The 71389-nt window shown below is 35.1% G+C and overlaps 7 protein-coding genes and 1 long non-coding RNA gene across 11 annotated transcripts; 4 read left to right on the plus strand and 4 right to left on the minus strand.

Moving 5' to 3' along the window:
* Positions 1–3876: 3876 nt before the first annotated feature.
* Positions 3877–11640, minus strand: LOC132607419 (uncharacterized). Its single transcript, XR_009570263.1, has 4 exons — positions 11503–11640; positions 8205–8282; positions 5382–5444; positions 3877–4446 (listed from the first exon to the last, which is right to left on the minus strand). It is a non-coding gene; the product is annotated as an uncharacterized LOC132607419 (long non-coding RNA).
* Positions 10893–12583, plus strand: LOC132607418 (glucan endo-1,3-beta-glucosidase, acidic-like). Its single transcript, XM_060321377.1, has 2 exons — positions 10893–11046; positions 11458–12583. The coding sequence occupies exons 1-2, from the start codon at positions 10968–10970 to the stop codon at positions 12411–12413; spliced, it is 1035 nt and encodes a 344-aa protein (XP_060177360.1). The 5' UTR covers positions 10893–10967; the 3' UTR covers positions 12414–12583.
* Positions 12584–24005: 11422 nt separating this feature from the next.
* LOC132607420 (glucan endo-1,3-beta-glucosidase, acidic-like) lies at positions 24006–25741 on the plus strand. Its single transcript, XM_060321378.1, has 2 exons — positions 24006–24209; positions 24639–25741. Exons 1-2 carry the CDS (start codon positions 24131–24133, stop codon positions 25592–25594), a joined length of 1035 nt encoding a protein of 344 aa, XP_060177361.1. The 5' UTR covers positions 24006–24130; the 3' UTR covers positions 25595–25741.
* Positions 25742–29662: 3921 nt separating this feature from the next.
* On the plus strand, positions 29663–34139 carry LOC132607421 (uncharacterized). Of its 2 annotated transcripts, none has more exons than XM_060321379.1 (3): positions 29663–31268; positions 31830–32284; positions 32424–34139. In XM_060321379.1, the coding sequence occupies exons 1-3, from the start codon at positions 29811–29813 to the stop codon at positions 33907–33909; spliced, it is 3399 nt and encodes a 1132-aa protein (XP_060177362.1). In that variant the 5' UTR covers positions 29663–29810; the 3' UTR covers positions 33910–34139. The 2 variants fall into 2 exon arrangements, with proteins under 2 accessions (XP_060177362.1, XP_060177363.1); XM_060321380.1 differs by having other exon boundaries at positions 29665–31268; positions 31845–32284.
* A 253-nt stretch (positions 34140–34392) lies between these two features.
* LOC132607422 (peptide chain release factor PrfB3, chloroplastic) lies at positions 34393–39696 on the minus strand. 2 transcript variants are annotated; one of them, XM_060321381.1, is made up of 6 exons: positions 39354–39696; positions 37841–38058; positions 37533–37733; positions 36210–36422; positions 35701–35845; positions 34393–35075 (listed from the first exon to the last, which is right to left on the minus strand). In XM_060321381.1, exons 1-6 carry the CDS (start codon positions 39523–39525, stop codon positions 34789–34791), a joined length of 1236 nt encoding a protein of 411 aa, XP_060177364.1. In that variant the 5' UTR covers positions 39526–39696; the 3' UTR covers positions 34393–34788. The 2 variants fall into 2 exon arrangements, with proteins under 2 accessions (XP_060177364.1, XP_060177365.1); XM_060321382.1 differs by lacking the exon at positions 39354–39696 and adding an exon at positions 38785–38971.
* An 817-nt stretch (positions 39697–40513) lies between these two features.
* On the minus strand, positions 40514–43603 carry LOC132607424 (dihydroneopterin aldolase 1-like). Of its 2 annotated transcripts, none has more exons than XM_060321384.1 (3): positions 43453–43603; positions 42336–42528; positions 40514–40827 (listed from the first exon to the last, which is right to left on the minus strand). In XM_060321384.1, exons 2-3 carry the CDS (start codon positions 42521–42523, stop codon positions 40623–40625), a joined length of 393 nt encoding a protein of 130 aa, XP_060177367.1. In that variant the 5' UTR covers positions 42524–42528; positions 43453–43603; the 3' UTR covers positions 40514–40622. The 2 variants fall into 2 exon arrangements, with proteins under 2 accessions (XP_060177367.1, XP_060177366.1); XM_060321383.1 differs by having other exon boundaries at positions 42336–42541.
* A 2790-nt stretch (positions 43604–46393) lies between these two features.
* Positions 46394–48930, minus strand: LOC132607425 (protein EARLY RESPONSIVE TO DEHYDRATION 15-like). The gene is made up of 3 exons (XM_060321385.1): positions 48777–48930; positions 47055–47413; positions 46394–46796 (listed from the first exon to the last, which is right to left on the minus strand). Exons 2-3 carry the CDS (start codon positions 47389–47391, stop codon positions 46663–46665), a joined length of 471 nt encoding a protein of 156 aa, XP_060177368.1. The 5' UTR covers positions 47392–47413; positions 48777–48930; the 3' UTR covers positions 46394–46662.
* A 12521-nt stretch (positions 48931–61451) lies between these two features.
* Positions 61452–63357, plus strand: LOC132607426 (protein GAST1-like). Its single transcript, XM_060321386.1, has 4 exons — positions 61452–61609; positions 62154–62210; positions 62317–62350; positions 62976–63357. The coding sequence occupies exons 1-4, from the start codon at positions 61544–61546 to the stop codon at positions 63155–63157; spliced, it is 339 nt and encodes a 112-aa protein (XP_060177369.1). The 5' UTR covers positions 61452–61543; the 3' UTR covers positions 63158–63357.
* Positions 63358–71389: the final 8032 nt, after the last annotated feature.

Here is a 71389-nt window from a genome sequence, read left to right on the forward strand (position 1 = left end):
ATCTGTTTGGGGTTCTGTTTAAAGTTGTAAGTTGTTGAGTCTTTGAGTATAACCATGCATCTTTGAGGTCGTTTTGGTTTGAACTAATTTGATTTAGTTGTTGTTTTGGTGAATAAGATGGAAGGAAAAAAAACCATTACAACTCTATTTTTGAAGCTGGAGGATTTCGGATCTCAATTCAAAATCTGAGAACTAAAGTTCTTAGGTTACCCATTGTTAAAATCGTTTGCGAAATCATTTGTTGTACTTAGATTTAGATTTACTTACTATTCGGGGATGTCTTAAAGGAAAATTATAATCACCATTTGAGGGTTTGAAAAAGCTTGAAGAACACCCAAATGGGTCAGTTGTGAATCCATAAGAATCGAGGGTGTTTTCCTTAGTTAAATGGGGCTTTTAGGCGGCGCTGGTATGGCTCTTAGATGGATTCGGGTTTGGGTTGGAATTTTAATTAATTAGGATCATTATAAAATTAGCCAATAGAATCGCGTCGCGTAATAAATAAATTCATTAATATTAATTTCAGAGAACGACATTAAAAAAAAAAAAGGTATTTTAGAGCCAAAAGGTTGACGGCGAGGGCATTTTTGACCCAAATGTGAATGAAGGGTATTAATGTACCAAAAACGATAGTTCAAAGGCATTTTAAACCTTTTTCGTTATTAATATACATACAATAATAGAAAGCCTAAGGAGCTCTAGGACTTTTCATCTTTTTTTAGGAACTTCGGAACAATCAGACACCATATATATAGGTAATAATAGTACTAATGCACGTGAAAGTTATGGGAGAACACAAGTAGATGACTTATTATAAAGACTTTAGTCATGGATAAGTTGCTTTCCATTCTGCATATTGTAGAAGTTTGCATGTGCTACCTATTCTAGTTTGATGGATAGAGCTAGCCCGGTTATATATTGTTCACTAGGGATTAAGGGTGCTAATGATTTTGTAAAACCCAACTTAACCGACCGAACTGAACCGTATCGAACTGATTATTAGGATTTTTTTAATAAAACCGACGGTTTTTATATAAATTTCTAATCGTACCGAAAAATTGGGTAGGTTTTTTATTTTATAAAAATAAACCGAAAAAAACCAAACCGTACCGAATACATTTATATGTGTAAAATATATTTTATATATTAAGTTTAAATTAATAAAATATTAAATTTTTCGTCTTGTGTCTGAGGTGATGGAAATGACTACAAGTCGGCAACAAGTAATTAACACTAAAGTCCCAACTGCGAAACCTGTTACGTTACCCCTATTGAAACTAATTAGTTCTAGCACCTCGAGCGGTTAACACTAAGTTACAAGGTATTCCAACGATCTTGAGTAACAAGCTATAAGGTATTAGATATCTTTCCTCTCATATGATTTAAATTCTTTTATTGGATATCGAATCTTATTAGACTTAGTTCTTGTGTCTCATCTTGATTGATTAGTACTTCCAGCTCGCGTGATCTAATTTTTTTGTCTTTAGTTAATATTTCTTACACTACTATAAAACAGTGGGATGAATCTCTAATCTTATTGTGATTCATGTTTTCTTGATTCTTTACTTTTAAAACAATAAAATGTCTAGAGAGTTTTTGCCAAAGTCTTATACAAGTATGCATGGCATCGTGTACAACTTCTACGTGACTTTTATATGAAGTTTTCTTTATAAAATACCGAATAATTAATCAAACCGTACCGATATCGAAGAAAAACCAAGATAATGGGATGGTTTCAAAAAATCTAATTTTGATTATACAAAATAAAATAACCGAAAAATTGATATGGTATAAATTTTATAAAAATAACCGTCCGAACCGTACTATTGACACCGCTACTAGGGATGGCAGGTGAATGAAGGGTATTAATGTACCAAAAAGGATAGTTCAAGGGCATTTTAAGCCTTTTTCGTTGTTAATATACATACAATAATAGAAAGCCTAAGGAGCTCTAGGACTTTTCATCTTTTTTTAGGAACTTCGGAACAATCAGACACCATATATATGGGTAATAATACTAATGCACGTGAAAGTTATGGGAGAACACAAGTAGATGACTTATTATAAAGACTTTAGTCATGGATAAGTTGCTTTCCATTCTGCATATTGCAGAAGTTTGCATGTGCTACCTATTCTAGTTTGATGGATAGAGCTAGCCCAGTTATATATTGTTCACTAGGGATTAGGGGTGTCAATGATTTTGTAAAAACCGACTTAACCGACCGAACTGAACCGTATCGAACCGATTATTAGGATTTTTTAATAAAACCGACGGTTTTTATATAAATTTTTAATCGTACCGAAAAATTGGGTAGGTTTTTTATTTTATAAAAATAAACCGAAAAAAACCGAACCGTACCGAATACATTTATATGTGTAAAATATATTTTATATATTAAGTTTAAATTAATAAAATATTAAATTTTTCGTCTTGTGTCTGAGGTGATGGAAATGACTACAAGTCGGCAACAAGTAATTAACACTAAAGTCCCAACTGCGAAACCTGTTACGTTACCCCTATTGAAACTAATTAGTTCTAGCACCTCGAGCGGTTAACACTAAGTTACAAGGTATTCCAACGATCTTGAGTAACAAGCTATAAGGTATTAGATATCTTTCCTCTCATATGATTTAAATTCTTTTATTGGATATCGAATCTTATTAGACTTAGTTCTTGTGTCTCATCTTGATTGATTAGTACTTCCAGCTCGCGTGATCTAATTTTTTTGTCTTTAGTTAATATTTCTTACACTACTATAAAATAGTGGATGGATCTCTATTCTTATTGTGATTCATGTTTTCTTGATTCTTTACTTTTAAAACAATAAAATGTCTAGAGAGTTTTTGCCAAAGTCTTATACAAGTATGCATGGTATCATGTACAACTTCTATGTGACTTTTATATGAAGTTTTCTTTATAAAATACCAAATAATTAACCAAACCGTACCGATACCAAAGAAAAACCAAGATGATGGGATGATTTCAAAAAATCAAATTATTATTATACAAAATAAAATAACCGCAAAATTGATATGATATAAATTTTATAAAATAATCGCCTGAACCGTACTATTGACACCGCTACTAGGGATGGCAATGGGACAGAGCGATGGTGGGACAGGATAGGCAACCCTTAATACATATAATATTAAGGCAACCCTTATGTTATATTATATGGTGGGACAGGATAAGCAATAATGGGTCAAGCTCTCTATAACAATGTTGATTGTTCGGATATTTTTTTACTGCATAGAGAACATATAATATAACATAACATTAAAATTAATTTCAAAGAAAACTTTAATGTTATGGTGTAATATTGTTATAGAGGATAACTGTTATTGAAAGGTCTGACTTGGCAAAACAGGATTAACCTTAAAGGGGGCAGGGTGAGGCAAGGGAAAGGCGGGACAAAACTAATTTTTTGAGATGAGTAAATTTTCATTCTTATAATGAAACCTACGCCACTGATCTTTTCAATAGGGTGGGCAAAGCTTAACGAGGGGGGACAAGGAAAACTTTTGGAAAAATGCTTAACAAGGTAGGGTAAAGCGAGTCAAAATCTTAGCAGGTCAAGGCTTACCCTGCTCCCGCCCCATTTACATCCCTATTATTTGCTTCGTTTGTAATGTAAGATTGAAAATTACAGCTAGTGTTTTTGCTTACTTCATGATACATTTCTTGAAAATGATCTTACAAGTTTGAATATTACTCATTGAAAACCTTTTTATCTTATTTTTCTTCGGCTGTTTATAGAAATTTAGAAGAGAAAGCAATAAGCCATGCACCCCCATTCAAAGAAGGAAACAAATATGTCTAACAATTTTCCTTCTTAGTTTTGCTTTTCATATTTTTGGATGATGATGGAAGTACAATAGTTAATGACTTTTTTTTATAGTAAAAATCTCTAAAGTGATAGCAACAAATTTGCGTAACTACAACTCCGATCGACAATAGGGACAAAACCTATTTCTTAAAAGTCATTCTAGAATACAAGTTTGATGGTAAACATGGGAACAATAATTGAGACAATAGAACCTGCAGAAAATTCTTCCCTGCACGTTGAAAACATGTCCAAGAAATTAGAATGCTTAGACAATGCACCGGCTTCAAGTCTCGTCTTCTTGATCACTACTTAATTCCTTCTACAAAGCTTGAAGCTCAACAATCCACGAATCCAGCTATCTTTGAGTCTTTCTCCATGCCTCAAAATTATAGGGTGGTTCCGTATTGGTATACTTTCTGTGAATTCCATATCGGATAGATAAGTAACCTTGGTAATACTCAAAAGTCTTCAACCAATCTGTATCGGAAGATAAATGATGGACAATCCTTCATGCTAGTGACGAACTCTGGTATCTTAAAAATCAATATATCCCGGTTCTCCAATATGGCAGCGGTCTCATCATACGTGGAACTTATACCTCTCCACTTTAGCTTGTAATCTAAAGAGAAAAGAACATTCATCAAAAATATTATTTTTCATATAATAATCTTTGGTTACGCACGTTGCGCGTGTATCTCGTCTTCATGAATACAAAAAATTATATTATATTGACAATTATGTTTTAATTATAAAATAATTCTCCCTAAATTAAACAACAAAAGAAGGAAAAATAAAAGGATGGTGGATATATGAGCAAATTTTCAAAAGAGAATTGGTGAATTGAATAGTTCTAGCATCCTAAAAAACTTGCGTGGACTTATAAAAGTTCATTTTCAATTTGCACGAATTCAAAATTTAAACTCTTATGGAACTAAATAATCAGTTTGTACAAACAATACATGTATAATAATTTAGGGCAACAAAAGAAAACAACTCATTAAGAAAAGCATTTTTTCGAAATATAGTTTCCCATATCAAACGTACCACAATCTGAACTACACCTATGTGAAGGGGTGAAATTTGTTGAGGTACAAAGAGAACTCCAAGCCAAAGTTAGACATGAAAAGAATGTAAAACAACAATATATAAACAAACGGTTGGCAGTATATCAATTTTAAAATTTGTAGTAAAAAAATCATAATACATGTGACCAATTTAAACAAAATTAACCTAGTGCTTCACTCCATGAATACCAGCCATTTCGCTCCATCAATTGCAAAACATATGTGGAATCAATCAGGCAAGAGTTTGTCCCATTAACTTGAATTTTGTCTTATAGTTGAAAGAGTAGGGCCATTTGTATGGTCATTGCAAAAATGAAAGTGAAAAACACATAAGGAAAACGAAGAGAAACTGCATAAGAAGAGCTAGATTCATTTGCCCTTCATAGGTCACTTTAAATAGGTAAATTTAGGTAAAGAAAGCTGAAAAGTATTAAACTGTTAGAAACTTTTGAGAGGGGAAAAAAAAAAGATTCATCATCTTCCTACTCACCTCAATCAATCAGATTGTCCTGACCTTTAGTCTTCATGATCAGTTTCTTGCCTAATTGAAGACCTTAAATAAGGGACAATAAAAAGAAGCAATTAATTAGATATTTTTGGAGCTATTAAATATAAAACATTTACAGGAAAATAATGAAAATTTAGTTTCAATCTAAGAAGATTCTGATTGGAGGGAAAAGGAGAAGCCAACAGATTGGTATCTATTAAAGAAACAATTTGACACACAGAAAGAAAAAAAAAATTGGGGAAGGGGGAAAGTTGATAAATTGTATTCAGAGACTTTGTAGGCAATTAAAATAAAATAAATGAACAAATAAATACATGAGTTTCAACATTGTAACTCCCAATTGAATAGCTACGTTGGAATTTTAATCATTAAATTAAAAGCAAGCAAGCAAGTACATCATCTGTACATAATATTTGTATGTGCCTTAATTTTATCCAGTACTTTTATTCATTATATATAAAATATTTTCACTTTTTTTTTTTTACGGGGAAAAATGTCAATCAACTTTTGATGAGCTTTTTCATAATTCAACTTTTGGTTTAGATTCTTCGCACTTTTAGTATAACTAGTCTCTATAAACGTGCAGTTGCACGTTATTCCCAAGCAATCTCAATCATTGTAAGAAAATATTAAATAATATTATTTGTAATTATACATATTCATCTTATGAGTTACAAAAATATTACTACTATAATATAGAATTGTATCTACTTAATACTGCTTTGAAATTGATGTTCACGGTATTGATATTTCTCTTCATACATAAAACATATTACAACTACGATAATTCAATGTTAGAGATTAAGTAACCATTCATTTCTTTACTGTCATTTACAGATACAAAGTGTTGAAAATCGTTATTACTCCTACTTTAGTTGATTTAAAAGTCTTAAATATTACAATTCTATATTTAAAATAAGGGCATAAAAGTCGTTTAATATTCATACTTTTTATAATCACAAAAATACTGTTATCTAAGGAAGTTAAAAGTGCAACTCGCGAAGGTTAAAGACCTCCGCTATTTTCTGCTAACAGTAAATAGTGGAGGTTTATAACTTTTGGGAATTGAACTTTCAACCTCTGCAAATTACCACTTTTTTTAGTGATATAGCACATTATCCCCGTCAATTCTCAATCGTAGTAAGAAATATTAGACAATATAATTTGTAATTATAATAATTTATTATTGTCGTTTCCTTAAAATTAAGCAAAAGTAATTACAGTTTCCGAGAAAAGAAAGCTTCCAAAAATTTTCAAAGTCGAAATGAAATTGTGTAGAATCTTCAAATAAAAAATTCAATTGATCATCGGAGGGCCTCACAATCAAGGTTGGCTAGGAATATTTACATCTTTCGGAAAAATTGAAGTGTTGAAAAACTTTTGTTAATTAAACATGAAAAAGAAAATAAAAATAAGAGTCCTAACAGCAAAAATACTTGTATAATATGCAAATAGAAGATGGTCAGCCGACTGCCTTAGATTTCAAACCCAACCTATTTATTGATAAGAAAAAGAAAAAAAACTTACACTATAGCATAATATAAATTTAAAAGACAAGTTCAACATCTGTTATCCTGATGTGTAACGTGATCCTAACATACAATATTTTTCTTAATTTGTATTATTTCAGTTGTGTCCTTTTCTTGTATGTTCTTGTCTAAATTAATATAGTAAAGAGTACAAAAGTGTTCAATATTTAAAGAATCTTTTGATAAATTAATATTTATAATCATGCTTTTATAATTCAATCTCCGTAAATTACCGCTTTTTAATAGTGTTGTAAGATTAATATTTTTTTAAAATAATTCAACCCCCTCTTTTAGACATTCGAACTATTATAATTTCATTCAAACATAAAAATATAAATTGATGCTCCACATGCCTAGCTCCTTCTAATTCTAAAAGACATTGGAATCTGACTAAACAGACTAAATTACATGTGTCATCTTTGAATTGTCCAACGTCCAAGATTTAGCAAAAATCATCATTAAGTGACTTGGTTTAAGTAGGAAAAAGCTTCGTTATTTAAAATTCAAGTAACCCAACCGGTATTATATTAGTACTAGTAAATATGTCCGCGCTTCACGCAGTAAAAAAAGACACGATGATAATTGAATTTTCAATAGTCTTTTCCTAATATTGAATATTAAAAATAATAAAAAGATAGATTCATGTAAATAGATATTAAGAATATTTCAATGTGAATTAAATAATAGGACCGTGACACCAAATGGTAAGACATTAGGATAAGATGAAATTTTATTTCCCTTTAAAAGTGAAACTAATAGGATGTAATATATAAATTTATGTTTGAGTTATAAATTTTGGCATTATCAATCATTATTGTAGATGATAATATAAGCTTTACATTTAATAATATAGATTATAATGCGAAATTATATATATAGAACACCTCATTTACAGGAAAAGATTTGTACCGCTTATAAATTTCAAGGTTCATTAATTAAAGAATTCCTGTTTAATAGATATATTTGAGGTGTAACCTTGAAAATTACCTCATTCGGCACAACCCAACTTTTAATGAATTACTGAATTGTTTCTTTTCCAGTACTATCTGTGGAGGTTAATTCATAGGAGCATGTAATCATATAACTTAGAACGCAATCACTATTACATAGAGAGCAGGCATATCATAAAATGTTTTCTCCTGTCGTGATGCAAAAAAAAAAAAAAGTGTAATTTAATTGTGTGTTGTCAAATGGCAATATCACTTCTGCAAATAGGTGGTACAATTAAGCATAAAAGCTGCAAAGCAGATTGAAGATAATACCACACCCCACATACCTTGTGTGTTTATTTGAAGTCTCTGTAGACTAACCTCCCTTTCCACAACTTCCTCTCGTTTTTCAATAACATATATTGCTAAAAATAAACGAATAGTAAATTAGAGCATACGAACACAAATTAGAGTATACGCACAAGATTCACTGCAATCCTATATAGTGCATAAGAAATATTAAGAGGCATATATAAGAATTAATAATCAGCTTAATTGTGAGGAATGAATGCACATTAAATACAATTGTAAGTAGAGGTTACAAAAATGAAAAAATTGCTACACGATTCATTAGAAAAAAATGTTATGGAATATGAAATATCTGATTGCAAATGTTATTAAATATGGTGAGTGAGTCATTATTATGGGTAGAGGGATGAAACATTTAACAATTTATTTAGTAAAATAGAGAAATGAGAGGAAAATGTCAAAAAATTGAGAAAAAAGATAAATGAGAATGCTAGTCATAGAGAGGTGTCACATCACCTTATCTATGCCTAGCTTTATATTATATATAGATGAGGACACTTCATGGTGAAGAAATATGCAAAACAACAATGTAGAGAACTCGTTCTATTGCTGATGATCATTACGGTACAAGAGAAGGCATATTTATGCTTTCTGTACATAGGAGCCCTACTACTGATACTTATTCTTATCTTTACATAGATTAGTCTAATACAACTTCTTTTACACAATCCTACAAAGACACTAAGATATTAGCAGGTGGTGGCTAATCTTTGGAGTCTACAAGATGCTGCACATCACGTGACATCTCTCTAACACATGGCAGACGAATTACATGCAAATTTGTATTAGGATGAGATTTAGATATTACATTCTTATTCAACCAGTAATTATTTTTCAATAATACATTTTAACTTTTTGAGAGTATAAAAGTCGTTCAATACTTGAAGGATATTTTGATCAACCAACATTTATATTCATGCGTTTTTGATAATATAGATAGATATGATGATATGATATGGTGTCTGGAGCATTATTTGAGAAGATATCATTGTAAGGGATCCAAAATGACGAAGTACGCAGCTTTTCCATAATTAAGTGGAAAACCAATAGTATCGAAGGAACTATTAAGCATACTATCCTGCAAACCTGCTGTAACATAGAGATCTGGACCTTCCTTAAACGTGATGAATGTGGGTCCTTGTGTTAATATTCCAGAAGCAAAGCATTTTCGCTAGACTCTGGTAGCAACTGGTTTTACAAAATATACCAAACTATAATCCTATGAGGATTGGATCTTGAATCCAAAAGGAATTGGATTAGCAAATCATAATCCTATGAGAATTGGGTCTTCAATCCAAAAGGAATTGGATTAGCAAACCATAACCCTATTAGGATTGGGTCTTGAATAATTAATTGATTGCTAAATGAATGCGAATGCGTTGTGTAAGAAATCCTAGGGGAAACTGGAAAAAGCTTTGGCCCAATAGCATAACGTTAAAAGCCCAAGAAAGCATTATATTTAGAGTACTCCCCTGTTTTAATCAACTGTTTCATTTAACTTTTTAAGTATCTCAATTCTCAATAAAGATTTGATTAATTTTTACTCGCATTTATGTTTGAAAAAATTATACAGTGGGAAAAAAAAAACCAGCAGACCGCTCAATTTGTTATGCCAGTGTCCGGAATTTTATAGACAGCAAGACATGGAATATTTATGATGGATATCGAGATTTATACTTCTTTTTATTTTTTTAATTTCACTTTCACTAACTACATAACCTTATTTACATTTTGGTACCATTAGATTTTATTCAAGCCCCACAAAAAGAAAAACAAGATAGATAATCCTCATTTTGTTTTTGTCTTCGATTTTCTCCATCCGAGTTTCAAGTCCTTCATGGATTCGAACCTAACACATCTAGAATTTCTATTGGAAATCCTAATTCAGATGGAAATTTTTCAATACATAATCAAGTTGCTTAGTATTTAGTATTACTTAAGTCAATAATATCATGCTAAATATGGCTAGAGACTAAGTACTTCTACAAATAATATGTTGCCTCTTCTTGAGGGCTCTTCAAGAATCTCCAAATGATGCCATCTGAACATAGATGAGACATCTTCAACCAAGTGGCATCATCAGACACCGTTTGAAGGCAATATGTATATACACACACACATGTATGTATTCCTAAAAAGTAGTAAATGTACATACAAAAGACCAATACCACTGAAAAACAATGCAAAATAAACATTAATTTGAAATGGGAACACATTTTAACTCAAGACTAGAATCCGTGTACAAGCTGAATTGTGATGATAGATCGACACTGCTTGTGCAAAAATCTTCGTATGTACGCCATTGCATTTTCAGGGTGCCATGCTACTCACTACTCAGCTAGTCTATTCTCATAGAACTTTGAATTGTTAAAATATTACACTCAGCCTAGAGGCCTAAAGCAAGTTTGTACTAGTTTTCTCTTGAAGATCATTGCAAGACTTCAACCTTGCAGCCCCGTAATAGATATTCTTCTTTAATCCTAAGAGAAAAGTCTGCCAATTTTTTTTCCAATGGTTAATGCATTAATTAATGGTAAGGCTGCTAACAAGTTCCACATTTCCTCTAGTGCTACTCATAAGTCATTCTCACCAAGGAAATTTAGGGGTTGCAGACTTTTCAAACCTATGGCAATACTAAGAATTTCTCTCATTGTCGTAAGTTTCTGCATTTTCCATGTTCCACTATAAATAGGTAAGGTTTCCTGCTATTTCAGCCATAGCCCAATTTGTCTTTCTTTGCCATGGCTTCTACAAAACCGCATTTTCCAGTTACTGCAGTTCTGCTGGTGGTACTTATATTGGCTACCGCAAATTTCACAGGTCTGTCTGCTCTCTTTTTAATATACATAGCAAACACTAACGTAGCCTGTCTATAAATTTGCATGTTGCAGACGCATGTAGCTCTTTATTCTCAACTTTTTCCTCGACATGATTATGTATCCATTTTCTTTTTCAATTATGAGTTTTAAGTTTTCACCGTCAGTGTAAAGAATTCTTACACTATCAGGTCACGTTTACTTTTTTGTAGCAGGTAACCTATTTTATTTTCAAGATTACAAATCTCATATTTTAAGGAGACTTACTTGTACATATCCTTTGAATGACCTGATAGTGTAAAATTTCTTTATAATGACGGTGTACATAATATGTATATGTTTCTGGTTGTCTTGATACTCCAGTCGATCTAGTAGTAGATAGATTCATGAGCTAATAGACAGAAATGCTATGTAGGTGCACAAACAGGAGTTTGTTATGGAAGAAATGGGAATGGATTACCATCTCCAGCAGATGTTGTGGCTCTATGCAACCGAAATAACATACGAAGAATGAGAATCTACGATCCTCAACAAGACACTCTCCAAGCCCTCAGAGGCTCCAATATTGAACTCATGTTAGGCGTGCCAAACCCCGACCTTCGGAATATCGCTTCTAGCCAAGCGAATGCGAATACCTGGGTCCAAAACAATGTCAAGAACTATGGTAATGTCAGGTTCAGGTATATAGCAGTTGGAAACGAAATCAGTCCATTAAATGGTAACACCCAGCAGTATGTACCTTTCTTGCTCAATGCCATGAGAAACATTCAAAACGCAATTTCTGGTGCTGGTCTTGGAAACCAGATTAAAGTTTCCACTGCTATTGAAACCGGACTTACTACAGACACTTTTCCTCCATCAAAAGGCAAATTTAGAGATGATGTCCGACAATTTATTGATCCCATCATCAGCTTCCTAGTAGCCAACCGCTCACCATTGCTCGTCAACATTTATCCTTATTTTGCAATAGCAAACAATCGAGAAATTAAGCTTGAGTACGCGCTATTTACATCACCTGGAGTTGTGGTCAATGATAATGGAAAAGGATACCGAAACCTGTTTGATGCCCTCTTAGATGCCACATACTCGGCCCTTGAAAAGGCCGGTGGTTCGTCTTTGGAAATTGTTGTATCAGAAAGTGGTTGGCCTTCAGCTGGAGCAGGTCAATTGACCTCCATTGACAATGCAAGGACTTACAACAACAACTTGATTAAGCATGTGAAAGAAGGGAGTCCTAAAAGGCCTTCCAGGCCAATAGAGACTTATATTTTTGCTTTGTTTGATGAAGATCAGAAAAGCCCTGAACTTGAGAAGCATTTTGGACTATTTTCACCAAACAGGCAGCCAAAATACCCAATCAGTTTTAACTAGCTAGAGAATTACAGGAATAAAAGCTGTCTTCGTTACTTATATATATATATGTTTAGTTAAATAATGGTTGCCTAGCTTCAATGGAAAGCAGCCCATTTGCGTGATGTACCGACGACCTTACATGCTTATATAAAGCAATTATCTATGTAGCTAATAGCTATTACTCTGAACTTTTTTTCCTCTGCTGATGGTTTATCTCCCAGTAATGAGTATAACCTTAGACGTCTCAACTCTCGAGGCTTATCTTTTCAACTCTCAAGACTCATCTCCACACTTCAATCTGCGAAAATGACTTAGAGACAGTAGATCATTTATTCTTACATTGCTCTCATATCACCTATTAAGAAAGCAAACATCCTTAATAAGTGTTCAAATCTAGATACATCTAACATTTAGATTCACACATCTTAAATATTAATAAAGAAAAATGGGCGTAAGATAAATTAATCAGTGATTTTAACTGGATGTCTTTGTACACGCTTATTATAGAAACATCAGAAAGGATCCATCATCAATGCCAACTCACCATTACCTCCAATAGACTCAAATCCTTGGAAGCACAAACAAAAATTAGCACAAGAAGAAGAGAATGACTTTACTTAAATCTCTACTGCATCACACCATCACCACAATTATGTACCATGGTGTTCATGTCAGCTTGCGCACAAACCTCGCCATGTACCAAATAACTCTATGCACCAAGGATTACTAAATAGATTGGAAGAAATCACACAGCATTTTACCTCCACTGGGATCTATCATCACCACAATTATGAGTGACACAAATGCCTGAATAAAAAAGGAACCTTTACCTATGGGGATTACATGAAGCATTATCCGTTCCTAAATGGAATTACAGCTTTGTCATAAACATATATCCTAATGTTCAGAACACAATTAGCAGTGAATACTAATTACAACGCTCAGATTCCAAGAATAGTTGGTAAATTGAGCTAACTCTTTACCTTAATCGAAAAAGGGAGAAAAACCCAACTTACACCAATTCTCTTAAAAAGACTCTTCTTTTTTCTAAGTTCTCCATTTTTCTTATTTTCTTTTTCTATTCTTCTTGTTTACTTTCGTTTCCTTGTTTCTTTTTATTTATCTGCTGCTGACCTTTTTTTTTTCCCTTATGACTCAATTGACTTTTTAAATTTTATTAATCCTTGCTTCTGTTTATAGTTCATAGTGTTAAGTTTTTTTTTTTTTTAGTAGAGTTCTAGTTGTAGTTCTAGTTGATTAGTCTTGAGTTAGCTAATAGCTTCAGAATATAATAACTCGTCAAGTACAATTATAAATGGATAATATATTTTTGTTGATATTAGTAATACTATTGAAGTTTTATGTTTTGTTTAAAATTGTCATAATTATTAAATTATTTCGTTTAATCGATGTCTATATAAATCGAAAAGATGAATAACATGAACCTCGGCGGTAGAAAAAATAAATCAAGTTGAAACCCAAAATAGTGTGACAATCGGTTTGTCTATACAAATGGAAGTTGCTTCGTTCCCCAACTCGTTTAAGTCAACTGATGCCATGGGTCATTCCCTTGTTTACGGAATTAACTATGGAACGCATCGAGAAAGTCGACGCTTCTGCCTTTCCACTTTCCACGAGTTAAAAAATGTAACGATAGCTAAGAAAATTAGAGAGCTAGAGCTAAATACTTGTAGCTAAGACGAATAATCTGAACCAAAGCTCAAATTAACTCAAGTCGAAGGCCAAAATAGTGTGGTAATCGGTTTGTCTATGTAAACTGGAAGGCTGAATGACCTGAATCGAAGCCCAAAATGGATCAAATCGAAGCTCAAAATAGTGTGGCACTCGAAGTCTCAAATTCTTGGATTTGCCTCTGACTATAGTTTTGCAGAAATAGTCTCAGCTCCAATGAAAAGATCGGACTTGAGAGATAAGCTCAAAAAGATCATGACAAATGCATTAACCTTTCTGGCATCCATACTTAGCTGCATTGTTCAGTTTACAACAGAAACAAATACTTAAGGACATGGGTAGAGCTAGGGTACCAAAAGGGGTTCATCCAAATTCCAAATTCATCCAAAAATTATACATTATATTCCAGGTTAAAATAATGTTTTTACATATATTAGTATGTATTGAATCCCTTGACTTTTACTTTTTTATATTTTGAATCCTCTTAGTGAAAAATTTAGCCCTGCCACTGCTTAAGGGTCATAGCTCATGATCTCATAATTGAAAGGACAGGCAAATTTAAGAAATTACTGAGTCAGGATGTTGATACAACTATTGATAGGGATGACAATAGGGCGAGTTAGGGCGTAATATTTTTTTTTCATTGGAGCTGATACTATTTCTGCTAACTAATTTATTTCTAAAGACAAAACTATAGAAAGATAGACTTGGAGCTACATAAAGGCCCGTCATGCATCAATGATGGTAACACGCTTGTCCCACGAATAATGGTCTTGCTCCCAAGTAACCTGCTCAGGTATATTCTGTACATGGCCGAACTGTCATAACATACGGTCGGGCGCGTGATCCTCAACAATATCCATATATATCAACGGACACCACGACATCCATGTGTGCATACCAGCCCTACAAAATGTCGGCAGCTGATCTAAAATCTGATCATACGGCGTCCATATAAAAGCCTGTAAAAAGAATTAAATTAGTTAATAATAAAAGACTAAAAAAGTATTAAAAAAAAACATACTAATGTTAAATAAAAAGAACTTACTGTCACGACCCAATCCCATGGGCCTTGACTAGTGCCCGAGCTGGACACTCGTATACATATCTGTTAGACATCATCAAACTGAAACTAAACATAATATGAAAGCTTTGTGAAAACATAACGTTATCTCAGAACGTCACATGCATATATTAAGATAACCTGTCTCTTGAGGAGTCACAACCAATCAAACATGACATAATACACAAGCCGGCAAGGCTGCCATTCCATACGGGAACATCCCAAAATATACATGCAAGCTGACAAGGTTGTTATTACATATGGGAACGTCCCAAATATGAGTCATGCTAACACAGCCGAACAACACCTGTACACAACCCACACATATGTCTACAGACCTCTAAGAGTATCAACAGTGACATATGACGGGACAGGGGCCCGCCGTACCCCTGGATAAACATATATATACATCAAAAGGACCTGTACCAAAAGTCTAGACTCTGGAACAATGGAGCATTCCAAGACATCTGAGTAGAAGTCCTAAGCTGGAGGATCACCAAAGCGAGTATCTACACCTGCGGGCATGAAACGCAGCCCCCCCCCCCCCCCCCGAAGAAAGGGGGTCAGTACGAGATGTATACTGAGTATATAAAGTATAAAATACATTAAGGAAGATCATAACTGAAGTAGAGGTTCCAGGAGACAAGTATGATAATCAAGAAATCACTATACCTGTGCATTACGAAATAAAATCATGCATATCATTATCATATACCATACCCGGCCCATTATGGGACTCGGTGAATAAAGTCGTGTACACGTATATCATACCCGGCCCATCATGGGACTCGGTGCCATAATCATATCATCATATCATCATATTATCATATCATCATATACATATACCGTACCCATCCCTCTAGTGAGGGACTCGGTGAACAATGCAGTGAACTATGCACGAATACATACCCGGCCCGAGATTCGGTGAAAGACATATTGAGACATGCACAAGTAGAGTAGTGAGAAACCATATGCAAACTAAGTCATATCTGAGACTTAATAGAATAATCAAAATGAACCATCATTTGATAATCATGACAATAATCATATCAAGTACCCTTCGAATGTTACTATGGATTATACCAAAATATGGATTATACTAAAATGTGAATTATACCAAAATATGAATTATACCAAAATATGACGGCTGGGATCATACGCATGTATCAAGACATAATAATATAAGTTCTGGGAATCAAGAACATTAGTCATCCTAGTGTCTCTAAAAATAAGAGCTTCTTTGGATTCATATACTCGTCGTTTGTTTGTTTCATAAAGACCATGCCAAAAAAAAAAAAGGGTTAGCTTTACATACCTTAAACTCTATCTAAATGTCCAACGTCTACTTCTCGAGCTCGTAGGTCTAAAATTAAGATAACATAGGCCACAGTTAGATTATCCACATCACTTACTAACCAATCCAAGTACGAATGAAACTTAACAAAATTCGGGCAGCATTTCCCCTACAAACTTAATAATCCTCGAAATTCCAATTTAGCCAAACATCAATCAAAATACCAACAATTTCATATCAAACTAGAATTAAATCCATCCTTAAATTACTTCCAAAACAGCCTAATATACATTCGGATGCCAATATTTGTATACACTTCTTTATTTCCGTATATCCATAGTATAACAACAACAACTGCTACTACAGCCAATCCCCCGGTATTCCAGCCCACAAAACAGTTCATAACAACCATCAAACAGTCCCCAAAATATCATCACAAACACAGCCACAAATATCATACCAAACAGCCCCAAAATATCGTCACAAAACAGCCACGAAAATCATATAAAACAGCCCCAAAATATTGTCACAAAACAGCCACGAAAATCATATAAAACAGCCTCAAAATATTGTCACAAAACAGCCACGAAAATCATATAAAACAGCCCCAAAATATTGTCACAAAACAGCCACGAAAATCATATAAAACATCCCGGTATACGCTTTGTATACAATATCTTCATACACTTTATTCTCCCAAATTCAAGAACAACAACTTATCAACAACATCAACAACAATATCAACAATTATAATACATCATAACTCGGCTAATTCCATCCATTTAATCCACCTAAAACAGCCCCTTAATCCATAAATCTCAACAAAACAACAAACGAGTTTATAACACTATTTTCTCCGTTCTAATCCGTTAAAACTCTAAATAAATTCTTTAATAACATAAAAGGAATCTTATACATACCTTAGCAGCAGCTCAACCACGAAAATATCATCCCCCAAAATTAATATTTAGCTTAAAACGACGATGATAACTCATACTACACTTTATCCTTCACGAGCCTTGGGATTCGGGGCCTCGAACTTGATCGATTCTCCACTTTCTCTCTCTAACTCTCCTCTCTCTCTCTCTCTCTCTCTCTCTCTCTCTCTCTCTCAAAGTTTCTGGATTTTTCTGGTGTAAAAATGAAGCTAAAGGCTGAAAATTTCCTTTAAATGGCATGGGTAATGGGCCTGACCCGACTTGGAATCGGGTTGGGCCGAACCCACTGCCCAGCTCGACCTTTCTGCCTTAAAACGTCCATATCTCCTTGTCTCGATATCACATGCAGGCCCACGACCTATGGTTGGAAAGTTATTTCAATTATCTACAACTTTCATTTTGGGAGTTTTCCCATATTCCCAAATACTGATGGGGTTATGGCCTCCTAAAGTCAGATCACCCAAAAACGAAACTTAAAAACATTTTTTTTTTGGAGGACTTCCACTTTGATTTGGCTCAAGGGTCCTTCTTGAGTTGTGTTTAACTTCACATATATTATCCATATAACTTGTCATATGTCTTTTAAAAAAAACTCGACATGTGGACCCTACCTCAGCTCACGAATAATCCAACGTACAAAATACGGGATATAACACTTACCGTGTCCGACGTCGTACGATCTAGCTGATCCCTGGACAGGAGAACTCTGTGGTGTGTACCACATCTTGAATTACGCCTCTCGTCAATCTCCGTGCGTATGGCATCGCCTCAACAATATAGTCAACTGAAGGGCGAGCAGCTTTGGGCTGAAAAGGTCTCATCCTAGTCCACACTCATATCTGAAGGGTCATTTAAAAAAAATTATTAGCCGTCATTTTAAAAAGCTATATTCAGAATAAAATTACACACACTTAGATATATTACCTGAGGAGCAGGCAAAATGCAGCGACATCGGTCCTCAAGCCCATAGACACTAGATAGAATCCTCGATACATGTAAGCCAGAACCGCAGCGCTCTATGTAAGACAGAACAGCAACGCCCCAATTGTAACATCCCAACTCGCTCAGATGCTCCAGAAATAGCAGATACCTCAAGCTCACATTGGAACCCGATGTGTTCGGGAATAGGATTCCCCCAAATATGATGAGAAGGTACAAACGAGCACGTCGGTCAATATCCACATGAGGTGTGTCCTCTGTAATTGATGCTCCATGGCTATGAGGCGCAAGTGAGTAAAGAGGGAATGCATCAACACCCGACTCTGTCATCATATATCACCCTCCTGAGGAGCGAAATCAGTGAGCCTATTCAACTCCTGCCAATACGACGGCTTCTGCTAAGGCTCCTTAGTATACAACGTGCGTCCATATACCTGTGGACCATAAATGACCTCCACATCCTGAAGGGTGATGGTGGCCTCACTAGTGCAGAGATGAAATGTGTTGGTCTCCGGTCGCCATCGCTCAATCATGGGTATCACAAGATCCCTATCATGTTGTACGCAACCAGCAGCGACACAACAGTAGATACTGCTCTAATATAATATATCTAAGACGCGACGATATGGGGGCCGAACGCCTAAAATATGCCATGCTTGTTCCACCAACCGAGGACGGACCAAGCGGCTGGCATCTAAATCTAAATCCCATACTAGCTAGGACCTATGCTGCTGTTGTAGATGAAGTACCTTTGGCTCGAAGGACCCTGGATGAAGGGGGCAAGATCCATGGAGGTGTCGTATTTGTTTTACGAATTTTTAATTAATCATTAACATGTAATATTAATTATGTAATCTTTTATAAAAAAAATTATACTAAGGATGTTCAATCCTAAACTAAGGAAGTTCAAACCTAAACTAAGGATGTTTAATCCTAGACTAAGGATGTTAAATTATACTAAGAAACTAAGACTTTAACGGGCAATTATATTAACTATCTAAATTTGCGAATTAATAATTATTAATTAATTATTATACTAACTACAATTAATTACTAATATTATATTAATGCTATTTTAAATTTTAAACTAAGGATGGTCAAACCTAAACTAAGGATTAAATACAATTAACTAACAAATATAATATTAAGGATAGTAAGGTTTAACTAAGGATGTTCAAACCTAAACTAAGGATGTTCAATTCTAAACTAAGGATGTTCAATCCTAAATTAACAAATGTTTCACAAATAAAAATATAAAGATTAACAATTCATTGTCATATAATTAACAGTTAGCTAGCAAATAATTAATAAATAGTTAACAAATAAACAATTAACTAATGAAACTGTTAACAAATATTTAATAAATAATTAGATAATCCAACAATTAAGAAATACTAAATAAATAATTAACTAACGAACAATTAAGGATTAATTAATAAAATATTAACAAAAAACAATTAAGAATTAATTAATAAAAAATTAACAAATAAATAATTACCTAACAAACAATTAACAATTAATTAATAAAAAAATTAAAAAAATAACCCGAAAAAGGGGCAATGGTAATAAAAAATTCAAAAAAAAAAACCCCGAAAAAGGGGCAGTGGACAGCCCCATTTGTGCAAAAAAAAAGTGAGTAATTTTATTTTCGAAATCCACAACTATTACAAGCAATCATGCTTAGAATAATAATATATGTAATAATGTAATAGAAAATTCGTAGTGAAATAACTACCAAGAATATAGATTTTCGGGTTAAAAAATAACATGAAAATGATGTTTTTTTAATGCGGGGACCACTGGAAAGTCGTTGTTGATCGTTTTGGTTTTTAAAAATGGTGAGGGGACCGATCAATGGGAAAGAAGAAGGGCACCCATTTTTTTTATACCCCTATTGCGCACTAATTTAGTGCGCAAAAGGTACTTTTGTAACTTTTTTTAACGGTTTATTTTAGTACCTCCTGTCACTTTTTTGGGTCATTTAAGTTGCGGACTCAGGGCAGGGCAAGCCTTGACCTGCAAAGATTTCAACCTATCTTGCCCTGCCCCGTTTAGCATTTTCAAAAAATTTACCCTGCCCTGCCCTGCCCTACCCCGCCCTGCCCCGGTTATGTTATACTTCATTTCTCCTCTTTATTTTTCACTTTGAAGCATGATATATAATTTTTTTTAAATTAGATGAACGATTAGTTCCCGCAATTGGATCTTTTCTTTTGATCATTTGGATTTCAAAATAGAACTAGAATCACATATTTTCAAAAAAGTACGTATATGGCTACATGCTACGTTAATGGAAATTGACAATAAGCTATGGGAGAAAATTGACAGTTTTTGAAAATATATAGTTACAATAATTAATTAACTACTCCTACAGAACATCGTAGATACTATTTTGCCTGTTGTTGCGTGATATGGTTTTGAGAGTGGGATATGAACTTTCTGGGATATGTTTACTAAACTTATTTTTGCAATTCCTCATCATAAGTAGGTAGAAATATTGACGGACTAAACTCCAGATGGGTTTCATTGTTTTGATGAAAAAGTAAAAAAACATACTACTAAAATTAAGACTAATATCAAAATAATATGTCTCTAATAAAGATTTGGGCAGAGGCTGTCCAAGGTAACTAAGCAATTTCTTATTTTAGTCAATTGTATTCTACTAAAAGTTAACATACGAAGCACAAAAAATGGCAGAACTATCGTTCAAAAAAATATATAATTTTATTGTTACAAAAAATGGCAGAACTAGCTAACAATTTTTTTCTTTTTGCAAATCTGAAATTTAGCTAACTTAGCAGGTGTAATTGCAAGAAAAGTTGATAAAACAATTCAAAGCTTTGACTTGAAGAGTTTTGAGCCGCCCATTGTCATCCCTAGATATTGACATTGGGACTTTCCCATAGACGAAGGGGAGTGAATTTGGCTGTTGGCTTTCTTTAAATATCTTGGATTGGACGTGACATTTGTTTACCCCGAATTCGAATAATCAATTAAATTTGTAAGTGAGTATAGAACATCTGTTTGGATCTTGAAGTGTGTTAGATAGCTCTTTAATGAAACGGCTTATGATGGCAACTTGTTGTTAAGGTATATATTCGTGGACAATATGAAACACTTGATGGGAGAAACACAATAATAGCAGCAGCAAATGGCCTCAGCCGAATCAAATATTGAGAGATGGATTGTATATATGGATTTTTCTATTACAAGTGTTCTTGGAAAATAAGAAGAACCAACCTCTTCAAAGGAGTAGAATATGCTCTATTTATAGTGTTACCCCCATGGGTCTCATACAATTTGAACTAATAAAATAATGATAAAACGGACAGCTCTGCATGGATTTGATGTGATTAAACTGACGGCGTCGTCTGACACACGCATGGTAGGTATTTGACTATGGCAGGACGCTACTGGCGCGTGGTCCGCATGCAACGGCCACACGGAACAACGGCTACTCGGACCAACGGCCATGAATGCTCGAATCATTGGTCTCGTATGCTTGGGCCACCGGGCTTGGACATTCCAACAATGTCGAAGGCAGACCTGTCGGTGCTCACGCCCGGCTCCGGACCTAACATTACCCCGGTGAAGGGCTAATAGTATCCGGTGAATTCCTATTCTTTCCCCCGGTTCGCGTTCCATCGGTTTGGCCTACAACCGATTTTCACCGTATACAACATTGTCTAAAATTAATGAAGAAACGAAAATGACCTATTTTGGTTTTTGCATTTGGTACTTAATAACTTGGTAAATACTCAACTACCGGATGTTTTCATTAAATCATAGGAGTATAAATTTATTATAGTTAAATGATCTAATAAGATCAAAATGCATGTTAATTAATCATAGTGAAGTGTTAAAAGTCTGTGTACAAACACATGCCATACACCTATTGACTTAGTGTAAACATCCACAGATATTTTTTTACAAAATATCTTGATACATGTTGTAATATTAAATGTGTAGTCGTAGAAAATGCCGAAAACTGTTACTTACAGCTTATTTGGATGGTTGTGGCCCATCATTTCGTAATATAGTTCTGTGTTGTATCGTACTATTTTGTGAACGCTGTATCATTTGGTCTAATTTAATACTCCATGTTTATTATTTGATTTGACTATATAGTATTGTTCTCACTAGTCATTTGCAACTTGATAAGATGGAGTTAGTAAATAATCCTCAAGTTCGAGCTCAGGAAGAGCTTCTATTAAATTTAACATTTTCAGTATTTTGACATCATTTAAATTTGATTATCATCTTATTATTTTCCCATTATTGAGTGATACTATACAATTGTAGATTTAAATAATTATTGATTTACTACCATTTAAAATACTTGTCTTTATCTTCTAAAATTACTTAGTCTCTAATATTTAGTTCAAGGTCATGTACTCTAGTGTTTAACATTAGTCAATAATATCATGCTAAACATCGCTGTACGCAATATGTATGACTATTAAAATAGCAGCCATTTTTCACACCACATTAATCTAACTAAACACTTGTTATTAGAAAGATGCTTAAATCCTCGATAATGCTAGAGACTAGCCTCTGTTTGGATGGTCGTTACCCATGGTTTCATAATGTACAGTATGGTATTGTATTGTACTGTATTGTATTAATGAATACAATATTTGAATAGACTGTATCGTTGTTTGTAGTTTAATAATATTTTTACTATTTAGTTTAACTGTAAGGTATTGTTAAGGTATTGTATAATAACAGGTAAGTTTACCAGTGGAGCTGGTGGGGTGGTGGAGGGGTGGAGTGGTGCTGGGGTAGTGGGTGGTAGGGAGGGGGTGAGTGGCTGTGGGGGTGGGATATAATGGGAAAATGAAATACGTAACCATGCAAAAATCACTAAATCTGTGATTATAAAAATTGAGCTTTTCCATGGTTATATAACCACGGAATTACGACAGATTTACAACACTATACAACATAATTTTAAAAACAATGGAAACAAACATGGTTTCATACAAAACAATACAATAATGAACCGCGGGAAACAACCATCCAAATAGGGGGGAAGGTACTTCCACAACTAATACTTTGCCTCTTCTTGACGGTTCATACGCATGGACTTCAAGAATTCCCAAATGATGTCATCTGGACATGGACATCTTCAACCAAGTGGCGTCATCAGACAGCGTTAGAGGGGAACATATATGTACATACATGGGCGTATATATACACAAACATGTATCGATTTTTAGAAAAGCAATAAATAAATTTATATTTATAATGGACTGATATCGTTTGAAAAATAATACTGAATAGACATCAATTCGATATGGGAAGTAAAGCATTTGAACTCCAGACTAAACCGACACTGCTTGGCCACTGCCTCTGGAAAGTGACATGCTAGTCCATTGTCTTAAAACTTAGAATTTGTCAAAATATTCCAAGTACTCGTGCTTGAAGATCAGTGCAACATTTCAAACTTGCAGCCAAGTAAATGATATCTTCTTTAATTCTAAGAGAAATATCTACCAATTTTCCCCAATGGTAAACTAAATGCAATACTTCATGGTAAGGCTGCTAACGAATTCCACATTTCCCCTAGTGATAAGTCATTCTCATCAGTCATTCTCATCTAGGAAATTTAGGGACAGCAGACTTTTCAAACCTATGGAAATTTTAATAATTGCTCTCATTGTTGCGAGTTTCTGCATTTTCCATGGATTGACTTGACTTGGCAGTGGAAATTGAAGTAACATAGTCCTTCCTCTTTCTGAATTCCCACTATAAATTAGTAAGCTTTCCTGCTATTATTCATTCATAGCTCAATTTGTCTTTCATTGCCATGGCTTGTACAAAACCACATTTTCCGGTTACCGCAGTTCTACTGGTGCTACTTATATTGGCCACCTCAGATTTCACAGGTCTGTCAGCTCTCTTTTAATATACATAGCAAACACTGATGTAAACTAGCTATGAATTTACATGTTGCAGAGGCATGTAGCTCTTTATTTTTCAATTTTGTTCCTGAACATGATTATGTATGCATTTTCTTTTTAAATTATGAGTTTAGGTTATAGACACCGTCAGTGTAAGCAATTCCTACACTATCAAGTCACATTTACCTTTTGTAGCAGATAACCTGTTTTATTTCCAAGATCACGAATCCCACATTTTGAGGAGACTCGCTTGTAGATATCTTTTGGATGACCTGATAGTGTAAAGAACCCTTTATACTGACTGTTTATACTCTTCACTTATATGCATGTGTTCCTGGTTGTCTTGAATCTTGATACTCCAGTCGATCTAGTAGTAGATAGACTCGTGAGCTAATAGACAGAAATGCTATGCAGGTGCACAAACAGGAGTTTGTTATGGAAGAATTGGGAATGGATTACCATCTCCAGCAGATGTTGTGGCTCTATGCAACCAAAATAATATACGAAGAATGAGAATCTACGATCCTCAACAAGACACTCTCCAAGCCCTCAGAGGCTCCAATATTGAACTCATGCTAGGCGTGCCAAACCCCGACCTTCAGAATATCGCTTCTAGCCAAGCGAATGCGGATACCTGGGTCCAAAACAATGTCAAGAACTATGGTAATGTCAGGTTCAGGTATATAGCAGTTGGAAACGAAATCAGTCCATTAAATGGTGACACCCAGCAGTATGTACCTTTTTTGCTCCCTGCAATGAGAAACATTCAAAACGCAATTTCTGGTGCTGGTCTCAGGAACCAGATTAAAGTTTCCACAGCTATTGAAACCGGGCTTACTACAGACACTTCTCCTCCATCAAAAGGCAAATTTAGAGATGATGTCCGACGATTTATTGATCCCATCATCAGCTTCCTAGTAGAAAATCGCTCACCATTGCTCGTCAACATTTATCCTTATTTTGCAATAGCAAACAATCGAGACATTAAGCTTGAGTTCGCGCTATTTACATCACCTGGAGTTGTGGTCAATGATAATGGAAAAGGATACCGAAACCTGTTTGATGCCCTCTTAGATGCCACATACTCGGCCCTTGAAAAGGCCGGTGGTTCATCATTGGAAATTGTTGTATCAGAAAGTGGTTGGCCTTCAGCTGGAGCAGGGCAATTGACCTCCATTGACAATGCAAGGACTTACAACAACAACTTGATTAAGCATGTGAAAGAAGGGAGTCCTAAAAGGCCCTCCAGGCCAATAGAGACTTACATTTTTGATTTGTTTAATGAAGATAGGAAGAGCCCTGAATTTGAGAAGCACTTTGGACTATTTACACCAAACAGGCAGCCAAAGTACTCAATCAGCTTTAACTAGCTAGATAAAGCAAGAATATTACGGGAATAATAACTATCTTCTTTATATATATCTGTATGAATAATGGTTTCCCAACGGAAAGCAACTCATTTGCCTAATGTACCCACCTCACATGCTTATATAAGACAATTATCTATTTAGCTATTACTCTGAACTTCTTTTCCTCTGCTGATGGTTTATCTGCCAGGAACCTTAGACGTCTCAAGCTTTTATCTTTCTCTCTAAAATGGCACGAAGAGTTTGTCTACTAACTCAGATCTGAAACTATTTCTCGATTATAGTTGAATAACTTGAATATTGCCTGGGTTAGATTTAAGCAAAACCAGAATAAAGCTAACAGGAAAACACAAACTTCCAGTCCTGGATTTTCCTTGTTATACATTTAGATGGTTCAAGTTCCATTTTCTTTAGTTCCAAATTGGATGGTCTTAAACTGAAATAAAGTTAAGATGGATTATAAGACGATCATTCAGTTAAATTTACACGAATTAGAGGAATGAACCTCAGCAAAAGGAAGCAAACAGAAAAGGCCTTAAACATATAGTAGGCCTCCATTCAATTCCAAACCAAAAATCCTTCCAGGAAAAATCAATCATCAATGCCAACCCACCACTAAGAAGTTGAGGTAGACCTGTGTGCTATGAAATTCACTACATATGTACAAACTTTAAATTAAAACCCAGTTATTTGCATTTTTTTTTAATAACCGTGGTGTCCAACCTACTTCATTGACTGCTGAGTCACACCCTGGATGCAACCCAACTATTAGCACTTGAAATCGTCATTGTAGAATTTACAACTCACAGAGCTCGTTTGATATGATGAATAAGCAAAAATAATTATGGAATAAAAATTTAATGCCATTGAAATAAAACCTCAAAATAACTAATCTCAAAATTATAGTATTTTTTTAATGTCACGTTGAGGGAGAAATAATAATCCCAGAATAACTAATTCTGAAATAACTTACTTTCTAACTAAACAATCCCATAAAGTTCAAATCTTGTATCATCTACCCACTACCTCCAATAGACCTTTTTTTTTCCAGCCACCTCCCATAGACTCAAATCATCCAAAGAAAAACAAAAATCAGCGCAACAAAAGAATGATTTAACTTATATCTGTTATAAACTGCTTGTACATATTGTCCGCTTTGGCGCACCTCACGGCTTTAAAACGCGTATACGAAGGGAGGAGGGCCACCAGGCACCATAGCTCTACTTGTATAAACTGTCCGCTTTGGAGACTTCAGGCTCCGCACGGTTTTCAAACGCGTATACAAGTAAAGACTTCAGGCCCAGCTTATAAGCACACACACAATCCCGTGTGCGAGCAATGTGGGAACTTCAAGTTCACAACACACCCCCTCATCGCGAGCATCGTGCTGATAACGTGTTATAAACTGCTTGTACATATTGTCCGCTTTGGCGCACCTCACGGCTTTAAAACGCGTATACGAAGAGAGGAGGGTCACCAGGCACCGCAGCTCTACTTGTATAAACTGTCCGCTTTGGAGACTTCAGGCTCCGCACGGTTTTCAAACGCGTATACAAGTAAAGGCTTCAGGCCCAACTTATAAACACGCACACAATCTCGTGTGCGAGCGATGTGGGAACTTCAAGTTCACAACACACAAGCAGTTTATAACACGTTATCAGCACGATGCTCGCGATGAAGGGGTGTGTTGAACTTGAAGTTCCCACATCGCTTGCACACGGAATTGTGTGCGTACGCGTTTGAAAACCGTGCGGAGCCTGAAGTCTCCAAAGCAGACAGTTTATACAAGTAGAGCTATGGTGCCTAGTGGCCCTCCTCCCTTCGTATACGCGTTTTAAAGCCGTGAGGTGCGCCAAAGCGGACAATATGTACAAGCAATTTATAACAATATCATCTTTCTTCCATTTTTATCAATTGGATATTTAGTTTTTGAAGAAAAACAAAATAATTACTTTCATTATTATTCTTTGTTAATAAACAAGAGTTTTTCTTAACTCCATTCTTACCCATAGTCCATAGAGATTTGAATATAAAGGGATTTTGGGTGTTTGCAGCCAAGTTCAGATATCAAGATAGCCATGCATTTTATCTCTGGATCTACTACATACAACTATGAGAGACAGAAACACCTGAATAAAAAAGGAACTTTTTACCTATTACATGAAAGCATGATTGATTTCTAAATAGAATTAGAGCTTTTGATGGTTAAAGGAAATGTCATAAATATCGTATATCCCAATGCTCAAAACACAATTAGCAGGCTTTAGCAACTGAATACTACTGTTCAGATCCCTATAATAGTTAGGTCAGTTGTGCTAACTTTTTTCTATACTTTAAGATTGAAAAATAGGGAAAGCCAATTCTTCTTTTGACCAAAGAATTACTGTAAACCATAGATCTGAAGACAAAAGTGTCAAAAGAAAAAAATGAAAAAAAAAAAGATTTTTTGTGTGTTACCATTTCAGAACAATTTTATACAAGTAGATCTCTATATCTTAATCATCAAGATTGAATATTTTCAAACATTTGCTAGTAAATAATGGGAACTTCTTCATCAAGCCAGTAAATTAACAGCCAAAAGACTATTCTTTTCCAAAAATCTCACATTTGGATATCTTAAAACATGGTAACCACGACACCCAACTAGCTGATTCATTAAGAACCTAAGCCTCATTGTTCAGATCTGCAATGAAGCAACTAGTGGATGTTGCGAGTACCATAGTTGAGATTTTAATGTGAAAATTTTGATAGAGCCATTTGGTTGAACGTAACTGACATGATGAAGAAGGTGCCATAGTTTACTCAATGTTTTTGACGGCTATGGACTTCTCAAAGTAGGGTTTTCCTAACAAGTAATAGTCCATTATATAGGGGAGAATTTGCACTTTTAGTCCCTCAAATCTTAGAGAATTCTCAATTTGGTCATAGAAATATTTGGTTGAGAAAATGATCATAATGATCCACAATGTTTGGGGGTTGAACTATTTTGGTCTTTCATGTATACTATTTAATCGAAATAGTCTTTATTGTATAGAAAATGACATGTGATCGCTTTAATCCTTCATATATGGCACGTAACTAAAATAGTCCTTAATATATAAAAAAAAAAAAAGTGATATTTTAGTCTTTATTATATATATTAAGAGTACTCGACAATTTATATATAAATAATTATTGATTTGTTACTACTTAAAATGCTTGTTATACTTCATAAAGTGAAACTTTTTCACACGAATTCGAATTAGTCGAGCACCAAAAATAAATATCGAACGCCAAGCAAAAAATAAAAAAAATCTCAAAAAATTAATTGGCGACTTGTTTGAAAAACTTCAAACAACTCAATAACAACACCTACAAGAAATAGGAGTAAAGTGAGAAATCAAAGCAAAAAAATGGTTAATTGGTCTTTTGCGGTCAAGGATGTAATTAGTGGTCAATGAAGTGAATTCAAAAATATGAGGTGTCAGACTCGAATTCCAATGAAGACTAAAAATATTTAAGTGATTTCTTCAAATATATTCAAGTTTTAGTGGATAAAGTTATTCAGTACCTATGCTTGCGGGAGGTAGCTAATACCTAGAGAAATCAGTTATCTTGGTGGACAAGGTTATCTGGTACTTGTGTTGGGGGAGATAGCAAGTACTCCGTGAAATTAGTTGTCTTGGTAGACAGAGTTGTTCTGAACATAAAGTTATCCACTACTTATGCTGGTAAAGGTAACAGCCCAGTCCACTAGTGATATTGTCTGTTTTGGTTTAAGCCTGCGTGACTTTAAAATGAGTCAAAAGTAAGACATGCTTACTTATATACCTAGCATCTCTCTTGTGTTTTGCCGATGTGAGACTTTCCTCCTAAGTAGGGACGTGACATATGCTGGTTGTGTTGTTATTTCTTGGTAAATAGAGTTATCCGATAAATGTGCTGGTGGGAGGTAGCAATTACCTCATAAAATTAATCGAGGATCGCATAGGCAAGACCCGAAACACAATTATAAATAAAGAAAAATAAAAAAATGGTTATTTGTGTTCTTATAACTTAATTAAGTACACAAATGACCCCAATTATTATCCAAAAAAAAATGTTTATGTTGGTGGAATATAGAAGTTGAAAATGTAGTTTCCTAAACCAACCTTTGGGGACATTGTCTTCTTAGCTCAAAAAACATGACAAGAACCTCAACCCATTAATCACCAAGTTGCTCCGACTCGGGTCGGGTCAAATGTCACCGGAACTGAAACCCTTATCGGCCCAAGAATGGGAAACCCTAATCGACGATTACAACCACGGCGGCACACGGCAACTCCGGTGGACTTCAATCAACTACGCCGCCCTTCCTCTCTTTAACCTAATTCTCTCTTCACTAATCCGTAAAGACATCCCTCATAATCTCAAACTCCAAATCCTCATTTTCCTCGAAGAACAACACAACAACATCGTATTAACACAACCTAGTACTTTCCTAATTCGTCTCCTCGAAACCCTAAAATTAGTTATCCAATCACCAAACGACACCGTTTCATCTTCATTTGCACTTAAAGAGCAGTTTTTAATCACTTCTACTTCAATTTTCATTAATTCAGTTAGTTACACCGATAATTGTGTTGATTTTAGCTGTGTTAGACCACTTGAAGGTTTAATTGAGCTTTTGTTGACTATTATTAATAGGCCAAATCATAGCGTTGACCGGCAAACTCGATTAATTGCATGTGAATGTTTACGTGAATTGGAAATTGCTTTTCCTTGTTTGTTATCTGAAATTGGATCACATTTATGGAGTTTATGTCAAAATGAACGTACACATGCTGGTCAAAGTTATGCATTATTGTTATTAACTGTTGTTTATAATATTGCTAGGTTTAAACCTGTTGTTTCGTTTAGTAATTTTTCGACGTTGGTTCCGTTTAGTGTACCTAGGTTTTTAGTTGATGAAAATGGTAAAGATGGGAGCTTTTTAGGTGCGGAGTTATCGGATTTGAGTAATAAGGAGTTAAGGAGAGTTGTCGCGTTTTTGCTTGAATGTCAACAGAATTTGACACCTTGGGGGTTGTTGGAGTTTATGGATAAGGCGTTGCCGGTTGCTAAAATTTTGGATTTACAGCCGTCTTTGTTGAAAGTTCAGTTTTCGGGGTTGCTTTATACGTATGATCCTTTGTTATGGCATGCTTATTTAGTTATGTATTTAAGTTATATGGATTCTTTCGAAGGGCAAGAGATGAAAATTGTGAGTCGGCTATTGTTGTTATCGAAAGAATCTCAGCATCATTTGTTTTTCCGGTTGTTGGTGTTGCACTGGTTAGTTGGGTTTATAGGGTTGGTATTGAAGAGGGATTTTGAGAAAAGGAAGAATGTTGTTGATATGAGCTTGAGCTTTTATCCATCGGTGTTTGATCCACTTGCTTTGAAATCGTTGAAGCTTGACTTGCTTGCCTATTGTTCTGGTTTGATTGATAATAACGTCAATGGAGTAAAAGGCAGTAAGAGTGTGACTAGGGAGAAGTTATTTGAAGACGGCCTTGTTTGTGTATCAGCTTTTAAATGGTTGCCTCCTTGGAGTATGGAAACTTCTGTGGCATTCCGTGCTATCCATAAGTTTTTGATCGGTCAGACATCTCATTCAGAAAATGATTCTATCTCCAATAAAGTCCTTTTGGAACCAGCACTCTACCACACTGTGCAGGTACAAATACTTCGAACCTGTAGTTCTATTTTTACTTTAGGTCTGTGGCATTGCTTTGACAAAATTGGTGCTTCGTAGAAAGGAAAGAGCTTACATAATCTTTGTCACTGTGCTTCTGTAGGAGAAAACACTTGTCCCTTTTCCTTTTTTACTTCATTTTGTTTGAATTTGAAGTAGAGAGGAAAATATCTTATCGATGAGAGAAGGTTAGAAGGCTATAGGATAATATAGAGGTCGAGAAGAAGTGCTTCAACGCGGACGATAAGAACTTTTGTGAAAAGAATCTGCATATACCTAACTGTATAACAATATATATCATTCTTTTGAGTCACTTTTGCTGGCATAAAACTGGGTTGGATTCTTAGGTGAACTTGTTCTTCCCACTATAGGTGCGCCGCCACATGTTTAAAGTGTCAAAATCTGGATGTTGATTTGTTTGTTTTGTAGGTGATTCGAGTTTAGAAATGAATGATATCTCGTCCTGACATAGCTGTAATACTGATATCCTACTTTGATTTTGCAATTGATGCTCATATATTTTTTGCCTAAATTTTTCTGAAGCTTGACTTTTTGCAGAGAACACTTATAGACTCGCTGTCTGAATATAGAGGATTGGTTCCTGTCATTGTCGGCTTCACTGACCGCTTGTTGACATGTCACAAGCATCGGTTTCTGGGGAAACGTCTACTTAAGACATTTGATGATAACTTACTTCCAAAGCTCAAGATAGACTACAAATTGGTATCTTACTTCTCTATATTGGAAAGGATTGCTGAGAGTGACAAAGTTTCACCTAGTGGGTTAATAGAGCTCCTTACCAGGTTCATGGTATTTCTTGTTGAAAAACATGGTCCAGATACAGGATTAAGGTCTTGGAGTCACGGGAGTAGAGTTCTTGGAATGTGTCGAACTATGATTATGCATCATCAGAGTTCCAAATTCTTTGTTGGGCTGTCTCGTCTTTTATCATTCACTTGTCTTTATTTCCCAGATCTGGAGGTTCGTGACAATGCCAGGTAATTCCATGAGAAAATCTCTACTTCCTACCTCATTCTGTTTGGATGTGCACATTTTTAAGATCACAACAGTGGGAAAAATATTCATATTAAATTTGGAGGTTGCTATTGTTTTCTAACATTTGGTAGTATTTTGCAGAATTTACCTGCGGATGCTGATTTGTGTTCCTGGGAAAAAGCTAAGAGACATTCTAAACAGTGGGGACCAGCTTTCTGGAATTTCTCAATCTACTCATTCCAGCTCTTTTTTCAGCATTCCGTCTCCTAGAATTTCTCATGACCCTAAGAAATCGAGGAGTATTTCATCCTGCATGCATCTTGAGCGCATGGTGCCATTGTTGGTTAAACAATCTTGGTCTTTCTCCCTGTCAGCTCTGGGACTTAATGTCAAGAAACCTAGTTATATAGAACCCATCAAGGACAATGCTTCCTCAAGTGAGCAAAGTGAGTTTGACAAAATTACTGATGTTACAGTGATCTCTGAATCCAATAGGCTCAATCAGCCTCCGGAGCCATTACGTGTGATGGATTCAAAGATTTCGCAGATTGTTGAAATCTTAAGGAAGCATTTTTCATTTATTCCCGACTCCAGACACATGCCGGGTCTCAAGATTAAAATACCCTGTGCTTTAAGGTTTGAGTCGGAGCCCTTCAGTCGAATTTGGGGAATCAATATGCCAGCTAATGGAGTTGATACCCTGCCTGCCTTATATGCAACTGTGCTCAAGTTCTCTTCTTCTGCGCCATACGGCTCCATTCCATCATGCCACATTCCTTTTCTTCTAGGTCAACCCCCTAAAAGTTTCTACTCTTTTAGCCAGACGAATTCTCTTGATATTATCCCTGTGGAGGATGTTTCTGAAACTCCTGGAGATGACAAAAGCTTCAAAGCTCCTGTTCTGGTTGAATTGGAACCACAGGATCCAATACCTGGTCTTGTTGATGTTTCCATTGAAACGAATACGGACAATGGTCAGATCATTATAGGACAGCTGCATAACATTACAGTAGGAATTGAAGATATGTTTCTCAAAGCTATTGTTCCAGAAGACATCCCGGAAGATGCAGTCCATGGTTACTACGTGGAGCTGTTCAATGCTTTGTGGGAAGCATGTGGTGCATCAACCAGTACTGGACGGGAGACCTTTGTACTCAAAGGAGGCAAAGGGGTTGCAGCAATTAGTGGTACTCGCTCCGTGAAGTTGCTGGAGGTTCCTATGGCATCTTTGATTCAAGCTGTAGAGCGATCCTTGGCACCTTTTGTTGTACGTATAACTGGTGATCTTCTAACCAACCTCACGAAGGAGGGAGGAGTTATAAGGGATATTGCATGGGATGAGGTGAACTCAGGTTCCCCTTCCACTGATGATACCTTCGCAGAAACCAGTTTAGGTGGGGGTCCCCTTTACCTCAAGTACAAGGATGATGAAGATGATGGAAGGGGTATTGTCCAAATTAGTAAGAAAAACCTAGGCACCATTCAGATTTTGATATTCCTTCCACCAAGATTTCATCTCCTTTTTCAGATGGAAGTTTCTGATAATTCTACACTTGTTCGAATTCGAACAGATCACTGGCCTTGCCTTGCTTATGTTGATGACTATTTGGAAGCTTTATTTTGCTAAAGAGATTTGTTTTTGTCCTGTTTGAGCTTTTTTAGTCTCCTTATTCCATTGAAAGTCATATTCTTTTTTCCCATAGTTCACTTTGTGAGCTTGTGATATCACTCAATAATTTGTCTGATGTAAATTGCTTTCCTTTGCAAGAAACTTCCTGGTAAGTTGTAAAGATTGTAAGTGCCTTGTATAATGTTTTTGGTGAGAGCTGAAATGCTGTAACTTTCTTTTTCTTGTAATAGTGCAAATGTTTCATGCTTGATCGAAATAACTGGCAATCTTTTTGTTTTCAGGGGATGACAATTGTGTTTTAAAAGGCTTTTATACTTATAATCAATTGAATTATTTTATATTTTTATGCTATTGTTCTCTGTTACCAGTTGGAAATCTGCTTTTTACCATAATATATTTCCGAGAACCTCTTTTGTTCTATGATGGCTATACATATCATTGAAAGTAATTAAGAATTGAGACACTTACTTCACAAGTCAGTGGCTGATGAAAGAAGATTTAAAAAAAAAATTAAAATTGAAATAAATCTCTTTTTTCCTACAATTACACTTGAGCAAAATTTTACAGATTTGTAGAGCACAGCTACTAAAGAAAAGTTACCGCCAACTTAAGAATACAAAACCTGAGAACAAGAGGAGCTGATTCTAACAAAAAACATGTCATACACAGTGGCATCATCTTGCTTTTCGAAATGGAGCAGTGACTGCTTCTCTCACCCACCCTTTTACCTTTATCTGCTCCTTTTCTATCGCAAAATCTCTCTTCTTTTCTATTTGTGGTGCGATAAGGGGTTGAAGAGGCACAAATCAGGCTGATCATTATAAGAATTCCAGAACTTGGATTCTTATGGATGAGATGACTGCAAAGCTATCTGGCTCATGGGATTTCATGCCGTCTACTATTGATGTGAGCACCAATAAATGGTTCAATATTTCCGTTCAAAACAGCAGTAAGGTCAGCCAATTGGACGCCTGTCTTTACATCTTCAACCAGTTTGTTTGGATGAAACGCATACCTCCTGACTACTTGGTTCCAACTACTAGAGATATCACTACTGATGATGCTAGCCAAGTCTGAGACTCCTTGCTCCATCATTACAATGAGAAGCTTTGCCTTTAAGCGATTCAGAGCCTTTAGCTTATTTGCAAACCGGCTTCTTTCACCTGCAAATCAATGGAATATTGGAATTTAAGACGGTATCTCCAGCACCTATCATAAATTGTCAACCACATAGTAGTATACAATCTATAATGGAATCTTGAAACGAAACCTTTTTTCCTCTGCCCCAAAACTTCAGGGAATGCTATCAACATTCAATCAACCAATTCTTTGAGTTCACTCAACAGTGGTATCATTAGTGACACACTTAAATATGGTGTGTACATGATTAAGATGATATATAACAACTAATATGTATTATATAGACTTATTATGTTCTATCGGGTGCCCCATAGACATTTAACTCGTTTGCTTGTTGAAAATGTACCCAATCCTGTAACTTGGAGACGAACCATAGAAGAAGTTTCCCTGAGATGTCATATCTCATACCCTTTGAGAACAGTGCTTCTTGACATATAATTCTTCAGTTCTGATATTGTTCTAATTTTCTTTGCCAATATTCAGATGCATAGACACATCAAATAGAATCTTCTTTATACACGTACATAAATAGAGAAGATTATATTGTGCATGTAGAAACCTTCAATAGATCATAGTGCAAAAACATTGAAGTAATATGAATCGCCCTACAGAGACAATGATACCCAACTCAAAACACCCAAAAATTACCTGTTGACCGGACTTGCAATCCTGTCGGAATGTGCTGAATGGTGAGTGAAGGCGACGTTGTGATTTCTAGATCATTTTCATCAATTTGGAGGTCAGGAGATGATTCAAGAAAAAGAGGAATAACATCAATAGCGGCAGCTCCGTCCTGTACAATCCATTAAGATTGACATGTAAATTTTGTCATTTTGATGAACATCTAACAAAATATAAGTAGCCAGATAGACCGTTGTGTTAATGTAAGGTACTTAATGATTGGTCAACAAACACGAAACATGTGTTGAATCATCATCCTTTATTAGTCAGTTAATACTTCAAAAGTTTAAAGTTCCTGTCTTCTCGATAGTTAAAATGTTCTCCACTTAAGAGGCCAACAAGGATATGCCTAATGACTCTCATAGAACACATAATTCAAAGGGTTGAGGAAGAAATAGGAAACCATTGGAATTTTATCATTAATATAATCAACTGATAGAGACAGGGGAGAACTAAATTTGTCCTTAGGTTCATACCTTTGAAAGATCAGATTTATTTTCAGAACTTCCACTCATGCAATGGATTCCTCTTTCCCCAGAAAGATATCCGTATGCCGATTTGAATTCTAACTCAATCATCGCATATTTAATACCGCTGCTCTCTGAATCTTGTTTCTCAACTATCCTCGCCTTATGACCTTGTTTCTCGGCCCATTTGATATACATTCTTGTGAGCTTTTCTGCCCAAATCTGGATCATAATTGGACAAGTACAATAGTTAGAAGTCTAATATACATATACTTACTTCCTTAAGTCAAAACAATAATATATACTTACTTCCTAATCTCAAGTATTCTCAACTATGAATAGCCGGCATCAGGTCTACAAAGTACTACCCCTTCTCTGAAATTCGGCCCATTTCCCTACCAATTTTCAATGTTTTCCATAAAAGAACAACTTTTTGGGAAATTCAGAATCATTTCCATATAAAATGAGATCTTTTTGGGAAAAGAATCCATGACGCAGATTGACTATTCACTTCATGGTTGAGATGAGTTTATAAGTGAGCAGTAATAAGGAGCAAGTGCACTGATAAAGTGATAATACATCTTTTTTACAGTTACAGATATAGCTTTTGAACACCGTAGATATACCCTCTAACTTCCTTACCAGTGTAATTAGTCAATGAACTGCCTTTCTTGCCACTAAATCCCAATGACAAAGCCAAAGCATATAACATTCTCTTCTAAAAGATATCATTAGATGTTAGCTATATGCATCCTATATTCTATTATCTATATTAGATCCCCTATCAATATAATTTCTTAACAGTGTGAGCGTTGCTGTAATTTCAAAGGTACCTCAATTTTAATCCAGCGGTTATGGCTTCATGTCTTTTTTTTTTTTTAATAACCATGGTGTCCGGGCCAGCTTGCGCATGCCTTGACTAATTCCGCGGGATACCTGCTACCTCCCACCAGCAACAGGCACGAGGTAACTCTTCTGGCCACCAAGGCTTAAACAGATACGAAGAAATCACTAATGTTTTTATCTCCGCTGGAATTTGATCCAGAGACCTTATGGTTCTCCTCCCACTTCATTGACTACTAGGCCACTCCCTTGGGTGCTAGGTACAGCTTCATGTCTTAGAAATAGTATCTCCGATACATGGGAGTAAAGCCACACCAATATGCAGGGAACTCATCACGAAAGTTCCACTTCTTATACCTACCTAATAGCATGTTTATACCTCGGAACACTCATTGACCAACTTTTTCACCTGAGATATATATGGGCCTTTCCTATTGACTTTGTAAATATATGTAGCAAGATAGCAAGAGATTACAGGTGAATGAATACCTCCGAGTAAACACCTTCGTTTCCAGATTCAATGGTGACACATGCTCCCTCCATATCATATGGCTCCCTCAGAAGTTTGGACATTTCATACTTATCTAATGTCTTATTCACATTGACACAAGCTGCATAGGCCTGCTTTAAAAACTCGTAGTTGATAGAATCCATTCCCGCCAGCTCGGTAATCAGCTTAGCTTCTTCAGCCTGCAGAATCATACTCAATGAAATAGAGTCAACTGACAGGCTTGAGTTTGATGGTTTTTCTTTTTAAGTCTTAAAAAAATAGGCGAAATATGCTGATAAAATGACACCTTGTATCTAAGGTCTTTGAGGGAATCAATGGCTTTAGCGCTCTCAGCTAATTGCACAAGGTCTTCATTTGATTTGGCTACATCATCCCACAAATCATATTCACGAATAATCTCTTCCTGTTTGAGGCGTCTTGCTTCTTCAAATTCTAGTGCTGTCGGTGCCAGCATTTCAGCACGGAGTACCAAATCTTCAATCTTCCTTTTCAAAGCGAATGTACCTGCATCATAAAACCATCAATACCACACAGTCCACTAAGCACTTGGAAAGGTTCTTTCTTTCAGTTAGCTGTTAGCCTCCTTATTTTTCTCACCCTCTCACACAGAGCTTTCTCTGTCTCCGTTCTCTCAACCACTAATCTTTGCACACTACTAGTACTACTACTACTACTACTACGTGTCAAACTTTGCACACTACTAATGCTCCAAATTTATCCTTCAACACCTTGCAAAAGTAATCTATAACCCAAAGGTTTTGAATTTTTCCAAGTACCACAACCTTCTAAAGTAACATCAACTAGGTGCTCAACTTAGCACTACCAAATATGAATTAGAAACCCACCGCCAGCAACCAAAAAAAAAAAAAAAAACTCACCTGCCACAAATAAAGAGCTAGAACTGTTTAAATGCATGACTATTTCATCTATAAACTGGGGTTAAAGCAAGGACATTTTTTTTAATGTCTACTACAATATTCCAAAACAGAAGCTCAAGATATATTGTTGAACTGGGTGACTGCATCATCTAAAAGCTGTTTAGAACAAAGACATTTAAATTTACCAAGTTTATAACACGTCCCCTCACTTATGAAACCTCTCTTTTTTCACATGAATTCAGAAATTTCAACATAAACTAAGCTACCACTTCATTTAAAAACTTAAGCGGTTAGAAACAAATACACTTTTTTATACTTATTTTATGTCTAAAACAATTACATAGAGACAAACCGAGCTCTTTGTAGAACCTGCTTTTGTCATCTATGTGCTGATTATTATTATGAGCTCTAATTCTTAAAGCAACTACTGTCATTGTTGAACTTCTGAAGCTCGAAGGAGAAGAAGAAGAAGAACAAGTAGTTTCTGTTAGTACAGAAAAAGGGCCAGTAACCATTTTAGCCATAGTAGTGGTGGTGGTGGATAAAATGTGTGAAGGTTTCTTGATTTTCCAAAAGCCTAGTTATATTTATTAAGTTTATAACACGTCCCCTCACTTATGAACCCATCTTTCCACATGAATGACCATGATACTGAATTCAGCATTTCAGCATAAACTAAGCTACCACTTCATTACAAACAACAATAACAAACCCAGTGTATTCCCATAAGTGGGGTCTGAGAAGTGTAGAGTGTACACAGACCTTGCCCATACCTTTATGAGGGGTAGGGAGGCTGTTTCCGATAGAGCCTCGGCTCGAGTAAGCTACCACTTCATTAACATTCAGAATAATACATTTTTATTAGTACTTAGTTTATGTCTAAAAGAAGAAGAAGAAGATGAACAGAGAAGGGATACATACCGAGCTCTTTGTAGAACCTGTTCTTGTCATCTATGTTTTGATTACTATGAGCTCGAATTCTCAAAGCAACTATCTTTGAGGTTCGGAGTGTCGAAGTAGAAGAAGAACAACAACAACAACAACAAGTAGCTTCTGTTAGTACAGAAAAAGGGTCAGCAACCATTTTAGCCATAGTAGTGGTGTGAAGAAGGTTTCTTGATTTTCCGGCAGCCGCCGAAGAACACGGGCTTTGGGAAGTAGGGGGAGTGGTGCAGGGGATGTGCACGTCCCACTTTCCTGTTGTTATATTTTCTATGGTGTATTGTTGGCGGTAATTTGTCGTCTTATTTCTTTCTGGAAAAGAAAAAAAAATGAATTCCCAAAATTATTGTCTTAAAATATAATTTCCTCTCCAGATATTTATACTGTATCATTTTCAAACAATTGACGCTATTCAGGTTTAAATTTTTACAAAAAAAAGGTATTCAAATGGGTATGTTTGGTACGAAGGAATTTTTCTCCTCGAAAATAAATATTGTTTCTGATTTATTTCCTTATTTTGTTAAAGTAATTGAAAAATATTATCTCAAAAACATTTGTATATAAGCAAATGTTACGACAATGGAGGGAGATGAGATGATTAAGTATGTTATGAGAGTAACTTTTACTTTGCTAATTATAATTTTCATTTCGTTAATTAATGGAGTACTAGATCTTGCTAATATTCAGTCATCATAAGGAAGTGACTCTGTGTTCTCTAGCAGTAATTTGCTTTCAATGAACTCCCTCCATAGTTTCTTCTTTGCTAGTTTCTTCTTTGCTCTAAAGAGAGCATTATTTTCAGTAAAATACTATATATGTATCTTCGAGAGATCTATATTCTTCCTCCTTTTGGTGGTATTACACATTCTTGACCTAGAGATCCCAATATAGTAATTGTTTTTGTCAACTTTCTTATCCAGCTAAAAGGAAATTTGCTATGAATACTTCAACAATCTGTGTATTCTTGTTTAGGGCAATAGGTCACAGGCTCGATCTATGGAATCAACCATGATGTTTGCGTCAACGAAGGTTGCCAGCATACCCCCTCAAGGTGTGGCCTTTCCCCGAATCTACGTGGAATGCTTCGTGCACCTGACTGCCCTTTTTCTTTGGGCAGCGAGTGTCACTGCAGAAGTGTGTAACAGGACAGAACTAACAACATATAAAATTAAGCATCAATGACAAATAATTTCGACGCCCAAGTTGTCAACAGAAATTTAAATTTGCAAGTGATACAAGCAATAAGTCTCAGATTTGAACAGCAACATCTCTGTGTCTAATAATCTCGACGCCCAAGTAGTCAACAAGCCCTTGGACGGCCACATGAGGCTTCCCAACTTGAACACGAACAGCAGATACCAGGGGATACTTGGTGAGGGTTGTAGATGCAATGAGTTGAGCCACAGATTCTAGCAGATTTTTAGGTGGCCCCTCCATAACCTCTTTCACTATTCTGCCAAATCCACAGATTAAAATGATAGTATCAGTGAATGATCAACGCCAAAACAAGCATATGAACCTAGCTAGTAAATCGATCCGCAAAATGTTTATTCTCAAAAAGTGACAAGACAAGAAAATCAACTGCAACTAAACTGTCTAGAGATTTCAGTTGAGTAATCAGGATGCAGCAGGCAATAAAAAAAGATAAAGTTACTCGCTTCATTTTTAAATGGATCTTTTTGTAAGTGACATTCAATTGCATTTTTGCCATCCATATTCTAAATAGCTGGCAAAAGCTCCAAAAGGCCATGAAGGTGACTACCTTATTCTACAAAATTTCCCGTTAAAAGAGATCATGGGATGGCTAATCCTTCTTTGTCCTTATTCTACACGATTTCACTTCACAATTTTCCGTCCAATGGAAGAAAGTAACTCTCATTCTCAAAAGGTTGGGAGTAATAAAAACGCGAAATTCTTGTTTTCTTTTTACCTTTTTTTTCTCCCTATAAACAGAACAAAATGAACTGTGCTAGAAGAACCAATTGTCCATGTGTGGCAGCTCCAATAGAAAATCAAGGAGGGATGTGAAAGGAAACACGTAAGAACTCAAACCAGTTGTAGCATCTGCAAGGTACATCATATAGCCGTCTTAGCATCTACTCAAGAAAAAATGTGACCTTTCACAATCAGAAGGCCTAGTTGAAAAATAGTTTTATGACTTGTGCCCAAGTAAATCACGATATGTCTTTAAGTTATTAGCAGGATAAGGTTCCAATCTTGTTCCTAGTTCTCAACATAGAAATTGATGTCGCTTTCTTCTTACTTCATTTAATATAGTTGACAAAAGTAAAAGACTGAATTGGCTGGAGGAGGCCTGCAGTAAGTTGTCACGCAAAGAGAGAATATTACGTCCTAATAAATACTGCATTCTGTTAATCATTTTTCTCTTTCCATGAGCGGATAAACATTATGCAAAACCAAATATAATCACCGCACAGAATTCCAACATTTTTGCTACTCATTGTGACACTTTCACATTACCTATCTTAAGAATCAAAATTTCAACTAACTGCAAAGTGAACTCTTCTAAGATAAATAATAATAAGGCAACAGTCCAATTTGGCCTCAAGAAAGTAGAGGATTGAAAGCACTTCCTGCAATGACTTCAAATTCCAATGTCTGATGGAATATTCAAGAAATCACATAGCAACAAGAATTTGCTTCAGCGTGTTATGGGAGATGTTTAAATTTAGTCAAAATTGGGGTCTCATCTAGTTCTACACTTCTACTCATCTCTTTCAGTTTAGCTTTGGTGAGACTGCTCAATCCCCGTTTATTTTCTATTCTATCTGGTGAAAAGAAATATCAATTAAACTGACCTCGTGAGCGATAGGACCCTGTTACTTAAATGTTGAAGATATTACACAACTTTCATCTACTAAGCTATGAAATCAAGTTCTTTATGTTTCCATCTCAACCCTCAAAAATGCAAAAATGAACAAAATCGAAAGCATCACTCACCGGTATATATCAGTATAACTTAGAGTATCCGACAAGCAGTCAGATTCACCAGCAGCTCGAAGATCCATCCAAGCATCAACATCTACCAGGAACTTCTGACCAAGTTTCCTTTCTTCTTGCTTCACCCCATGGTATCCGTGAAACTTTAAACCCCTCAGCACAAGCTTGTCTCCTTTTGGTATGTCCATGTGACCTGCCAGAATCCTCTTAAATATAGCAAAATGAATGTCAAACTTGACATCTGATATAGGTCTAACTCAAACCCTAAAGCTAGCTCATGAGGTGAGAACTGCCCAAAATCACATAAGGAGTCAGATAATCTATATTCCTACCGATATGGGAACTCAACACCCCCGCACACCCAGGACTAGCTATCTGGAGCATGGAAAACATATAAGAAAACATATAAGATAGGGGCCTACAATAGGTAAACCATGAATTCGGAAGAGCTTAACTCTACTACCATCATAAGAAAACGGACATTACGCGTAGCTCAATCCCAAATGTCAACTCATGAGGTGTGGATTTCCCAAGACCATTTAAAGAAGCAAATAATCTACATCCCTACCTATGTGCGAACTCAACAACATCTCATTATAATAATTTTTCCTTTTAAACTAAGGCAACTTGTGAAACCATGGGAATTTCATTTCTCACTTCCTATCAAATTAAAGACGAATTTGAAATAGATGCAGCTTGCAATAATTTTGGCCCCCATGGGATACTTACTATCTCTTGCAATTACATTCTGGAAAAAAAAAAAAAAAAAAAAAGCTTTTGTTTGGTCCTTAAATTTTAACCAATACATCTGACAGGCAAAGATTCTACCTTTACATGCTTATATATCAAATATAATTGAACCCCCCACTTTAACCAACTTTTTCTTGGACCATTAAAAGATTTCAGAGACCCAAATTATTTAAGAATAAGACCAAATTTGCTGTACATTTAGTTCTTATGCAGTTATAAAGATTGTAACTTGACATGCCTATATATCAAAATCTCTATTGAAACTAACTTCAACCAAGTTTTTCTTGAACGATTAAAAGATCTCAGAGTCCCAAATTATCAAGTAATAGGAATAAATGATGATAAAGGAAAAAACTTTAGCACTTACCGCTACAAGTGGTTTACGGTCGGCGAACAGCCACAAATCTGCTAATCTGACTAAATTTGATTGGAAATTTCGAGCTTTCCCAATATGGAAAATGACTCCACAAATACAACTCTCATTTTTATATTTTAACTGATTTTTTCCGTATGGTGTGTCTTAGAGCCCGTTTGGATGCTGTTTTCAGTTTTTTTTTTTTTTTTTTTTAGTGTTTGGCAGCTTAAAGTTATTTTGTGTTTAAAATAAGCTTAAAAAAATAATTGAGCCTATTTGATTTAACTTATCTAAAGCAAAACAGCTTATAAATAAATAAATAAAAAGTTAGACTACCCCAATTTATTTATTTTTAGCTTATAAGCTGTTTGCAGCTTATAGGCATAAGCTCATCCAAACAGGCTCTTATTTACACATTTTCAATAGGCGTTTGGACATGCGGTTTGACATCATAACATGAAATGACGTTTGGATATATATTTCATCTCATGATTTTAAATTATGATTTAAAACCCCTAATCATCCAAAAAAACATATTTTGAGGTTTCAAAAATTTTAAATATAAAACTTAATTCATAAATTTATATTACATTAAAAAAACTCATAAGTTGGTAAATATTTTTAACAATTACTCTCATCGATCATTTACCAACTTCATTAATTTTCACCAACCTTTATTTATGTCTATCATGTGGGAGGATTATATTAAAAAGTAGTTACATTACTATTCATGTTAAATTTTCATTTTTATTGAATTAAAATTTGATCAATTGATGTTGTATTTTTTAGAAAGGCCTTCTAGTAGCGTATTAATTTTGTTATGAACTATGACTTGCTCATTTGATAAGATTGTATAAGAATTGAGAATGTTTTGATAGTTTTCACAATTTATAGGTTTTTATGTCTATAAGAGAAAATACAACTTAAAGATATTCAAATTACATGTCCAAATATAATTTCAAACCATGTCCACATGGCTCCATAGTGTTATTTTTTGTTATCATTTCACATAGTTTCAAACCACTATGTATTGAAATGTTATAAAATTATACTTTTAGAATACTAATACGCTTACAATAACAATTACAACTCAAGCTCAAAGCGGAGCTAGGTAGGCTCCAACGGGCCTAAACCTTTAGCGAAAAATTACAGTATATATATAAGGTTAAAATTAATTTGTTATGTACATAGAGCAGAAGTTTAACCCCTTTGGCTTTTCTTGTATTTACTTCTTTCATATTTTTTAATCTTCTAGGTGAAAATTCTGACTTTGCTACTGCAGACTACTATAATTTTTTAGCAAATTTGTTTTGTTTTTGCCCTTGTTTCTGACGGAACTCCATGGTGAACTAGAAAATTTTAAACCCACTAAGTTTTGGGCCAACTGATTTTGTAGTCTCTTATAGTTTATTCTTATGTCGTTTTATTGGAGATTTTCATTTTCACATATAAAAAAATTAAAAATAACACACAATGTATCTAAAAGGTCATTTTCTTCCGTTTAATATTGTAAGCGACCATTATTGAAAGAGACCATTTTTCCTTTCAAGATATTTTGAGAAATGACCCTAATTTATGTTTCTATTTTTTATCACGTTTTAATTACCATGCCTTATATTGTATGCGATCAAATTATTAAGCTGTAATCATTTAAAATTTGCTTTGCTTTCTAAGAACTAGCATCACTTTCACGTGCTGCATTAGTACACTGAATTCAGAACTAAAAGCAGTTCAAAAAAAACAAAAAAAAGAATTCAGACCCATAAAGCGAATTTTCCACTAGCACTAGGTCCAACACGCAAGTGGACTATGCACCTAATCATACTGTAACGACACCAGCGGAGCTTTCCATATTATAGTAGGAGTATAGTAGATTTCTCAATTAAACAATCAAGAACTTGCAAAAGGAATTGGAATCAGTCTTATGAGTTATTAATACTACATGATTATTGAAAGGGGTCTACATCTTATACTCAAAGTATACATTTTTTTGTTATATTATTCGTGTTTTTAAGCTTCTTATTACGGGTTACTTACTTGATTTTTTAGATTATCAGATCATAACACTTATTTTAATTTATAATTACATAACTTAACATGCTGGATAGTTTCATTATAGTATTATTCTCATACTATCTTATTTTTCTATTTTTGGTATTGTCATTGCTTATCATATTATTTGTTGTTGCTTCCTCTTCTCCATTGTTTCAGCATGGCTTCTGCTTTACGTATTTAATTTTTGATATGTTTTACTTGAGAAGATGGCCTATCATAGACAACCTCTCTACCTTCTCATGATCGGGGTAAAGTTGCCATACACCATTCTCCCCAAATCTCACTGGGATTACTGGGTATGTTGTAATTATATAAAATTATGCTCTATAATGCACTGTTTGTTCTAAGAACTGACTTTTCCCTCTTGTTATCTCAATTTAATGGCTGAGGTTGGCCAAACCACAGGTTATCCATTGAAAAGAATCGTCTTAGAAGTGTTTGAATTGATGGAAAAGGTTTATTAAGAGAATATTCTTTTATTTCATTATGATAAGGAATGGAACTGACCGGTGCATGAAACACACACACACACTTGCGTCGAGTGCATCTTTTACTACTTTTATGATGTTGATAACTTGGCCACGGAAGTAACGCAACTTTTGGACGAACATACAGACAAGGCATCATATTGCACCAATTTTGGCTGTCGATGTCACATTTAATAAGATCATGCTATCTTGAAACACTATAACTCTAGATCTTCAATTTGCCTCTATATTCCAGCCATATACTGGAAATGAAAAAGGAAGTGAGGGATGCATCACTTAGTTTACTATGATTGAAATATCTCCTCCTAACGGTTAGGAGTACAATGTCGGGTCTAAATCTCTATTATCGACAAAAACAGCAGGGGAAGGGAAGAAGCAAATTATATTTTCATCATTGCTAAGAGGAGAAATGAAACTTAAAAAACTGCTCCGTTTTTTCAACTTATGTTCAACTGGTTTTTACACATTTTTTTGTTCCTTTTACGGTTTTTACAAAGTTAAGCTAAAGAAATGATATCAGATTATGAACAAGGCTAGATACAAGAGTGCCACCTACCTTGCTCTATACAAAAGGTTACATGAAAAAACTAAAAACTTGATGCTTTCTAAACCACAGCTTGTCTATAGTAGCTGCAAACTAAGAACTGACTTCCTGAAGACAGACCAAGAGACTAGCGATTCAGCGAGGCTGCTGGATGCTGCGGAAGCTGTTCCGCGGACTCACCATCTTAGCTGGCTTCTCAAAGTATTTGGGTGGCCCAATGGGTGATCTTGGTGAACTCAATGTTCTCATCAGTGCATCAGAGGGTAAACCTGTTATCAAGGGGTATAAGAATTAACACTAATAACCATTGTAGACGCTAAAAATCATCAAAACTAAGATCAGGCCTGCAGGAATCCCCTTTGCCTTATAGCTTTTGTAGTGTAAAGATCTAATGACTAAGGGGGCTTCACTTTCTTCAGAAAGGTTCCGTTCTGGAACTTCAGTAAACCGTGCAAACATAACGTTTATTTGTGCTAACTGTAGGTTATTACAAGAAATAGATAGAATGGGAGAAATTGTGTGCATACCATATTGTGGTATCCCATTGACACCATAAAGAGATGACTTAATTCCTTGTTGCCCACTTTGGGATGATTGGAGAAATTCCTCATACTGAGCTTCCATGTTCAAGATATCTTCATCGACATCGAGATCAATATTTTCAGGAAGCAAATCAGCAACATCGTTACCAGCACCATATTCCTCTCCCTGATTCTGGCTCATCCAATAGTCATGGAACCATGTTGATGTTTTCACCAATTTCCACCATTCTGGTGAAAAATCCTCCACCTGGCGCACATATGAAGGAACGAAGAGGGGCGCATTTGGATTCAATGTTGACCTTCCTCCAGAAACTAATGCCATAATGCTTTTTCAAAATTGCTACCTGGAAAAAAAAAAGACGTTAGGGCATGAACACCAAATATGACCACATAATATAACAAGTTTCACCTCAAACATTCATTAAATCATTCATAGAATTGAAATAGAATTTTTTCCTCACCTAATAGCCTCCAACATAAACAATCAGGTTCCAATACATAAACCAGGTTCATGAGCAAACGTATCAAAATAAGCAAATTCAACAAAACCATAGAGTCTAAAGACACGTATAGATGCAAGGTTTCGGTAACCTGGACCCTAATTGCAATCATTTTGATAAAAAAAGAAACTTTTGCAATAAGTTTGCACCCAATTCCGCACAGGAGTAACCAACACAAAATTGGTTATAGAGCAAAACTTAATTGAAGCCACATGGAGAATAAGTAACAAACTAATACATCACAATTAACAAACTTGCTGATACAATTGCATAACATACAATTTTTTTTATTTTTTTTTGATTGAGCACCGGGTGTCCGAGGCTCTTTGAGCCCCGACTAATCCCGGAGGTGCACAGGCCCTCAGGGGTTGGCCTGGTGGCAATTGGCTTGAGCCTTGGGGTGCTCCCTTCAAGGTCTCAAGTTCGAAACCCACTGGGTGCAAACAATTTCTGAGGGCCATCGGACTGAGTAAAACCCTGAATTACCCGTGATGCACTTGCGGGAAACTCCTTCATAAATCTCATCTTTCTAGTGCCAAACATGCTCCTCCATCATTCTTTTCAGATTAACTCATAAATACTAACCTCATTTTCTCAAGAACCTCCAATCCTTAAACAGATCTACTCAAATCTTTACCGTTTCATCATCAAAATAAGCGCACTATTGACTCAAATTGACTACAGAAATCTATCTAAAACAACAAAATCAACAGCACATACCGCAATTTTTTAGATATACTCATCTATCACCATATATAATTTAAAACACGATATTGACTCAAATTGACTACATAAATAAATCCATAAAAAACAACTAGATCAATAGCACATATCGTAATTTCTAGATTATATTCATCTATCCGCATATATTAGTTTATTAAAACAAAAACATACAACTAATCAACTAAATAAATTATTTTTTTGAAGAAAAAAAATTTTCAAACTTGAAACAATTCAGCAGATCGTTATTGACTACAAAAAACCATCAAAAACAACGAAATAAACATCACATATCACAATAGATCGCAATTTCTAGATATACCAATCAAACAGTATATATATAGTTCATCAAAACAACAAGCAAACAACAAATCAACGAAATAAAAACAATTACAAGCGAAAGCAAATTCAAATTCAAATTTGAAATGATTCAACAGATCTACAGATCAAAAGCGTAAAAAGTAGAAAATTGAACACTTTAAAGTACCTTTGAAAGATTTTTTTTTGTTGATTTCGTACACGTATGAATTCTTATCCTCAGCTGAGGTCTTCTATTTATAGGCGAGAGAGTACCAAGCTTGGTAGCTTTGGAACCGAACCTCAGTTTCGGATAACACCAAGGCCAGGCGGCTCGGTTATTAAGGTCAATAAAGTAATTCACGGGGGCTCAATTTTTTTGGGGCTTATATATAAACTATTGCTTTAACCGAAAGAAGTTTTAATTGATAAAATCTTATCTAAGGTTAGTAATATCTCAAGAAAGACTTAATAGATTAGATATATTATTAATTAAAAAGAATTTTTAGCATAAATGGACTATAAAATAGTAATTAATGATTTTGTATCTGAAAAAGTTAGAAAAGCAGACGTTAAATAAAAATATGAAAAGGTCTTTTGGCGATAATGGCCCAAATGAGGGTAGCATAGTAAATTTACATGGGTGTCTAAGACAAGTTTAATAATTTATACTTAGTTAATATCATTTCTATCCTTTCCTTCTAAAATTTATCTTAATTTAAAATTGTATATGTAAAGATTATGAAGGTCTTTTTATAGGTGTGGTCAAATTGGTGTGATAGTTTAGCAGCTCTCATAAAAATATATATGACGATTTTTTCTTTAAAAAAATTAAAATTTCTGTTTGAAGTTTGACTTTAGGCCCCAATGTTATTAAAACGGCTTGACTAAGGCAGCCCACTGATTGACCTTCGAGAAGACTCAAATTGTACCAATTAAAATATGCCAGATATTCTTTATAGCCAATCAGATATTCTTCATAGTCAACCGGCTACCTCCGGTCAAGTTTCCATAAACCGGTTTATCCCCAGTAAACCGATCTAATTGTCAATTACTCAGTAGTAGATATCATATCATCTAATACAACCTTTTTCTTACATTGTATCTTATTTTTAGATATAAGTTTGCATTGCTTTCAAGGATTTATATGTTTTCGCAGACAATTTCTTTTATATGATTTTACATTTACTCCGATTTTTTTTTAACACCTTCATTTATCATGATTTCACATTTATGTGTCGGTACGTCTTCAACTATACTATTTCAAACTGCCTTTTCTAATTTTATCATCAATATATGCTACTAGCACCTTCTGGTGAATGTTAATCTTATTTAATCTTATAAGCATTTGTATCTTTACAACACTCATCTTGCGGATTATTAGATTTTTGTTGTCCAACATTCACTAACATACATCATTATCGGTTTTATAGTTGTTCTAGAGAACTTATCTTTCACTTTAGTAGCCATCGAGCTTTACTTATATAAGTAACTCAAGCTTAAGTATCTAAATTATTTCCATTTATTATCGTAATCCCGTTTAGTCTAGCCTTTACTTCGAGCTTGTATGTTGACTACATTTTCAGTTCTTATATTCCGTCTTACTTAAAATCTTTTATAATCGACATGAACTAAATTTAAGTTAAGCGCATCTTTCTAGATCAACAAATCTTAAAATATTTTGTGCTAGTTTAAATATTTATTACTCTCGGCTTAACCTTTGACAAGACAAAAACTCCCTCCGGAACAAAAAAAAGAGTCAATTTAGTCATTTACACACCTCTTAAGAAAATATTAACTCCTAGACAAAAATAGATAATTTGACTAAACTACTCCCAATTAAATAGGCATTGAGATTTAATCATATAACACTTAATAGGGGCAAATATGAAAAAATAAAGTTAATTCTTTCTTGATTTGCTAAGTAAACTCTTTTTTTTATCTAAAAAAAAAATGCTAAGTGGATTCTTTTTTTTATCCGGAGGGAGTAATATTTAGCCTGACATGAATTATAGAGTTTGAAACATATTACATGACTAAGCCCCCGTTAGGCCATAAGAATTATTCACTTTATTCCGGAAATTTTTTTCAATTTTTTTCGGAATCAACATTTGGCCATTAGAATTCCGAATACAACTTGAAGTTGTATTCCGGAATACCAAAAACTTGTTTTTAAAAAAAAATTATTTTTTTCACTTTTTTACAACTATATTTACCAAAAACTACAATTTTAAAAATTATAACTAAATATAACTCCAACTCTAAAATTTAAAAAAAAAATGAATTTATTTTTTGTATCTATGGACAAACAGGGCTTAAAGCTATCACTAGTTCAGAATTGGATTGGGTTTTTCATACGCGGTGTCAATCCACCGGCTACAGACAAGCAGACAAAACAAGCAGCCAGTAAAGTGATAAAAAGCGCGTATACAGACAGGTGTTCATAATTGACTTGGCAAGGAACCAATTGTTACGGTGATTGAGCTTTTTCATTATTGTTTTATGATCAACGGTTGATAGATGAGACCGTTTTGATCCAACGCTGGAGAATGGTTGGAGTAGTTATGATGATGTATTCAAAATGAATGGTCTCATTGTCTCAAATCCACTATAATTCGCGTTGTGCACATGGCTTAGTTGGTCGGTGTACGGTGTACCAGAAATTCCAATGAAATGACTTGTTTATTGGTTTCCTTTTACTGATTGATGTTATAATTTAGGTTGATCCATTATTGAAAATATTATTTTATAAAGTATATATATAGAGATATGTATTGTCTAATACTTACGTATAGAAAGGCATGAGACCATACCTTTTTATCTTTTAGATATTGTTGTATTATAAAAAGATAAAGAAACTACATGCCTATGTCACGTCCTTAGTCTTCAACTAAACGCACGTGCGGCACTTGACAACTCGCTCACATTCTTGCATAATTTGCTCACGATCTTGCTATACCAAGTCAGCCTAGTTTACTACACTCAAATCGCTAAGGGAATAGTAATTGAGAAAGACAAGAGAAATTTGCTAGAAGGAAGCTTTTTATTATAGAAGACTTGATTTATTTTGCTTGATGGTTTTTACAATTGAATTACCCTCCTATTTATACTACTCACCTAGGGACTAATATGTAAATAATAATTATTATACAAGTCCCTACATATTTACTAATAAGCCCCTATTTTAGAAATCTCTACACAACTAGAGTATTCCAAGGACTTTCTATGCAAATCCATGAAATTCTAGGGTCTTCCAAGGGAAACCTCCCCATATCTCTAGAATCTTCCTATAATATCTACTCTTCCTCTTATGTATTCATTCCACATGTCAAATATATGTGCCAAGTGGCACCTATGTGGCATGATGACATGGTGGGTCCTCACACTCTCCCCCACCTGATGGTGCGACGACCGCGGCGCACTGCTGCTGTGTAAACTCTTGAATCTTGTCTTTAAATTGTCACAAGTCTTCATACCGCCCCCATGCGGCCTCCTCCGGTGATTTCCCCTTCCAATATATGAGGAACATGGCAGTGCCTTTTTGCCATTATTTCTGTCTGGCCTAGTAGTTAATGATAGCTTCAATCTCCCTATCGTGTGAGGCGGTGATAGTAATCGATGCATGACTTGACCCTTTCCCGGTTCATGCTCCAACTCAATCTTGTGATCCAGCTCACGACTAAGAGGCAAGCTCTTAGGTAGCTCTTCGGAAATACCATCTTTATTTTCTTCGAGCAAATTATCTATCCAAGGCGGCGGTGTCTCTTGGGTACCATTATCTTCCTTCAAACTTATAATGGTTGCCATAAATGTTGGTTCTTCTTTCTTGAGCCCCTTGACAAGCTGCATAGCTGAAAGTTGTGCATGGCCCTGTCCATGCGACATAGTTACTGTAGGCACCATGCAAGCGCTTTCTCGCTCCATGACCAAGAGACGTTGGAGGTAGGGATCGATCATCGCGTGGCAATGTGTAAAGAATTCTTGCCCCAAAACAATGTCAAAAATATCCATAGTAGTGGCGGTAAAATTTGTCATGCCTTTCTAATCGGCCAATTTGACACTAACGCCATTAGCTACACCACGAGCATTTTCTGGCTTAGCATTCACGGTCTTGACGAGGGCGTTAGTTGGAGTGAGCTTCAACTCTAGTCTCTTTGTTGCGGCCTCGGTCACAAAATTATGAGTCGCTCCAGTGTTCACCAATGCCCGAGCGGGCTTTTTATTAATGGTGAGATCCACGTACTGGTTTTTATTATCATTGGTTTGCATCAAGGATCAGCTCTTAGTCCGTTTTTATTTGCCTTGGTGATGGATAGATTGACGCGACAAATTCAAGGTGAGGTGCCATGGTGTATGCTTTTCGCGGACGACATAGTCCTGATCGATGAGACTCGTAGCGGAGTTAACGCTAAGCTGGAGGATTGGAGACATACCTTGGAGTCTAAAGGATTTAAGCTGAGTAGAACCAAGACAGAGTACTTAGAGTGTAAGTTCAGTGAGACACCCCAGGAGGTTGGCGTGGAAGTTAGGCTTGGTGCTCAGGCCATCCAAAAGAAAAGTAGTTTCAAGTACCTTGGGTCTATCATGCAAGGCAGCGGGGAGATTGACGATGATGTCACACATCGTATTGGGGTAGGGTGGATGAAATGGAGGCTAGCTTCAGGAGTGCTATGTGACAAGAAGGTGCCACCATAACTGAAGGGCAAGTTCTACAGAGTGGTGGTTAGACCGGCTATGTTGTATGGGGCGGAGTGTTGGCCAGTTAAGATCTCTCACGTTCAAAAGATGAAAGTTGCCGAGATGAGAATGTTGAGATGGATGTGTGGGCACACTAGGAGCGACAGGATTAGAAATGAGGCTATTCGGGATAAGGTGGGAGTGGCTTCGGTGGAAGACAAGATGCGGGAAATGCGACTGAGATGGTTTGGGCATGTGAAGAGGAGAGACATAGATGCCCCAGTGCGGAGGTGTGAGAGGTTAGCCATGGATGGTTTCAGAAGAGGTAGGGGTAGGCCAAAGAAATATTGGGGAGAGGTGATTAGACAGGACATGACGCAGTTACAGCTTACCGAGGACATGACCTTAGATAGGAAGGTGTGGAGGACCCACATTAGGGTAGAAGGCTAGTATATAAGTCTCGTTATCTTTCCTTATTAGTAGGCGCATTAGCGCATTATAATTTCTTGTGCTTTGATTTATGTTATTATTTGCTACTTTCTGTACTTTGATTACTCTATTTTATCTGTGCCGCTTTCGTGATTTGCATTTCCATATCGCTTTGAATTCCTTGATTATCCTGTTTTACTGTGTCGCTTGCATTATTTCATTGCAATATCGTTTTAAATCTTTTAACCTTATCTGACCCCCTTTTTATGCTTCTATTGAGCCGAGGGTCTCTCGGAAACAGCCATCCTACCTTGGTAGGAGTAAGGTCTGCGTACATTATACCCTCCCCAGACCCCAAGATGTGGGATTTCACTGGGCTGTTGTTGTTGTTGTTGTTGTTGTTGTTGTTGGTTTGACTATCTTTCTTCGCGACAGCGCCACATAGTCTAATCGTCCCCAACTGTGCGATTCCCGTACTCTGTGTTTGCGTCTGCTCGTGACTTGCACGTACCATAACGCTAATGCTCTTCAGGTCAGGGCAATTTTTGAAGTTGTGCGGCCCTCCGCATAAGTAGCATCCCTTCTTCTCGTTCTGCGCCTTCTTTCCAGCATAGCCCTGACGACCACCTGACTTCTTGCCGTAGAACTTATTTACATTTTGAGTTTTGGAGTATTGTTGCTGCGACTCCTTGCTCTCGCCACGATCTCCCCCATCTTTGGCATCGCTACCCCTTGACTCATTGCCTTGGCCTTTACCATGCTTGTCATGCCTGAAGTCCATCAAAGACTCGACCTCCACTATGGCTTGGTCTATGTCTGCGACTTGACAGCGTTGCAACTCCTGCTTAGCCCAATTTTGCAACCCGTCCATAAAGTGAAACAACAAGTCATCGCTAGTGAGGTTGGGAATTTGAAGCATAAGGGTGGTGAACTCCTTGACATAGTCGCGGATGCTCCCTGTCTGCTTCAACTCTCTAAGTTTGCGCCTTGCCTCGTACAAGACATTATTTGGGTAGAACTGTCGCTTGAACTCATTCTTGAATTGATCCCACGTGTTGATTGTGCATAGACCTCTGTCAGTATCAGCGACCTTTCTTCTCCACCATAGCATGGCAGTCTCTGTTAAGTACAACACAACGGTATTGATCTTGGCCTCATCGTCCCTTACTTTTCCATGCTTGAAATAGTTCTCCAAGTGCCAAAGAAAGTTCTCCACCTCTTGTGCATCACGAACTCCTTTGAACACTGGTGGCTTAGGAGCCTCGATCTTAGCCTCCCTCATCACGACAACATTGTTAGCTGCCTCAGTCACACCAACATTGACCTGCTTTTCGAGTGCCACTATCTTTGCCTTCATGGCATCGATAGTACTCAACGCCGCCATGAGTTTGCACTCTAAGGCAGTAATGGTTTGCTTTACCTCAATCTCAGCCTGCATGTGCCTTTCCAAGTCATTTCGGATGCTTTCAATCTCTTCAAGAGTATGCCCCTAAAAAACGCTAAGAGTGCCCTCCACCTTGACCAAACGTTGGCCAAATATATCGATGGCATCCATCCCCACATTAACCTTCATAACCCACTCTTTACCGAGCGAGATGTCCTCGGACAGGACCTCCTCGTCATCCTCGCTCGCCTCAGTGGTAGATGGTTCTTGGGATGTAAGCCCTTCATTTGGCGCAACCTCTGGCAGCACCTCCTGGCTCTTGTTGGTGTCATTCTTCTTTTTGTTATGACCCTTCTTGCCAGCAGCATCCTGGATGACGTTGGCTTGGGTTTTAGCAGCGTTGATTTCTCCGTCGTTTGCCATTCCCTCAGTCGTAACCTTCGCTCTGATACCACGTTGTCACGTCCTTAGTCTTCAACTAAGCGCACGTGCGGCACTTGACAACTCGCTCACGTTCTTGCACAATTTGCTCACGATCTTGCTATACCAAGTCAGCCTAGTTTACTACACTCAAATCGCTAAGGGAATAGTAATTGAGAAAGACAAGAGAAATTTGCTAGAAGGAAGCTTTTTATTATAGAAGACTTGATTGATTTTGCTTGATGGTTTTTACAATTGAATTACCCTCCTATTTATACTACTCACCTAGGGACTAATATGTAAATAATAATTATTATACAAGTCCCTACATATTTACTAATAAGCCCCTATTCTAGAAATCTCTACACAACTAGAGTATTCCAAGGACTTTCTATGCAAATCCATGAAATTCTAGGGTCTTCCAAGGGAAACCTCCCCATATCTCTAGAATCTTCCTATAATATCTACTCTTCCTCTTATGTAATCATTCCACATGGCAAATATATGTGCCAAGTGGCACCTATGTGGCATGATGACATGGTGGGTCCTCACACTTAGGTACGATCACATGTCAGGAATATTGAAGAACAAATAAGTAGTAGTAAAAGTGAGGTGCCTTGATAGTTCATTTCCATTTATGTGATATGGCTTAAATCGGTACAAATTAAAAAAAAAAAAAAAAAATTGAAGCTTGTGCTCTTAAATATGTCATAATATTCGCGTGATTATAAATTTTTTAAAACTTACTGTCTCGAATATATAGTAACATTTACATGATTATAAATGTATATGACAACAATAACATAGCTAATATAATCCCACGAGAGGAATCTAGAAAGGGTAGAGTGTACATGGACCTTACCCCTTTCTTGGGAGGTGGAGAAGCTATTTCCGATATTTACATGATTATAAAAGCATATCATTAAAAATAAAATGAGATATGTAAAGTTAAACGTTTAATACCCATGCTTGTGAAACACCTTCCAAGAATGAAGAAAACTTTTAAGGGTCGTTTGGTATGAAGGATAAACATAAATAGTCCTGCGATAAGAATTTAGCAATTTCTTATCCTTTGTTTGGTTAGTAATCATGAGATAAGTTATCCCAAGAATAAAATTAGTGCTGGGATAACTTATACCTACCATAGAGTGTAATAAGTTATCCCCGAATAAGTTATTCCGGAATAAGGAAGAAACTTTTTCTTTTTAGAAATTATCCAATGTATAATACTTTTAGTCCAACATACCAAATAGTCAATAAAAAATAACTCCAGAATAAAAAATCCTAGCATAACTTATCCCAACGTAATTAATCCCAGCATAACTTATTTCAGCATAATTTGTTTTTGAACCAAACGACCCCGTAGACTTAACATGGCAGGGAAGGACTCATCCCTTTACACTTGAAAGGTCACAACATTCTAATAATTAAGATAAAACTTAATCTAAAATATAAATCATACTAAAACAAGGTCACAAGAGGAAGAGTATAGGGAAAATACACAAATTGGCACCTAAAGTATCACCAAAAAGTCACTCTCACACTCCAACTTTATCGGCGACCTATTACCCCCCTATACGTAATTTAAGTAATACTAATACCCCTTTATTTGCCCATCTGGTAGAGGAGGTGTACTCACCTACCTAAAGACGCGTGAGATGTAAAAAAAAATTGACTAAAATGAAAAAACTTTACACGTGTCACTTTTTTTATTGAACATTATATAGCAAAATAATCTTAATCTTCTTTTCTAATAAATAATTGTTCTTAACAAGATTTTTTTTTTTTTTTTAAGATAAAAGGAATTTTTGTAGGTCACACTTTTTCACTTTTCACTTTTCTTCTCTTTCTTCTTTCTTTTCTTCTCCCATGAATGGCAGTTCTCAATTCGTGAAAATTTGATTTATCCAGTCTATTTGAAGGGCAATTTCATGCAATTTCTTCACTGTTGTTAAAAGTCCATTTGAAGGGCAATTTGTGCAATTTCTTCATTGTAGTTACATATTGTTTCTTAAACTTGGATGAATTTGAGTGTAAGTGGGAAGAATTTGAGGAGGAATTGGATGATTTGTTCCTCAATTCAAAATTTTCCAGTGGGGTGGTGGTGGGTGTGGGGATTTTTCCGGTGGGGTGGTGGTGGGTGTGGGTGTGGATGGTCGCTCTTGGAGTTCTTGACAGTGGCGAAGGAGGAGCAAGGGGGCTGGGATGAGCTACGTCGTGGTAGAGCTTCGTTGGAGGCGTTAGTTCGTGATTGGAGGTGATGGTGTGACGGGTTGGAGGTTGCGGGGGGCGAGGTGTTGTGAAGAAGAAGATTTTGTGGGTTGAGGTGGGGGTTACTGTTGTGAAGAAGAAGAGGGGTGATTTTTCAGTAAAAGTCAGCGGAGAGATTAGTGGCAATGGAGTAGACATGGCTGAAGGGAGAAGGTGGGTTTGGTTGGGGGGGGGGGGGGGGGGAGAGTGTGTGAAGAAGAAAGGGCGGGATCCATATATTTACTTGTCTCAAAATAAAAAATTCATATAATAAAATAAATACTATATATATCAAGAAAAAAATAGGGTTAACTATTGTAAAAATTGCGAAAGCAAAAAAAAAAAAAAAGAGTAAAGAATTAAAAATATAGTAGGCTTCTGACATGTCACTGACGCGTCGTCGATGTGGCAACGCGTGCAAAACACTGCCTATCACAAGATTGGTTTTAATTTGATGTTGCAGGGAGGTAATAATTCACTTTTTATATGTGTAAGGGGGAAATAGGTCACCGGTATAGTTAAAGTGTGAAAGTGACTTTTTGGTGATGCTTTAGATGCTAATTTGTGTATTTTCCCAAGGGTATATTTAAACTTTACCATAATAAAAAGACGAATTCTGTTGGATTTTGCTTCCTGGCCCCTAAGGTTTGAGTTGCCCATTTATCAATTCTCAATGGGCCTCCATGGTCAATGTTGCCAATGTTTGTTTCAGACCTTGACCAATGGCCCAGTCTCTCTTGTTGAAAAAATTGGTGCTTGTATAATTTTCACCTATGAGGCCAGAGGCGAATTTAGGATTTCTGAAGCATGGGTTCACTACTAGAAAAAATAAAAAATAAAAAATATATTAAGCGAGAATTGATCCCTAGTCTCTTAGGTAAATAACCCAACTTTCAACCTAGTGCACGATTTGGTCTTTTGTAGTATGTGTTCCAGAAGGTAGTATTATATTAATTTTAGAAAATATATACATAAAGTATCTAGTTTTACGGAGAGACCATGTGTTCACGTGCTCCAAAAATAGGACCTAAAATCGCCCCTGTATGAGACAGTGGCTTTGGTATTGTAATCATAATGCAGTATAGTCACATCTCAGTATAAGAGCTATCCTCTATAATACTAACACTTTATTATAACAATCATGTTTTCTATAGAACCGATCTTTCATATGCTATATTGTATTATAAGTTCTTTATAATAGCATGTCGCTATAGCAGTCAAAAAATTTCGGAACAAATGATGATGTTATAGAGACGTTAGGCGGTATCTCTATTTTTGGCTATAAAAGGACTTGGCAGTTAGAATTAGAAAAATATCCTAACTTTGGCACAAAACCTTGAGGATAGTTTATGAGCTAAGACCAATAAACAAATTAGAAACTGTGCCGAGGTCCAAGTCCAAAGATTCAGTCGGGCCAGTTCCAGGTCCTAGCTTAATAACCACTAACCAGTCTGGTCTTGTAAAACTAAAAGCAAGGGGGTAAAAGAAAAAAAAAATAGAAATGACACCAGGTGGCCGCTTTTAGCATCCATGGTTAAACTTCATATTGAATATGTCGTTATTGCATCCTCTTCCTGAAGAGGGCTTTGCTAGAATCTTTTGGTCTGAAATTGAACCGCATTCAGGTTTGAAATTAGGCTTTGACAAAAAACAACTTCAGACCCGCGATTGATACTTCAGGCTCGCAGGTCTGAAGTCTGATTCTAAAGCGGCTGACATTTAAATACTAACTTTGTGACTTTCGGTTATTTTTAAAATATGGGTCCAAAAAATGGCTGTTTGTCCCACGTTCAGAAAATAAAAGTAGCGGAGATGAAGATGTTGTGATGGATGTGTGGGCATTCTAGGAGAGATAGGATTAGAAATGACGATATCTGACACAAAGTGGGAGTGGCATCGGTAGAGGACAAGATGCAGGAAGCGGGATTGAGGTGGTTTGGACATGTGAAGAGGAGATGTCCGAATGCCCCAGTGAGGAGGTGTGAAAGGTTGGTTGTGGACGGTTTTAGAAGAGGTTGAGGTAGACCGAAGGAGCATTGGGGAGAGGTGATTAGACAGGACGTGGTGCAGTCCTAGCTTACCGAAGACATGACCTAAGCTAAGAAGTTTTTTCTGTTAATATATTTGTTATTGCTTGTTCTTTGACTATTGTATTACTTTGTTTACATGTTTATTCGTTATATCTTTTGCATCATGCTTTGAATTGCTTCTTGTGCCGAGGGTCTACTGAAAACAACCTCTCTACCTTCTCAAGGTAGAGGTAAGGTCTGCGCACACTCTACCCTACTCGAACCCCACTTTATGAGATTTCACTGGATATGTTATTGTTGTTTGTTGTAGAAAGGGCTATTTGTGCACTTCGCCCAGAAAGCAAGAAGTAAAATGGTATCGTAACCCGAAGATATCAGTACAACCATAACAATGGCAACAACCAAACAAAAACAATGATGGCAAGCAATAACATATACTAATACTTTATGAAGCACAGAGCATCAGTTGGAAGAGTAAACTGATGCCTATCTTTATAACATGTATCGGAACAAACTAGCTCATTCTTATTTTAGATTTACCTAAAGATGAACCTCATGTTATATTGTCCATGCACTAAATGTCTAATCTTAATAAGTGTGCAAGGATATTAAGTATCTCATATTGCTAACGGAATAATTATTGTTTCTTTATACAGTATTGGACAACCTTTGCCTCATAAGTTAAAACTTTTTGGTTGAGTGATTAGTATTCAAGTTCATTTTCTAACCCACTAGACCTAATTCTTCCCAAACTACAAAGCAAAAACAAAGAGAAGAAGATAGCAAAAGAACAAAAACGTATCAAAGTGCCAAGTTTCTATACGTGGTTCACGAGATTTGGATAGATTATTATAGATAGGCTGCAAAATCTATTCAATTGTGGTACATATATTTGGTGGAGATGATAATTGATTCTCATCTGTCCCTTTTTTGCAAACTTTTTCTTTTTTCTCCAGAATGCTATTTAATTTGTGTCTATTGGCCTTTATTACAATTGGGCACCAATAAATATTTATTAGCAACATGTGAGGGTGCACATGTAAAGGTTTGTCCTTTCACATTCATTCTGTATTTTTTCAAATGGATGCTTTGGCTGTTTTCTGATGTTAATTGACCTCTAAGCCCTTTAATTTCTACTACTCTTATTTGATTTCTTAGACTTATTCTTCCTTCTTTAGATTAGAGTAGAACAATTAAGTAGAGAACAATCGTGCCATAAATTTTTGACGCCCGTGACGAAGGGTAAGCGGATGAGAGTGGGTCAAAGAGATTGGACTGACTAGTTTCCAGTATGGCAAGCTTTTCAAGAAATAAGTTCATAACGTATAATACGGTATAATATTTTTTGGGGTTCGATTATGTCGTCGTAGCTCGAGGGCCAAATCTATGAAGCCTGTCGGGCCAATACGAACACGTATCATGGGCTTGGGTCGTTACAAATATATAGCACCATTCCCGTGAATTTAGCTCTTGGTCTTCCAAAAAGAGCAATAAAACAACAAAAAAACGAAGGAAAAAAACTCTAAATATTAAATGGTGAGGATGTAAAGGTCATTTTATATAGAACAATGTTGCTATCAAAGAAAAAAAAATTGTACTGTTTACCCATGCAGAGAACAGTGTGATATACCAATAAAATTCTCAAACGTCATAAATATAGACAAACCAATAACTGCCTATAAATTCTTTAGCTGACAATCTCCTTGCAATCACCTCCCACTTCCCATTTTGGTCAATTATTTTGTATCAACAGAGAAAAAACTGGAAATGAAGCCCAGCTTTGTAATACTACTCCATCTCATACTAATGATAATTCTTCTTGTTTCAACCCATGTAAGTTCCTATTCCTCTTTTTCTTTTTGTTTTTTTCCCTTCCTTTTGGTTCTTGGTGACAAATAAGATGAGTTTAAATGTAACGTCATATAGCCAGCTTTTAACTTACTTAATATTGAGGCATAGTAGTAGACAAGTAGTTGTTGTTGGCACGGGCAGAGCTAGGGGGCATAGGGAGTTCATTTCATTGTATATAAAGGGCAACTCGGTCACGAAGAATCACGTGTTCACACAGAATCAGGGTCGCACCCAAAAAAAGTGTGATGTAGGCAGTAGATCCTGACACAAAGATTAGTGGTTGATTCCATGCTCAACCCCATGACTAATTGTACTTCGCATAGAGACAACTTTATTGTTGCTTAAAGGGAAATTATGTTATATATTTAAGGTTAAAATTATTTTTAATGTGTATGTACCTAGTAAACATTGAATTATCTTTGCTTCTTGGTGTGTTTATCTTATTATATTTTGAATATCCTAAATAAAAATTCTGATTACGCTGCCTAATGTTGGTAACATTGACATGCCTTGCATTGTTTTACAGGCAAGCATAACAGAACCTCCAGCACCTCAGGCTCAACCTCCCAATACTTCCCCTATGGTGAGATACTGAGATGTTACAACGAGGCATCAATAGCAATTTGAATTCTGCTATTTTTTCTTCTTAAGATGCTAATCCTTGTGTCTTTTTAATTGTTTTTTTCTAGTATGGTAGCACTCCTGGTAGCCTCCATCCTCAAGGTATGAGAATTTTGTTATTTGTTTAATAGATTAGTTAAGTTAATTATATATGTTAATAATATAAAATTCTATTCATAATATAATTAGTGAATTTAACTTGTGGTAGCAGGTCAATTACCATTAATTTTTACAGTATTATCAACTAATGTTTATCAAGAGATTTACCGGATATTATCAAATAAACGATTTTACACTATCGATCAGTGTATAGAACTTAAACTCTTATTTTATAAGGTTAAAATTATATTCTATAGGGGTTAATTGCACAAAAGGCCATCGAAGTTGTTGTCTGGTTGCAGCAAAGTCATCAAACTAAGTTTTGTCATCACTCAACTTTGATCATATATCATAGACTGCAGTATCATTTTACCCAATGTTTGTTTCTTAATGTTTTTTCATGTTTGAGTAGTACATAATTAGAAAATGAAATTTTTGCTCGAAATTGAAATATAAAGTTGATTGGACTTAATTTTTTTTAAACATAAAATAGTTCGTTGTTTTCCACATTCAACACTCCATACTCAAATTATAGTTATTATCTTGCACTCTAATTTTTATGAACTAAGAGACGATTGAGGCAATATCTTGACTTTTTGTCATATCGTCTCTCTTTATATATTTGCAGAGTGTGCACCTAGGTGCACATACAGATGCTCAAAGACAGCATTCAAGAAGCCGTGTATGTTTTTCTGTGAAAAATGTTGCACAAAATGCCTTTGTGTTCCTCCAGGGACCTATGGAAACAAACAATTTTGCCCTTGCTACAATGAATGGAAGACTAAGAGAGGAGGCCCTAAATGCCCTTAATGCCTTAACCTTTTTTTCCCTCCCAATTAAGTTCCTAATTGGTTGTATGCATTCCTTGATTAGTTAAAAAATTATGTGTTGGCCCAACATGATTAAATGTACTAATTTAGTTTTGGACGTTCATTGAGATTGCTCAATAAGATCAATTTTCATTTGGACTGTCCAATATCATGTCTAATTTACGCAAATGTTCCTTTTTAGGCATTATTTATAATTTGTTCCTACTTTTAAAAGTTGAGCAAATATAACCATTGAGAAATTATCCTTCCGGACAATGTTAGATTTGTGTCTAATGTTTGCTCATATGGAGGCGGAGCCAATATTTAAACTTTATAGGTTCTAAATTCTAGGAGGCGACATCAGGCGTTTGTAACTGGATTCTAAATTTAGTTTTTGTGCATATTTAACGAATTTTTTAGTACAAATACAAGATTTAAAATCGTAAGTCGGCTTCTATCTCCGCTTCGTGCTCATATATTGCTCAATTTTACAGATAAATAATAACTTTCGTCTAATACAGAAAGCATCTTAAAGATCCTCCGAATCAAGTACGAAATCATTCCTAAAGATCTCGATAAGCATATGCTAAACGTGAATACCCAAAATATTAAAGTACACTACACCTAAGGTGCATAATGGAGAAAAGGAAGACAAAAAGGAAGTTACTTTCAAGTACAATTGGTTGTTGAAGTCTTCAAAGGACAACAAAGAGCAAGTGGAAAGCAATTAAAGCCACTAATTCTTTTTCCTTTCAAAGCCGCTCCTTAGAAGTCCCAATTAAGTTGTAAACCTTAAAGTCAATTAACAACATATTATATAAGCAGAACTTCCTACCATATGTCTAAGTTCACATAATTCTCTTAACTTTAGACAAATAAAAATGAGTGATATTCTAAATCATTATAATATTTTTCTTATTATAAAGGCAACAGCATATTAAAACAAAACTTGGATCCACATATTGATCGTTTTCTTGGTCAATACTCAATACTGACGTAGTCTTTGACTTACTCCAATTCAAGGAGTAAGTATTTACCATTTAATTAATTACCTGATTATGCGGCATGTGCGTAGCTAGCTGCGCTTTGCCTCTAATTCTGTTTTTTATTATTACACTAGTCCGCGCTTCGCGCGGTCATAAAACATATCAATTGTTTAAATAGTTTTTCAATAAAACAGTTCAACATAAAAGAGATAAAAGATCTCATGTTATATATAAAATATTAATTGATCCTACAAAAAGAAGAGGAGAAAGAAACAAAAATAAAATAAAGAACTTGACGAATAGTTGCTTAGAACTTTCTAAACTCACACGTAACTTGTTTATATGTATCCTTCACCTCTTAAAATTTGAATTATTTCTCTCTTTTTACCTCTCAGAGAATCTCTGTGTAAAAGAATTCAACACAACTAATTTTAGGGAGTTTATACTAATAGTTTTGTTAGTACTACACCTCTTATTTAACAGATAATTCCTTTAGATAACTTTTAGGCTCTTTAAAATAAGATTAAAAAAAAATAGGGGAATAAAATAAAAGATGAGAAAAAGATAAATGCCTTTCCTAATACCATGACACACACATACACTTTCTATTACTGTGCCACTCTTTTCTTTATTTATTTATTAAAAAAATACCATTTACAAAGTAAATTCATTTCGCAAAAACACTCGATCTCAAAGCAATATAATAAACAATCATTTCCAATTGTGAAGCGCCATAAGACAAATCATATACTCCTAAGTTATTATGCCACACGATACAATATAAAATTAAAAAAGTTTAAAAAAGAATTAGCAGGCAATATTAAGAAGATAACTTCTCCAAGCACAAGAAATATTTTTCACGTGTATCAAAATAAAATCCTTGTGATCTATTACTCTTCAGACTTGAATGCCTCTTTTCTTGATCGACCCAAACTTCTTGGACTCATCTTCAAGCAAAGCAACACTATATTTATAAGTAGAACTTTGATATATATATGTAGATGGATTAGCCATCAGCTTTATATATATTTACCGGATTGTTATGATGTTATTGAGTGCTCTTAATTTGAAATGAGAATAATGATTAGATTTACCATATTCGACTAAAATATGTATATTCTTAAAAGTAAAAGAGATCAGTCTAAATTTTGTGCATTTGATTTATTTAAAATAAAAGTCATAATTAAAAATAAATATATTGTCATCTAATTTTCTGTAAGTATATAAGTATCTACCTTTTAAAAAAAAAAAATCAAAGAAGTAATATCTTATTATCATTTAGAAAGAATAAAATTTAATAATATAAAAATGAGTAAGTTAAAATATTAAACAGAATCCTTAATTCCATAAGTAAAGGATTTGAATTGCATGAATTTGCATCACACTTTCTTCCTCCCGTTATACTCCTTCCGCTTTTTACTTTTTCATCGTTTTTTTTTTCTTCTATTTTTATGTCTTTCCTCCTCCCCCTTTTCCCCAATAATGTGCTTTTTTGCAATAACTCGTACTCACTAACTAAATACATGCTGTTAAACACTCCATTGGTAATGTTCTATCTACCATATTCATTTAAACATATATGGAGGGATGAGAACTTAGTTACATTTTCTATAACATATGGCTTACAACAATGAAAGTTATACATCGCCCGATTCTAATATATATATTTTGAGCAGTGCCCTCTATTCATTTCTCTGTTTTCTTTTTTCCCTCCGTTCCTTCTTTGTCACAACACCATACGCTTTATACATAAGAGGATAGTTGTATGTAAATCTCTTTCTAATGATCTATTTGTTACTGTATATAATGATAAGATTTTACTTACTGAAAAATGATTATTGTTCCTTTGGCGACATGGCCGATTGGTGGTGGCAATCCAGATCTTTAATAATGGTTTCTCTTGATGGGTCATATCGAAAAGCCGACGATTTGGTTGAATTGAGGTAAAATGCATATGAGTTGACACTCTTTCAGTTTTGTGTTGCCGCCAACATCACCATTGTGATTTATGACAGTCATCAGGATCTAAATAGATATTTGGGGCAAGTTCATATTTTTTGTAGAGGATTTTCCAGAGTAAGTCAATCTTCACATACACTAAAAGGATATATATTATAGTTGATGGCTTTTCATTTTCTTATGCAATAAAATTGTGAGTCATTTGCATTTGAAGTAAATATCACATTTATTACAAAATTGAATTCAATCTAATGAATACCATATTGAATGGACACCATAATCATCCACGTCCATTACTATACACTGAATTGGAAGAGAACTAATTTTCAGAACAACCATGAGTAAGTTGGCTGATGACTTTTTAGCTTTCTAATAGAATTCAGATGGGTTGTTCTTAATTTTTCATTTAATAGAGAATTTCAGGAATTTTAAGGTTTGTCTTAAAGATAATGCTACGTGGGTTTTAACTCAGCATTTATGTTGAGGCTTTTGTTAAGCCATTTAGGCTGCTACGTGGGCTTTGGCAGTATATATTATTATGTATAAAAATGGAGAAAAAAGGCAAAAAAAGATAAATAGGAATGGAGACCATAGAGAGGTGCCACATCACCTTTTCTATGCCTAGCTTTATATTATATATAGATTTTCCTCGTTTTTATTTATTTATTATTATGGTTTGTTCTTTGATCTTTCATCAGAAAGCCATCATAATTTGACCAAAAGCATGTAAAATTCGAAAACTTTTAAAGTAAATAAAAGTCACAATTAGTGGCGAACCTAAAAATTTTATCTAAGTGGATTCAATGTATAAGAAATATATAAAGAACAATGTATATACACATATATTTTTTAAAAACGAATTAAATATACATGTATATACAGTGTTATTTTTCAACGAAGTTAATTCATATGAACCCACTTGGAACCACATAGGACCGCCACTGTTTGCAATACCGGAAATTGAGCAATTCTGTTTACTTCTAGTCTAATATTATGAGTTCATCAGGGCAAAAAGTGTTTTTGCCCCTTTTTCTAGCTCATGAGGGTAATTTTAAATCACGAAAATATTTGAACCCTGCTAGCTCGAAAAAATTGAGAACGTGGAGTACACCTATGATGGCAACAATAACATACAAGACGATTTATTAACGACAAGGCATGAATAGATCAATAGAGGAATGAAGGTCAAAATGAAAATAAACAGGACAAAGGATCTAACTTAATATCCAAATCAAGTAGTACTCCATAATCACTAATCAGAACCTTATTGGGATCTCCATTTTCATCGTCAAAAATGTAATAGTCCAACAATTTTACTCGAAAAAAGAAAAGTTGGCAAGCCATGAAATAGATAGTGATTAGAAATGACTGTTTCTTTATTATTCGATTGCAAACTTGTATGATACATCAAACAAAATCTAACAACTTTGCCAAAAGCCTCCTAAATATATATAATACTCAAAGAAACAAAAACAAAATAGTAGAACAGAAAACAAACAAAGCAAGATTGTTTTTTTTTTTTCCTTTAATCATACAATTAATTACTGGATGATTAAGAATAATCAGATCTTCAAATCTTGATCTTTCTTCTCTTTTGGTATAGGAGCCAAAGCAAGTGAAGAAGAAGAAATAGCTTTGAGACTCTTGTTGCTGCTAATGACAATCTTGCCCTGTGATTTTGAATCATCTATTAAAGATTCATCACTATTTCTTGTCTTGATTAAAAGATTTTGCTTAGATATGTTGTCTCCACTGACTGTTTTTTGAACTGGGAAAAAGAAATCAGTTGGGAAAAATTTGTATTGAAGGCCAGCCATCAAAGTGCTAAAAAATTGTTTGTGTTTTCTTGAGGGGTTTTTGGTTGTGTTAAATTACAATGGTTATTCACTTATTTATAGACAGTTTCAAGACACCCTCAAAGGGTTTTGAAAAGTCATTGCATTTGAGTTGGATTCTTCTTCTTATTTTTTTTTTAAATGGTTTTTATTCCTAGAATATTCTATTGCTATTGACCTACCTCTATTTTTTTTTTTTTTTTTTTTTTTTGCGTGGTATAACTATCTGGTATTCTGATTCCAATAGCCCGACTAAATTCGTGTTTCGACAGTTGTCTTTTTAATAAGTATTTAGTAAATGACCCTCTTTTTATTTGTTTTGTAAGTTGTGAACTTTTTAGATCACGATCTAAAAATTCTTTTTTAACAAATTGAAATCTTTTGATAAAACGTTAAACCGAAGTCTAAAATTTTGTAGATACGAGAGTCAAAATGTTTTGTTAGTCCTAAAGATTATATTTGCATAACTTTTAAAAATAGAGAACAAAATCTAAATGATGGCCTGTAAAAGGGATGTGTGTAAAACAAGCAAATTCGGATTCGCGCCGCGCACATGCACCATTTAGAAGGGAAAGCTCTACCTATAAAAAAATTCTCCATTCTCAAAATTCAAACTCAAAATCTATAATCAAGGATGAAAGAATCTCATCCATTCAATCACATCGCTTGTTGCTATTGCTTTACCTACTTGTAAGAAAGAGGAGAAATTCAAACTAGCTTTTGTTGAAAAAAATACTCTTGATTGACTATGTTTGTGACACCATGTGAAAACAATACATGTCAAAGTAAACAACTGCCAACTCCCTTTAAATATTAAAAATCGTTTTAACCAATTGAATTTGTTTTGAAATATTTAGCTCCAGTTTGCCTATATATTTGGGAGCATATTTTGAAGATTTACTTTCAAATCTTTGTTTAGCCATAAAACTTTAACAAATTTTAAAAATAAATCTTTAAATTCCCAAATTCTGGCTCAAACTTATTTTTGGGCCACAGGGATGGATTTAAAGGCGGCTGAGGGTGTTCACCCAAATACTCTCGGCAAAAAATTACAGTGTATATATAGGGTAAATTTTATGTGTTTATGTACATATATCAACTTTTGAACACCCTAAACAAATGCAAAAGATTAGCTCAAGCGGTCCAGGGTATTCAAAATTGTTTCTAATGTCCTAGATTCAATTCCCATTGACAACATTATCTTTTATATTTAGCTTTTGTTGGTTTTTTCGAACCCCTGAATAAAAATCCTAGATCCGCCACTGCTGGGCCAAGATCTATGGTTTGGCCTTTTCAAAACTTTTAAAAATTACCCCAAACTTTTGTATTTTACAAACAAAACCTATCTATTTATGACCCAACTAACTCTATCTACTATGTCCCTCCATTAAAGTCGTTTCTATCATGTTTCCACAATTAAAGCAGTCTCGTCTATAAAGTGAAGATTATTCGTACAATGTGAGAAAATTATATTAAATAATAGATAGTTACTACCGTTGTTTTTTTTCTTGCACGGATGGATCTTTGTATTTAAATTGTAGTAGCTTGTAAGTGTGTTATTAGCAATTGTTGTTATGAGATTAACAAGTATATATGTTTTGTATGGTTGGGTATTCTTGATAGTTTTTAGAACTTATGAATACAAGTAATGTTTCATGTTTTTCAAAACAAAAAGTGAAATATATTTTGAATAGTTATGTCCAAACACATTTTCAATACTTGAAAAACTTCACCCAAATCAAGTTTATTTTAAAAATGGCCAAACGCTAGCTTAATATCTTACAAAATAAGAAGTCATCTAAGTATTATTCTGTTCTTTTTTTTTTTTTTTTTTTTTTTTGAAAAATCCATTTTAATGTTCAAATTAGTGACGTACTAATAAAGTAATATATTTGGAAATAAAGGGTAATTAAACAAATACTCTGATGAATAAGTTCGTTAAATCTTTAGTTATTAAATGTTTAAAAAGTTTTATAGCACAAATAATACTAACATGATGCAATATACCGATAAAGATTATGGTGGAGTGAGAAATACTCTTTCATCTTTATATAATGATTTCATGATCAGGCCTTGGGTATGAAACCTCCTTTGTTGAAGGGTGTTTATCCCTAATATGGAACTTTTTGATGCAAATTTAAATTTAATCAGGCTGGAATATGAATACCAAACACCCTATTGAAAACAAAAGAAAATGTTATAATATTGTCTTTTGGGGGTTGGCCAAAAGGCAGGCAGAAATGATAGTGACTGGCAATTCCATGAGAGCCCTTAACATAAAGAAAACGTTTTCTTTTCCTTTCACAAAAAAATTAATAAGCTTCTTTTACCTAATTATTCATTTACGTTGTTTATTTTACAATTTACTGTACCAGTAGTATGCCACTTGACACACCTGAACAGCGACCTTCCACGTTTGTATTTTACGTCACATCTGAATAAATAATAACACTATAATAACAATGAAGTATACTCAGGTTATATTTATTTCAATTATATTGTGGTATATATTAAACTGAAATTAAGGGAAGAAAGGATATTCTAGTTCAATTCAGTTAGGCAGTTAGGACTTGGCATGTGGTTAGTGGGGTTATTAATAGCCTGTTTGGCCAAACTTATTTTTCCCCCAAAAGTATTTATTTTTTTAATAAGTATTTATTTGAAAAAGAGTGAGGTGTTTGACCAAGCTTTTGGGAGAAAATAAGTGCTTTGGAGAGTAGAGAAACAGTTTTTTAGAAGCTAAAAAAATAGTTTTTGCCCAAAAACACTTTTTTAAAAAGTACTTTTGAAAAAAATACACATAGAAGCACTTTTTAAAAGCTTGGTCAAACATTAATTGCTGTTCAAAAGTGCTTTTTAAATTAATTGGTCAAACACAAACTGTTTTTAGCCAAAACTATTTTTTTGAAAAGTACTTTTAAAAAAAATACTTTTTAAAATAAGCTGATTTTAGATATTTGGCCAAACAGGCTATAAATCATATTCTATTTTGATTCTTTGACAGATCCTTTTAACGACCTTTGGTTATTATAAGGGCTGAATTTTCTGGATTCCTGTTTGGACCAAAATAAAGATTCTCTTCCCACTGCATTATTCTTTTATTAGCCAAATAATTCTTGATATTTGTCAACAAGGAAAAAAAAAAAAGTTAATTTTTTAAAATAGGTCAAAGGGATGGTTTTTATATGATTATTTGTTTCAAAATGTTAGGTCATATTCACCAATTATATTAGTTAATTCATTTTATAAAACTACAATAATTAAATTTACGTTAAGTCAACATAAAACATTTCGACATATAATGTAATGATTTTGTTTTGGTTTTCCATCTGGTGTCCCGTACCCGCATTGGAGCCCGACTATATTAGGATTTGTGCCGCGTAGGGCCCCATTTGGGGGGCAGCGCTCTCTACTAAAAATTTTTTCATACCCAGGACTCGAACCCGCGTAATG

The sequence above is a fragment of the Lycium barbarum genome, chromosome 8 (assembly GCF_019175385.1).
Source record: "Lycium barbarum isolate Lr01 chromosome 8, ASM1917538v2, whole genome shotgun sequence".
Lineage (NCBI taxonomy): Eukaryota > Viridiplantae > Streptophyta > Magnoliopsida > Solanales > Solanaceae > Lycium > Lycium barbarum.

Bases quoted from the DNA above. Each gene is read 5' to 3' on its own strand.
- LOC132607421 (XM_060321379.1), top strand. From the start codon at position 29,811: ATGTCACCGGAACTGAAACCCTTATCGGCCCAAGAATGGGAAACCCTA. The intron at 31,269-31,829 runs GTACAAATACTT...ATTTTTCTGAAG, and splicing joins CACTCTACCACACTGTGCAG to CTTGACTTTTTGCAGAGAAC. The intron at 32,285-32,423 runs GTAATTCCATGA...AGTATTTTGCAG, and splicing joins GAGGTTCGTGACAATGCCAG to AATTTACCTGCGGATGCTGA.
- LOC132607424 (XM_060321384.1), bottom strand. From the start codon at position 42,523: ATGGACATACCAAAAGGAGACAAGCTTGTGCTGAGGGGTTTAAAGTTT. The intron at 40,828-42,335 runs GTGAGTGATGCT...TGGATTTGGCAG, and splicing joins AGTTATACTGATATATACCG to AATAGTGAAAGAGGTTATGG.
- LOC132607420 (XM_060321378.1), top strand. From the start codon at position 24,131: ATGGCTTGTACAAAACCACATTTTCCGGTTACCGCAGTTCTACTGGTG. The intron at 24,210-24,638 runs GTCTGTCAGCTC...AATGCTATGCAG, and splicing joins GGCCACCTCAGATTTCACAG to GTGCACAAACAGGAGTTTGT.
- LOC132607425 (XM_060321385.1), bottom strand. From the start codon at position 47,391: ATGGCATTAGTTTCTGGAGGAAGGTCAACATTGAATCCAAATGCGCCC. The intron at 46,797-47,054 runs GTATGCACACAA...CCTTGATAACAG, and splicing joins CAATGGGATACCACAATATG to GTTTACCCTCTGATGCACTG.
- LOC132607426 (XM_060321386.1), top strand. From the start codon at position 61,544: ATGAAGCCCAGCTTTGTAATACTACTCCATCTCATACTAATGATAATT. The intron at 62,211-62,316 runs GTGAGATACTGA...GTTTTTTTCTAG, and splicing joins CTCCCAATACTTCCCCTATG to TATGGTAGCACTCCTGGTAG. The intron at 62,351-62,975 runs GTATGAGAATTT...ATATATTTGCAG, and splicing joins TGGTAGCCTCCATCCTCAAG to AGTGTGCACCTAGGTGCACA.
- LOC132607422 (XM_060321381.1), bottom strand. From the start codon at position 39,525: ATGGCTAAAATGGTTGCTGACCCTTTTTCTGTACTAACAGAAGCTACT. The intron at 38,059-39,353 runs GTATGTATCCCT...TTTATGATGCAG, and splicing joins CAGGTTCTACAAAGAGCTCG to GTACATTCGCTTTGAAAAGG. The intron at 37,734-37,840 runs GTGTCATTTTAT...ATGATTCTGCAG, and splicing joins TCAAAGACCTTAGATACAAG to GCTGAAGAAGCTAAGCTGAT.
- LOC132607418 (XM_060321377.1), top strand. From the start codon at position 10,968: ATGGCTTCTACAAAACCGCATTTTCCAGTTACTGCAGTTCTGCTGGTG. The intron at 11,047-11,457 runs GTCTGTCTGCTC...AATGCTATGTAG, and splicing joins GGCTACCGCAAATTTCACAG to GTGCACAAACAGGAGTTTGT.